The 56,689-nt window shown below is 37.0% G+C and overlaps 1 protein-coding gene across 8 annotated transcripts; it reads left to right on the top strand.

The window, feature by feature from the left end:
* The first annotated feature begins 5,192 nt into the window (after positions 1-5,192).
* Positions 5,193-56,262, top strand: TAPT1 (transmembrane anterior posterior transformation 1). Of its 8 annotated transcripts, none has more exons than XM_074587641.1 (16): positions 5,242-5,501; positions 10,580-10,710; positions 14,972-15,090; positions 19,202-19,268; positions 19,944-19,967; positions 27,649-27,676; positions 31,749-31,884; positions 32,765-32,862; positions 33,018-33,087; positions 41,836-41,916; positions 42,815-42,924; positions 44,487-44,546; positions 45,925-45,993; positions 47,526-47,602; positions 51,069-51,229; positions 54,100-56,262. In XM_074587641.1, the coding sequence occupies exons 3-16, from the start codon at positions 15,081-15,083 to the stop codon at positions 54,327-54,329; spliced, it is 1,221 nt and encodes a 406-aa protein (XP_074443742.1). In that variant the 5' UTR covers positions 5,242-5,501; positions 10,580-10,710; positions 14,972-15,080; the 3' UTR covers positions 54,330-56,262. The 8 variants fall into 8 exon arrangements, with proteins under 8 accessions (XP_074443737.1, XP_074443735.1, XP_074443736.1 ...); XM_074587639.1 differs by having other exon boundaries at positions 27,649-27,811; XM_074587638.1 differs by having other exon boundaries at positions 5,366-5,501; positions 19,940-19,967.
* The last annotated feature ends 427 nt before the right edge of the window (positions 56,263-56,689 follow it).

The raw sequence follows: 56,689 nt of genomic DNA, 5'->3' as shown, positions 1-56,689 counted from the left end.
TTCCTCCCACCTATTCCCCTCACACCTCGTGTCTAGCTTAGCTCTGCTGAGGAAGTACATGAGGATGGAGTCAAAGGCAGCTACACTCTTATTTCATAACACTCAAAACCATCTTGTCGTGTATAGAGCCACGTTTAAATGTTACGTAGTATAGCTACAGCTACATAACAAGAAAAAAAGAGGAAAGAAGTGATTACAAAACCTTTCTTCCAGCACTTCAGGATGAAGATTGTGAAAAATTAACTTGAAATCGAAGAGATTTAGGAACCCTGCTACTTTACTTTCACGTGCGTGAACCTTATGGGAAAATGCCCCATATATCACTGAGTTCAGTTATGTTGATGTTGAAAACACCATTTGCTGCTTTTCTTAAATAATAGCTGTCAGAGGTTCAGGTATCTGCACTCCAATAGAAGCAGCAGTTTAAGTATTAGTTGTGGCATTTTGCTCAAGATATAAATGCTGAAGAAATCTTGACACTGAGAAATGGAGATCAGACCATGGCCAGGAAACGACTGTCACTGACGGTCACAGAAAAAGTATTGCCTTGATAAAAACATTCAAGACATCTGACAGGGAAAGAGCTATAAAAATATTTTACTAGGGAACTCCTAGAAGTCTTAACAAAAATCAAATAATATTAGGAAATTCATTTTTAAGATAATGTGAGCATGTTTTTAAAAACCTGTAATACTGAACTAACTGACTTTACCTCTGCTCTTCAGTGCCACATAAAAGTATGTCAAATGAATTATTTTTTCCAAAAATCTCACAGATGGCAGGTGTGGAAAATCATGCTGTCACTGGAAAGCACCATTGATTTTAACTGTGCAACAGCTCCTGTGCTATATCATACAGTATCCAAAGCAAACAAATAATGGAAATGTACCAGTGAGAAGTCAAACCCGACTTTCAGGTACTGTAGTATTGCATAACATGATTTGTACTTGCATTATTCAAGGACATGCCGATGTTGAGTAATGCCCTTAGCTTACCTAAGAGTTAACTTAATCTTTAGTGAGTCTACAACTGAGGAAAAAAATAGGGTAAACTCTAGCATTGCAAATTTTATATTGAGATAAAAAAAAGAATTTATAAGTGAAACATGTAGGGTGCTGGTGTCTATATAACAATTTCCTATACTGATTATTTTTCATTTGTGAAGATTATCCCATGCAAAAATTCATGTGCTGCTTAGATGTTGAACATAAAATGGAGGAAAGAATCTTTACATGATTTTTCTCCTGTGGGCGTAAACAGATATTTTTAACTTCAGCTACCAAACAGAACTGACTGAGACAGAATTAGATTATACTTCCAACCAATACTTTTGTACCTTGCAAATATATAACAGCTGTGATTCTGAAAGATTTAGAACTAAGTTTGTTAATATCAGTTGTTGCTAAGAGATGCATTGCCTTTAGTAGAAGAATGAATATGCACCCACATACTAAGTGGATCGATGAAATAAAAGTCGCAAACCCAATACAAAATAACTTGTTTATATTACAAAAGGGCCTGAAAATATTTTATTGTGGAAAGAAAATCAGCATCATTGGTGAGTTTTGTTTACTTGCCTCCTCACAGAAGGTATACTCAGTCAGTGATGACATTTTTAAAAATGAAGAATTATTGAAAATCCTATTGAAGATTATAACTCAATATAATTCTTGCAGGAGACTCAAGAAATTAAGCCATTAAACCACACACTTTTAGTACATAGTCTTTTTTGAATGATATTGCAAAGTCTAAAGAAGTTTGAGCCTCTGACAAAAAGCTTAAAAGGGAAGATAGATACCAGATATTTTCATACGGTTATGAGTATTGCAGTTACTCATAACTGTTTCATACAGCTATGAGTATTGAATTGCTATTATCATTATTTTATCACCTGCCTCTTCTTTATTGCTAGTTAATGTATGCTCCAGTTTCACTCACCTCTGCTCAGTACAGTACACTGAGTTTCCATACTTCTCTCTAGACTTTTTTCATATTTCCTAAACTATGTCCATAATTTACTTCCCATATAAGATATCATTTTATTTATAGATTTTTCTGTCATGTTTGTATTGCTCTCTAAAAAGATCTTATTTGACCTCTTTTTAGCATACTTCACTGATAAAACCCCTACATTAAGTGTTGGTGGGGGTAAATGACATAGATGGCAAGGTCTGAAAAGATAACAAAGTTCTGCCACCAAAAAGCACTACAAAAAATGATTATCCATTTTCTGGGTCTTCTTAATAACGTTTTGTTGGGTCTTGTGGGAAAAAAAAAAACCAACACACCGTTACAAAAAAGGAGTTTTAGACCATATAAAAATGTTCTTTAGAAAAAGACCATCCTCACTAGGAGACAGAGTAATTGCAGCAATGAGTACTCAGGGACTAAAGCACAACTGAGCTGGACACACTATACAAGTCTCAATACTTGACAGTGCCAGAAGAAATTTTCCTGATATCAAATTAGCAAAAGTCCCTCTGTGATGATTATGTACAAGATACACCATAGGTAGATAATAATAACTCTAGTATATGTATGGAAAATTTAAGGTAAAAAATGAAGTAGCTTGCCCAAAGCCCCAAAGATCAGCAGTGCTGACATTTCTAACAAAATTCAAGTTAACTCTTAATTCACAGTCTGTATTCACTCCACGACTATCCTAATGGTTTTTGCTGTTGTATGAATGAAACGGCTTTTTCTCCTGGGTGACAGTCATTATTTTTAAACAATCCTCCCATTCCCCCGCAACCTGCTAATTATCTCTTGGGGAAAAAAGTGAAACTCCAGCTGTGGGAACATAGACAGGGCTGTGTCTTGTTCTAAGAAAATCGCTTCAGGAAAAAGACTGGTGAACGGTTATGAAACTGCAAAGTGGATTCTGACCCACTGCAGAGTCACTCCATAGCATGTCTCATAGCAGATAAGCCATGGAAAGCAACAAAATACAGCGTCTCATGCCCAGACAGCAGATGGTCACAGATAACTCCCAACAGCAGATGTCGTAATGAACCACTACTTCCTATATCAACACTGCTAATATTTTTCACTAAGCAACTTTTCCTCTCTGACTTGGCTAGTTCAAGGACTCAAATATCTAAAGACTGGATTTTGCTGCAGTTGGGTCGTCCTCGTGGAAGTGGCCACCATGCCAAAATATCACATGTAATAGTTGAAATACACACATCTTTGCATGTGGAAAAGAACGCATTAAAATTCTGGCCAATGATGGGTTAGAAACTGGATGTAAAGTACAAAAAAACACACAGAAAGACTCCGTGGCTAGAAATTTGAAAGTAGCTGCTCAATATGCTTTTGAAGCCTCACAAATATGAGTGAATTCTTAGCTGAACTGTATTGCAGTCATACTATTATCATGCCTTCAGCTGAACTACTTCAAATGGAAAACTGGAAGAACTTGTAAATTAAGCAGGGTTATCTTGGGTCAACTTCTGAACAGAAAATGTATGTGCTGTCACAACCGGTGACGGCAATTCGTTAGATAGCTTCTCAGTGGGCCTGAAGGAAGAAGAACATAGACGGTTGTTAGATGATGCTTGATGCTGCAAACGCCTTCATTTGGGTAAGACTGACAACAAGGTTGTGAGAACTTGTTGCCCTTAAATATCATGCAATGCATCTTATAGACAGACATAGCTTTTATACACAATTGGAAGCAGAGAAGCAGAATATCTCTCAGGGTGTCATGCAACAGCACTCCTGCTGAGGGAAGTTTTCAGCTCTTTTTGGACCTCTTTGTTCTGCATCCTATTTTTGCAACTGCTTTTTACATCTGCAGAGAAAAGACGGGAGAAGAAACCCCAAACTGATAATGTGTAGTAGCTATCAGTGTTACCTCCTTGTACGATGCTCTTATTATACCTTATAAGTGCCTGTAAAAAGCACTCCCTCCACTGCCTAAAAAATACCAAGACTTGGATTAATCCTATCAGATTTTAGACATTTAGAACCACTAATGGCAACAGAAATGGGCACCTCTAGTCTATCCAAAGCCTGAAGTGCTCTGCAAGACAACTGTACAATTAACTTAGAGTTATAGAGGAAGACTACGGCCTTCCAAAGAAAGAAAAAAGCAGTCTTTGTTTTCCCAGGACAAGTGGCTAAATATTAATCTGACCGAATTTGGCCTCTGGATACATGATAAGAACATGAGAACTGAATGTGAAGGAGATATTGTACTTGAAATTCAGGCCAGGTATTTTGTCCTCGTGCCCATGTGAATTCCCCCCTGCAAACCAGTGCTTCGCTGTTCCCTTGAGCTCCCTGCTTCTTATATTCCTGTTTACTCTTGTATAAATTATACACCCTTTGAGACAGGAACGATTATTTTTCATTAGTATGACCTCTGAAAAGCCTTATCACTGCCAGTACCATGCTGTCAGTAACTAACAGCAGTTCCAGCTACAGCACCTCACGAACCGCAAGATTTTAGACCCTGTCTCTCGGGCTGGGGGGCTTGTTGACCTTTGAGGACTCCTCGAGCACAGGCGCCTGCCCTCCCGTGCCCAGCAGTCATTGTGAGGGTCGTGCCAGCCAGGTGGCTACAATAGCACTCGTCCTTCATCCTCCCCGCAGGTGGCTCGGAGGCTGGGACTCCTTCCAGAGGCCTCTTGCAAGAAGAGCTACACAAACCGGGGGAGCACCAGCCTGTGACCTCCAGGGCCGGCTCCAGTCCAAAGCACGTTAGGCAGTTCATTGGAATCCTGTTGGCTTTAGAGTTAATAATTCACCTCTCCTTTTCCATTTTTGAACAAGCTCTTTATTTGCATGGTGCAGGGTAGGTTAATCATGTCATTTGCAGCTGCTTTGAACTACTGTCCCCCAGCCCCTGTGACAGGTGAAACCGTGACCATGCCACATTCCTTGCGACATGGGTGGTTAGTTTCCCCTAACGTGAGTATCTTTATGTGCGCCCTCCAGTATCTGTAGCATCTGTAAGCTATCCATCTATCTATCTATAATATCTGTAAGCTTCGGGGACAGGCAGAGGAAGGCGCTGAGAGGGGGCGAGACGTGAGCGCGAGGCTCCCAGCACCGAAACAGTTAATGGCGGCGGCGCCGAGGCAAGATGGCGCCGCACCGCCTTCGCCCCCGCCCCCCCCCCCGCGCCTCCTCCCCCTCCCTCGCGCTGGGCACTCGCGCGGCGGCTGCCCCGCGCCGCTGTCGCGCGGTGATGCGTCACCGCCCGGGGCACGGGGCGGCGCGCGGCTCGGGGGCGGCGGGCGCGGAGCGGGCGGCGAACATGGCCGGCGTTGCCGACGCCGCTGCCGCCGCCGCGCCGGGCAGCGGCGGGGAGGGACGGCGCGGCGGCGCCCTGGAGCAGCAGGAGAGCGGCCGCGGGGAGCCGAAAACTCTCTGGGGGAGCAGCGAGTCGCGGCCGCCTCCCGCCAGCCCGGGGCAGCCGTCCCCGCAGCAGCGAACGGAGACGCTGGGCTTCTACGAGAGCGACCGGGGCAGGAAGAAGAAGCGCGGCCTCTCGGGTGAGGGGCGGCGGCGGCGGGGCGAGAGGCCTCCTCCCGCAGGCCGGGTCGGGTGGAGGGCAGCGAGGGCCGCCGGGCTGGGTTGGCTTTCCCCATGGGAGTTCGGGGTGGCCGGCCGTGGCGGCGTTGCCTGGGGCGGGCGGTGCCTCCGGGGCGCGCCGCCAGCGCTGGCTCCACACAGCGGCGCCCGGCCCGGCCCGCCTGAGGGGCCTGGGTGGGTGCTCGAGGCGGGGCTGAGGGCGTCGCGGCCGCCCGCCAGTGCAAACTTTCAGCGAACGACTTCAAAAAGTGCGCCGGGACCTCACGGTCCCGGGGAGCGGCGGCGTTCGGCCGCTCTGGTGGCGGGGACGGGCGGGCGGGGAGCTTCCCGCCGGCTGCGCTGCCTCCTCTCTCCCTGCCCTGAAGTGCGGTCAGCGAGCGCGGCCGTGACAGTGAAATAAAGCCCCTCAGCGTGGCCGGCTGCCTCCCTGCTGTCCACAGGAGCGTGTTCGGGAAGGGGAACGGGGCGGTGAAGTCCCCGTGGGTGCCCTGTCACGCCGCGTGTTCACTGGTGATCGTCAGGGGGAATTTAAACAACACGGGCATCATCCGTCGAAGTGTCGTACGCTGAAGCTGACACCCGGACTGCGGGGCTCGATGCCTGCCGGAGTGCCCCGCAGCGAGCCCGGTGCACAGCAGTGTCTGAGAGGAGCAGAGGAGAGGGGTCTGGGCCGGCGCCCGGCTTCATCCCCTTAACGGTTCTTGTTCACAGAGTCACAGAATGGTAGGAGTTGGAAGGAACCTCTAGAGATTATCTAGTCCAACCCTCCTGCCAAAGTAGGTTCACCTACAGCAGCCTGGACAGGAACGCATCCAGGCGGGTTTTGAATATCTCCGGAGAAGGAGACTCCACAACCTCTCTGGGCAGCCTGTTCCGGTGCTCTGTCACCCTCAAAGTAAAGGAGTTTTTCCTTATGTTCAAACAGAATTTCCTGTGTTTCAGTTTGTGCCTGTTGCCCCTTGTCCTGTCACCGCGCAGCACTGAAAAGAGTCTGGCCCCATTCTCTTGACACCCACCCTTTAGATATTTATAAGCATTGATGAGATCCCCCTCTCAGTCTTCTCTACTCTGGGCTAAACAGGCTAAATATTTTATGTACACATAGCTATGAGACCAGTAGTCTTTGCCTCTACTACTGAAAATAATGGTGCTGTTAGAGTCTTGGAAGTTGTATGCAGATTGTTAGAAGTCTTTTGAACTAAATGTAGTATACTAACTGAGGATTTCATAAGGAAAAATGTTACGGCCTTTGATATCAATCTGCATTTACACTTGAACTGGTTATTTCAGGTATCTAGAGAATAATTTTTGAAAATACCCCTGGCTTTTTCATAAACATTTTTACTCTGTGTCGCAGGGTTGATTTAGTGTTGGTAATGTTATAAATAACTTTATTAGCACCTTATTCTTAATTGAGTGGCTTGCTGAAAATCTGGAAAGTGCTTAAAGTGCTGTTGGAATTTCCAGACTTTCTACTTCAATGTTGGCTTGAATGTGATACTGCAGTTCTTATCAAATACAAAAAATTAAAAATAGGAATTAGGATTTAACTTAAATAGTCTGCCAACAACTCAGTGCTTTCCTTCGAAGCTTGACAGGTGCTGTGTCCATTTCTGACATGTGTTATGTCATAGGACATGCAGCATCATTGACTGCAGTTTTGTGATATTGATGAAACCGATGCATTTTCCATAGTTGTAAGGAACTGGCTTTATTGTAGTATTATGAATTACTTCATGATGAAAAAAAGAAAGGTCAAGATGCCTACTGATGTGTCTGAAAGACAGCTCAGCAAATAACTTTATAAAAAGTAAGGAAATTGTTATTTTGGGGGGGATTTTCTAATTATCTTCCAACAATTAATTTTAAATTAAAACAGTTAAAAATAATTGGAGCTCGCTGACTCTTCAGGACAAGAAAACTTTAGAAGGAAAGGCTTCTTGATAGAGCAACTAAAAATTCTAACTCATCTAAGGGTAGCAATATGTTATATAGTACGTAAAAGTAGTTTTTTTTCAAGATGGTAAAGCAGGTCCAGTACCGTACAGAGGAGTTGTTTGGAGGAGAAGAAAATATTAAAAAAAAAAAAAAAGAAAAAGTGCTGTCTTAGATTTGATTGACGTATTTGAGTGTTTATGGAAGAAGTGTGTATTTAGGATTGATGGGAGTGAAGTGAGTGCCTGGAATTGTTGCATTTGGGATTAAAGTTCCAGTTATGTAACAATAGAAAGTAACTGAGGCACAGTGCATTTTGCATTTGCACAAATTTTCCTCTCCATTTCTGGTTAATGGTTATTCTTTGTGTAGCTATGCATTGACGTATAACTTAGGTAAATCATTATCCTTTTGCCTTGAAGGAATTAGTGGCTTTTTATGTTTAGAAGATGCTTCTGCTTTTCTGTCCTGAGGTGGGGAGATAAATGAGAATATGAGTATGCTGTCTGAACAGTTTAAACTTAGGCCACAGTCTAAAACTTCCTGACTGCAAAAGAGGGAAATTTGAACTAGGAAAGGAATTTGAAGTAGGAATTAGAGCGTTTATTTTTAAAAGAAAATTATGCTTTGATAGCAGAATTAAGCCATTTTTCAGATGATTTATTACTCTGTCCTGCCTTGGTGTCTCATCCTGTTCTTTTGCTTACCGTGTTTTTCCTACAGGGTCAGCCGCTGGTCTGTTCACAGCTGGCACAGAACTAGGGCTGATGCTGGTTGGCAGTAAGCGCTCAGGAAGGAGGTGGCTGAGCGACTGTGTGCTTCAGTGCATCCCCTGTCAGTGGAGAGATTTGCAGTCACAGTCTGGAGCTTGTGTATTGGTCAGCTTTAGTCATGAGAAGTGATTATCTCTGAATAGCTAGGGCATGAAAGTCTAGCCAGGTGAAAGAAACTTAAAATTATTTGCTTTTCAATAATAAGCCTGTGAACCAGTTTGTGTGAGGTAAGGAGTGGGAACAAATAGCTCATTACTTAGAATCATAGACTATCTTAAGTTCGAAGGCACCCATAAGTTGCTCATATGCCTATGTTTCCTTTGCAGGAAACTTGAGTTGAGATGTATTATCTTCAGGTTGGAGAATGTCGGTTATCTGAGGTGGAAGAAAATACAGCTGGGCAGTTAACAAAGTAGTTAATTTGTGTGTTTATACCTAAGGTTATCTCTTTTTACTTTTAACTTATTAAACAAGAAAGAATTGGGAAAAACAAAGTTACAAGTGATAGTGTTACAAAGAAAGACTCCAGAAAACAAGGATGCAAGAGGTCTGAACAACAATTTAGTGGTATGAATTTCTGCCTTATTTCACTGGAATGAACTTTGATTGAAACTTTACATGTCAATATTAGTTTTTTTACTACTCATTAAACCACTACTGGTGTTTTTATTTGTTTTAAAATAAATACCTTTAAGGCTTACAGTGTCTTTGGCCTACTTACTAGAAGTGGGTCAGTAATATATAAATCATCAAAATCACTATCCAAACAAGCTCATAGTAGTTTAAAGCAAATCATAATTTAAATGATTTATTAACAATACATAATTAACCAGGAGTCAGTGAATTATATGGCTGTGAATCAGTATCAGCAACATGATAAATCACAATACTAGACATACATAGAATGTTAATATACCCCCACAAACTTCAAAATGCCTGTTGGTAATCTCCACAAGTTCTGATCACGCTCAGTCCACATGCCCCCCCCACCTCCCTGCCAGGGCAGTGTAGGTTATAAGCACGCACTGCCTCTTCTGCTTCTTTTATACTTCTATTTGAGCTGATTCCTTCTTTGCTTTAAAACTCTCTGTAATTTTCTGGCTACTCTTCCAGCTAATAATTGTCATCATCTTCAGCATGATGAATATTGAGAAGCCAGTATCTCAGACAGTTTTGGGTGAACTCTTCACACATGGCATCTCTACTTGCATTGCTCTCTTTGCAGTTGTTATCTAGCCTGTTCTACTAAACCTGTGTTGTGCAGCATCTTCCTCCCCCACATATGTGGAGCATTGTACCTTGCAAGGTCCACCCCCCTCAAGTAGTGACTAAGACTTTGTCTAAAATCTGAATTTACTATTTGTGACCATGTTCTGGTTTCATGATAAATGCAGTGTAGCTTTTCACCTATCTGTCTAGATAAGTGATTGCCATCTTTTGGGTGTTGTGTGAACACTGAGAGTTTCTATTTTTAAATGCCAATAATAACCATAAATGTTGAACTTTATTGTAGTGTTCTGTCACTTCTGAAGTGTTACCAGGAGGTGTTAATGTCAGACCTCATCAGTGAGTGTCAAAGCTTAAGCTCAGTCTTCTTGTCCTGATAGCCTGAATTTGCATAATTATAATTTCATATTTTATTTCCTTTTGCAAGACTACTCTGCACAAAGTCTTTTTTTAGAAGCTGTATGAGTTGATTTAACATAGGTCAGTCAGGCTTTGGCTTATTTACCTACAGCCATTAAAATGCAGAAGACCTGTACATGCTTGATGGCTTTTCAGTCGTGAAAGACTTTAGTCTGATCATTAAATGATCAGCGTGCTTGTACTGTTTTTGCACTGAATCATTTGGGATCATGTATCCATGAATGTTTTGATATTACAGAAAGTTGTTCTTTAAAATAAAGAATAAGTTGCTAGTGTTGCTGAGAGAGGAAATAGCTTTTTAAAAGTCTAAAATAGAGCTTAGTAAATTTAGGAGGACTATCAGTACGTTAGAAATTAAATCCACTCAGAATATTGCATTCAGTGTAGCTGCTTTGAGTAATGTTTTGGAGAAGTGGGGTGTCTGGTGAAAATGATTGGCTGGGAAAAGTAGCTCGTTTTGTTTGTCGGGAGGCAATAGGGAAATGGGAGAGCATAGGACTTACTTCTCATCTAGCTCCTTCCATAACAAGTTATTTGACATTGTGGTTACTATCAGCAGAAACCTTCTGGGTTAGATGTGATGTGAATGAAGCATGTAGCAAGTAATAAAAACATAGGAGTCCTTTCACTCTTTGGAGGTCATGCCTGAAGTGTCTTCTGCTTATGTGTGTTTCTGAATGTAGATCTTTCATTGCTGAGATTCATCAGTGCTGAGCTAACAAGAGGTTACTTCCTTGAACACAATGAAGCAAAATACACAGAGCGGAGAGAGAGAGTATACACATGCATGCGGATACCAAAAGAACTGGAAAAGGTGAAGTATACTTTAACATTTGTTTTAATTTAGAGATGAAATCTGTGGCATTAAATTATTTAAAGAAATATTTCTCAAACACTTTTGCTACTAGAAAAGCTTTAAATATCTGTAATGATTGATTTTCAGTCAGCAACTTAAATGTTTGCGTTTCATGTTTTTTTGCCTATGTTTGCTTGTTGCTGCTGGCAACTCATGGCCCCTTGTTGATGTTATTAGCAGAGATGGACATGACTAACTTTCAAGTCCAGATGATGACAAATTAATTCAAATATAAAGATGTCACTGATCCTTAATAGAATAGTCGAGCAAAAGAAAACCTTTTACTGCAAAATGTAATTTTACATTAAAAAAATAAGTTTTAAAGATCTTTCCAGTCTAAAATGTTTTGAGGGTGAGAAGATTTCAGTCCTTTAAAAATACAGTGATGGATGAGTTTCTGATTAAGGTTTTTGACTTAATTTTCATAGCCTTCTCTTTTGTTTCTTGCCACTGTTTACCACATCTTCCCTCTCTATCCCAGTGCTATGGCCCTTAACTGAGGCATTCATGGCACCTCCTTTATGTCAGTTTATATGTAATTCTCGCCCTGCAGTGAGCCAGTTCCAGTGTTGTAATCTAGAAGAGAGTTTTCTTTTGGTTTAACCATTTTGAAACACTGTAGGAGAGGGTGTCAGATTTGGTAAACGGCAGGAATATGCTCAAGGATGAGGAGTAAGGCAACATTGGTAATAAGGTTAGGCTAGGCTGCAGCGTAACAATAACATTAGAAAGTAACTTTGTTAAAATTCTCAAAACATCTAGGGATGAAGTTACATGCAAGGGCCAATTTATGTTGAGGGAAGAGTCTTTTTTTCACTGTTTGTCCCACTTCAGTCTCACGCCTTACACACACTGCCTGTTTTGCATGAGCTGTGGTGCTTGTAGGACTGTTCTGAGAGTTAAATCAGCTCATAATTCGACAGTGAATGCTTCGCTTCTCTTGCTCTGTTTGTTTTTTGCTGGGATAGTGAGCTGAATTGCTCAGCCAATATTCTTGAGAATCCAGAGCCTACACCAGGGCGGAAGGGGAGCTTGGAGTAGGGGTAGAAAGGTGAAAGAACAGTGGAGGAGGGAGGGAGAGTAGGATTCCCTTCATCAGCAGCAGTCAGGTTCCCCCTTCAATGTCATTAAATTCATCCTTAGACCATGGTGAGACCTGGTTTTACAAAACTAAATTCCCAGTCAGTTACTGCAGAAAATCATGGTACGGATGAGATTGTGATGGACCTCTGGAGATGATATAGTCCAAGCCCTTGCCTAAAGCTGTGTCACCTACATAAACAGGTTGCTCAGGACCAGATCCAGTTGGGCTTTGAACATCTCCAGGGGTGGTGTCTTGCTGTTTACCCATTCTAGTTTATGGTAGAATATTCCAGTTATGGTAGAGTCTCAGCTGAACAATGTAGCAGTTCTACATCATCTCCATTGTAATTATGTGAACTATTACATGCCATCTCCAAGCCACAGAAATTATTCTGAAGAATCACCATAGATTTCCAATAAAACTTTCAGTATCTAAGAACAAGTGAAGGCCAACATCTTTTATAAAAAAGGATGATACTGTAACTGGTGAAATTGATGTTTTTTGCATGGTAAATCAAACTTCAGTCTGTACTTTGAATATGAAAGTGAATATGAAATATGAAAGAATATGAAACTGTGAGTAATAAGCAGATAGATTTAAAAAGTGATAGTTACTTTCTTACAGAGAGATTATGAAATAAATTTGTGGCTTAGTCCAGTTTAATATACATATTAGCTATATAAAATCTTATCATACTTATTGAAAAAATTGAAAAAATACGATGATGATCATGTAGAAAGGAAACTAAGTAGTGTACAGATCATCACCTATTGCAGGAATCACTTGACTGTGATTCAAAAGTCTGCTTAATTGAAATAAAGCATGTGAGAGACTAGGAAAGGAAGAAAAGAATTTTCTTAATGGCTTGTATTCTTTATTACCTAATAGTATAATTACAGACTAGGAATGAAAATCATCATGAGGTAGAGTGAGAATAAACTGGAATAAACTGATCAAAACCTAATCTCAGGAGATATTCTTTAACATGAATTTATTACAGGTAAATAATTTGAGAGTGGAGTGTGATGTTGAAAGGGTAGGGTTTTTGTTGTTCTGAATACCCCTTTTTATTTAGAGAAGCTAGATAACTTGTAATATAAATGCTACTCCCACTCAAGCTTTTTGTGCCGTTTCAGTGGAAGCTCTCCATTGTGATAGGTCTTTTATACTGATGAAAAGGTGCTCTCTACTTGTGCCATCTTAAGGGAACGCTTGTCAGTTGATCTCAAAATTAAATTTCGTGCTCTTTTGCTAAAATGGTGATGGAGAAGCTCTATAAGCTTTTCTGTTAGCTCCTCAGTATCTGGAATGTAGCAGCAAAAATAGTGTTTACAGAAATGAGTAGGAGGTTCAGTGCTGATCATATTTCAACAGGTGCATGTGCAAGTGCAATGTAAAAAATTAGGAATATTAGGACATTAAACAATAATTGCAAATATTAGCACAAGCTTACAGAACGTGAAGAACCGTGATTACACTCAGGTAGAGAAGAAGTCTATCTGAATCAAGAAGAAAGTGCAGAGTTGTTTTCTAGATTATAAAGATGCCCTCAAAGAATACAGGGGCAAGATGACACACTATCCCTCTGTTTTGCTTGAGTTAAGAATTTAAAGAAAACAAAAACAAAACAAACAAGGAAAATGCATGTTCAGTGCCTGGATATTCTGCACCTCGTTTAAAAAATATCAAAGAAATAGGTAGCTTAATGGCATGTTAAAATGCAATGCATAAATTCATTCATTATTTGTAACGGCTGCTTCTGATAATTTTAAATGATAACTTCCTGCTGAAATTTTAGAAAACGGTATTAGAGGTGAATGGGTGAATATCAGGGAGGAGACCTTAATGCCATGATGGTATTGAAGTACGGACTGCAGAACTGATAGAAATAGTGTTATAAGGGAAAGCAACAGCTCAGAGATGATAGCAGTGCTCTTATGTGGCTTGTGGATAGATACACCGGAGTGTACTCGGTGGGACTGCTTTGACAGTTACAAGGATGCATGAGGAGTAAGGTTGAGAGAAAGGTACATATCAGTGATATTAGCTTGTTGGATGTTGAACTGGCTGTTGTGCAAGCTGGCAAAGAAGGTATTTTGTAAGGCAAAGAGCTTGTGGGAGATTAATAATTTGCTTGTGCTTTGGTTCACTTTTTCACCTCCCAAACCAGTATCTTCCTTTCCCATCAGCAATACATACAACTTTCACATGTAAATGCATATCTGTCATCGATGTCTAGGCCTGCTTAGATCTTGCTAGTCTTAATTGTGTAGCCAGTTAAGCTTGCCTTTTTATGTGATTTTTTTCCTTCCAGGAAAAAAACACTTGCTTCTGGTCTGACAGAAGCATAAAAGCATATGCCTAGAGTCCCATTCAGGAAAATCTTAGATAGATTCAAAGAGCAGATAGAGAAGAAATGTCATGTGGGGAGAGTCTGGTATATAAGAGCTTTCTAATTGCAGAGTTTAGGTCTAGTTTAATTATCTTAAAGTTGCTTGACTTGTGGCTATAATGAAATGACTTTAGCAGTTTCTGTAAATTAGGGATAAAGCATTTAAACTGAGGGCAACTGAAAGTTTACTGTTTCATATTTTGTATTATTTTTTGTATGAAGAAGGTGGATATTCTCTGAAGAACTACCACAGCTGTAATTAGCTGTGCAATATAAAACTAACAAGGTAAAAAAAAATTTTTTTTTGAAAAAAAAAAAAAAGCATATTAAAAAGGGTGTAGCAGTAAATGGCTGTACACATTGCACGCAGCTTTACATTGGTTTTTTTTTCCAAGGTTATAAATGTTTTTTGTAACCTTAGAGGAAAGTCACCATTGGAAAATGAGCCATAGTTATATCCCAGTGTAATTCATCTATTCAGTAAACTGAGTTCGGTGAGCCATGGAAGTCTGCAAAAGTCTTTGCTGCTTGGACCTTGTGGTGCAGAATTTTTGCTGAATAGTCTTTCAAGTGCACAGCATGTTATTTTTCTTACAGTTCAGCAGATTGAACAAGAGAGAGTGTTGTGCTTGTTTGGTTAGTCTTATGTAAATGTATTTTTCATAAAATAATATAATTCTTGGTGAACATTTTGTAACTCTTATAAACTACTAACGTACTTCTGTTTTATTTTTGTAATTTAGTTGATGTTTTTCGGAATTTTTTTGTGCCTGGATGCTTTTCTGTATGTATTCACCCTGCTTCCTCTGAGAGTTTTTCTGGCAATGTTCCGGTTCATCACGTTGCCTTGCTATGGCTTACGGTAAGTTGATTTAAGAGAAGGGCGTTGAAACCCTTGAATAATGTTTCTCTATTTATTCTTGCACTTAATTTTATGGCCTTTCAGTGCTGTTTGAACCTCTAGTGATTTCTTCCACTGTAAAATAGGCGTTCTGGTCTAAACTAGCCAAAGCAAAGGTGTGGATGGGACCTTTAAGCTTTGCCACCAGTCACTAACTGTCATTGTTGTTTCCTTTGGGTGCAAAAGTTTGGTAACAGCATCACTTAGGCATATCAGGTTAGTAAAGGACAGAGATATAACCCTACCCTATAGTTTTGCTCTTTTAACTAACATGTATTTGAATAGTGTTTTAAGATTTCTTAGACTTGAGTTAATGACTTTTCTCACGTCTTTTGGTAGACTCTTTGATATTGAAAGAAAAGTTTGATTTTATTTTTTTTTTAACAACGAAGGTTTTCCTTATTTCCACAGTAAACTTTGCCCAAAGGATCCTTATATAAAATGTGTTCTTTTCTTTCTCTCAAAGAATCTTAGAGAGTAATTGGATGAGGCTAACTAATCAGAATAATATTAAGAAATTTTAGACCTTAACCCCTTGCTTTTTTGTTCAGATCAGTACTAAGAAGAAGTTGCTATACACAGGATTTTTAGTTTGCCTTTCTGGCATAGACATCAAAAATCGGATAGAATTAATTTCCTTTGTAGAAGTTGCTACTTCATGGTAAAGTTGATTATGTAAGCCTTAAGCGTAGCCTAAAAGAAAATGAGTATTCGTACTGATGTTGTAATTTTTGCTTGAATAAATAAGGACTTCAGGGGTTTCTTTCTGGATTTCCCCAAACTTTAAGTTGATCTATGGTAGCTGATTGGTTTGGGTTTGGTTTTGTTTCGAGTTACTTGCATTTGCATTATTAATAGTCTTTTATATTTTATATATGAAGTGCTTTTATATGCATGGTTTAGAATGTATGTTCTGATTAGAGCAAATGCTAGTCTAGTTGCATAAGAAATAATATTTTAAAGTATATCCTTAAGTTAATGTTTGTACTTTGATGATGCTTAATATAGGCACTAGGTGGCAGTCTAATATTTTATTGCGGTTAATTTTGAGCTGACTCTCAGACTTTCATTATATGAAGAGAGTTTTCCTAGCTGTGTCAAAAATATGACAGCTATTCACTTTTAACCTGATGACAAGTTAAATTTTGTGCAGATTTGTAAATATCTGTACAGATGCTATTGCTAAAATACTAAAATTGAGGGAAATGTAATGGATTTTAACCTATCATTTGGATCTCACTACTTTTTTCTGTTTAAACAGTGTTCTTCCTTGTTTGTAAACCCAGCTTTGCCTTTTACAAACAATTTTTCTGCTCTTCTGAAATTACAATTAAAAATTTGAAAGACCAGTTACTGATTTTGGGTGTTGTTCAATATACTGAAGAAAATGACATTGAAAATACCATGTACACTCACGCATGCGTGTTTATGTGTGTACATATGTACACACTCTTCAATGTTAAAACTTAGTTTGCTTACTTGACAATATTTGTAGTGTGTGAGGCAGGATAGAATCCAGTTTAATCTATTCAACTTGACTATGTTAACTTTTAAGTGTTATCAGGTAAGATGCAGTGAAACAGATTATCTTGAGTGAAGAAGGCTTTGTTTTTGTACCGACTCCTGAAGCGATTTCCCTTTTCACAGTTTCCTCAAGAAACTCTTTTATTTGTTCACTACTTGAGGCTTTGTCTAATTCATTAATGTTTTAAAGGTGGTGGCTTTTTATTGAAAGGTTCACAATTCATGTTTATAGTATGTAATGGAATTTTTTCAGATGTAATGATTCTTATTTCCAAATATTCAGAGCCTGCACTTTGCTTTTGGGGGGTTTTCTTGTTGTTCTTCTAGTTACGCTGATTTGATTTGTTATGGCAAAGAAGATTCAGGATTTTATTTTATAATATGAAACATATTTTTATGTGTTTGTGACAAAATAGAGCTCAATAGGTAAAACACATCTGTAATCGCAAAAGGTACTTACAAAGCAGGTGGCTGTTTATCTTTTAGCTTGTATTTCCTCACAAATGTCAAGTAAGTGTTGAGAGGCGTGACTAGTTATTCTTTGAACCTGCCACATCATATTCCATTCTGTGTAGTAAATAAAAGTGCTCCTCCCTTCATCTTGACTTTTTTCTCAACATCTCAGTGAAGTGATTGAGCAGTGAGTGTTCTGTCTCCCTTCCAGCTTATGCTTCAGTTCATTTATTTCCTCATAACTTTCTGCTCTTTTCAGTATAGAAAAAGGTTATATTGCCCATTATTTCTTTAAAACAATAAAAACACATTCCATGTAGGATGGGCTAATTCCGGTCTGTGGTGTTGTGTGCAGTGCTTAAATGTAGGGGGAGTGCTTTATAGCCACTTCCACGTTTTAATATTCCCTCTTACAGAGGTCTGAAAGGGAACAAAGAGTGAAGTATCTTAAATTTGTTTCCCTTTTCTGCCTAGGCAGTGTAAGTGCTTCAGTTTGACTGCTAAATAAGCATTCCTCATCACTTGGTCTTTCTTTTTGAGTAAATTTAGTTCTGTGTATTTGTCAGAGCTATATTGGTGTTAACATAGTTATTTTAGAGAGACTCTAAAACTTTGAAAACTTCAGTCAGAAGAATCCAACATTCTGTCATTAAGTAAACTAAACTGCGGTCAAACTGGCAGTGGCTGAATCATCAGATTGTGGTAGTTTTGGCAGGTGCAACTTCATTACTGCTATGCTCAGTGAATACTAGGATGCTCTTAAAAAAATTAACAAACACTTTTACAAAATTAAATTACATCTTCTGAAATTACAAAAAAAAAAAAATCAGGTCTGCTGTGTTTTCTTCCAAGTCATGGAAAGAAGTTTCTTAAATTATTCTCTTTGAATCATTTTATTAAAATATTCTTTGACAACATAAAAGCACATACTTTGCTGGAACAACAAATCTAAGGTAGAGAGAGAAGTGGACCTGGTGGAGTTCTCTTCAGAATTATAGTCTGTGATGATAGGTTCCTGAAACTAACTCTATCTGTGGTTGAAAGGCACGGTTTTCTTTTACAATTCAGAGACTTTTTTTTTTTTTAATACCCCAGACAGAGAGATTCTGTGCAGATTAATATCTCTGCTTGATTTGAAACCCTTATATAGAGCTAACTTCTTCTTTTTCTTGAAAATATGTTGCACGCTAATAAAAGCTCTTATGGGGAGGTGGAAAAGCTCTTCTGTGTTATTCGAAAAACACCATTGTATGAAAGCTAAAATTGTATCTTAGTGAAACTCTGATGGGACTCCCAATTTAATTACACTTAAAGGCATTTTACATCTTGTCCACAAAGCAAGTAAGACTTATTATGGAAAGTGAGACCTTTTTTTCTTTTTTTTTCCCCTCCAAATTCTAGTTTTCTCAAGAAAATACAGAAGTAGATTATGAATTTTCTTATATATGAAGATTGATTGAAAAGATCTTGTATGCTTTTTCCATGTGGAAATAGATATAGATTAGAAATATGTGTTCTGTGTTTTTCTTTTACTCTGCTATCTTCTCCCTGAAATCAGTGAATTTAGGTCCTGTCAGCAATAACATCATTAGCTTCAGTTGTATTATACGTACCTCTTAAAATTCTCATTGCCCTCCTGTGAAATCATAGATTTATGTTTTTCAGTAGGAAATAAATAGAACAACATTACTTCATTAAAGAAACTGTAGAAAGAATGCATCTCAGGAGAAAAAACCTAAACAAACCAAAACTGGCTTTCTTATTATGGACATTATTTCTTTGTTCATATTATCAAGTTGTTAAATAAGTTTGAACCTCTGTTGCACACTTATTCCCAAGACTAATTTTTTTTTTTTTTTTTGCTAAGGGCTATAGCTGTTAAATACATAAACTTCCTGTTGTCTGGTTAAGTTCATTGAGAAAGTAGTGCACCTGTCCACCAAAATGTCTAGCTTTCTACCAACCAAAAAAGAGGCAGGTGTATTCCATATTTTCTGTAGTAAACTCTCAGATCAAGTACTCCTTTCTCCTTTCCATAATAGTGCATAGTGTAGCAACATTACAACCTTCTCTTTCTTTCTTTCTTGTAAATCAGACCGAAGGGAAGAGCACTTTCACTTCCTTTATAGGATGGAATGTGGTGTCACAGGGATTCCTCCTTGGTGAGTAAATCCTGATTTTCTTTTTCATTCTATGCTGTCAGCCAAATTCACACATCTACATGTAATCAGTAAAAAGACTGATTACAAATGAATAGTATAGCTAAATTAACCAACATACTTCAAAGGAGAAAACAATAATTAGTTTTAATAATGAACACATGAAATTGATTCGGTGCTGTTTATGGTAGGTATGTTTCCATGTGTAGCTTTGTATCGCTGTGGAAATAGGTTGTGATCTTAATAGATTTAAAACTTTTTTTTTTTTTTTAATATACTGTGGCTGTGGACCAGTTCAGCCCAATTTAAAATAGGGTATCTTGGAAAAACTGTAGCCCCTGCTGTACTTAGTTTATAGTGCCTTAAGCTTTTCTACGTTTATTCTAAGTAACACTTCAGTCAGGTTCATAGCTGTATTTTTGTGTGTACCTCAAGCAGGTTTTTTGTAACACTTAATGTAAATTTTGAGGAGTTCAGAAAGTTCGTTGCCAGGTATCTTAGTATTAGACTTGAAGTTGATTCTCTGCATAATAAAATACAGCACTTTAGCATATGTTCATTTACGGACTTCAATTATACTTGATTCTGTTGTTAAAAAAAATAAAAGCTTAATGAAAGCTAATTCTAGTTATCACTTATTTGAAACCTTATTTTTTTTTTTCATTTATTTTGAGACAGCTCTCATCGGGGCCTAACAGCAAGGTTGGTTTTCTTTCATTCTTAGCATGGTCTCGTGCTGTGTTGTGTGCATGTAGAGGCTTTTTATTGTTTGAGAAATGAAATGCCATTTAATCTTGGCAAACTCAGCTTTCCTTACCTTAGAATTCTTCGTTTGGGGCATATTTTTATCAGCAATTAGTCTCTATATCTAACAATTCTACAACAGTGAAGTCCTGCATACTGTAAACTGTATCTCTTTTTAAAGCCTTGAACTCGGTATTAGATTTGATCAAAATAGCTTTTCTTCCTGAAGCCAAACGTAATACCAAACTTGAGCATAATTGTAGAAAAATATTTCCAATAGATCACTTCATGCGTTTTGAAAATTCTTAGTGTGTAGCTATATCAGTAATTATGCCCTTTAGACAAACTTGCTTGGGTTTTGATTTCCCTGATATCTATACTTAGTATGCTAACAAGAAAATATCTCCTTATTTGTTAATCTGATCATTCTTGTTAATGCTTCATATAAGATTAGAAATTTATGATACCACAGTTCATTAGTGAAGCATACATGGAAGGATTAAGACTTTGATCAAGACGAAATATCTACATGTAAAACAAAATCCTACAGTTCAGTTTCCATACAAGTATCTGTAATGTGAAGATGGAGAAAGAAAAGATACCTAAACAAAACTCTAACTAGACCACCATTTCAATAACTTAATTAGTTTATTACTTAATATAAACCTCAGTGGTTGTCTAATTATTTCAAAATGTTAATATTGAATAAATAATACTGTTAGAAAAGATTTACCTCAAAATACTTGCTCAAACTTGTAATCTCAGTGCTAAAACACTTCTTCAGTACATCATTAATCGAACAATTTACCCATATATATGAAAAGCTTTTTTTTAATAGTGTCAAGTACAGTAACATTTATACAAATAATACTGTTACCTTAAGAGTTTATATATCTTTATGTTTGCAGGTGGTTAGTTCATTCATATTTTATTAAGATTAAAATATCCATCGAAAGCATTTTTGCAATGATAGTGTATTCATCTTTAAATGACTGTATCTGTGACATCAGTATTGGAAATTTTGTCTGTGCTGACTATGAAGGAGTAATTGTTTAGAGTAATCTGAATTATTTGGATGCGACTGTACTAAAGGAACCAATTAAAAATGCAGTAAAATTAAACTTTAAAACTGTAAAATTAAACAAGAAAAATGTACCGAATTCCTGGTAGTTTAAAAAAAAAAAGTCAACCCCCAAACAACTCTACAAGGTGACTGGAAAACCTTATGTAATCAAACTAGTGAAGAATTGAGGAGCACCAGAAAGCCTGAGACAAAAGTAAAGAAGTTGTATGATAGCATATGACAGTCTGTGCAGAGTTAAGTTTAAAATAATATATGCAGAGTGCTTATGCATCGGATGCTAATTAAGTACTCAGAGCTAAGTATACTTATCTACAGATTATTTTGTATACAATATAGTGAAAACGTTGTTCATTTTGCAGTGCCAGTTCTGAAAAGCATACCATAGATGACTGCAGTGAGATATTTTTTTTTTAGATTTTTTTTTATACTGTTTGTCCTGAGGTGTATTTTATGTTCCAAATGATTTAGCCACTTTAAACTCAATAAGTAAAGGTTATTAAAAGACTTAACAGCCGATCTTGGGGGTTTTTTTTGAAAATCAATCAGTTAAGCAAACTTGTGCATTAACTGCTTGTGATTTGTAACATATTAAAGCCAAATATCAGTAAACTATGATTTATTTTTAATAATGCTCTGCTTAGTGCCAAGTAACTTAATTGTACAGCTGTTGGAACAAAAAAACTGGTTGGTGTGGTAGACGCTGATACACTGAAACTCTTGAGCTGTTTTGCTTCTTTAATATCTTAAAGGAAAAATACTGTGAAATCCAACATACTGTTCAGTTGAAAGAGTCGCAAACATTATCTATCAGTAGTATGACCATTTGTATGGTCATATCCTTTATGAATTATTTAACCTAGTGGCTTTCAACCAGTAGATGGAGACAGATGTCTTATTACTATGTGAAGTGTAGATCATGGCCTTTAGAGTATGGTGTCAAATAGGCGTGCCTTGAAAATGACAGTCAGGCAACTAGTTCCTTAAACTTTCACTTGTCTAAGGAGATTGCTTATGATGAACACTGTTTTTTACACCAAGTTTTTCTTAACTGGGTAGCTGTTTTATTTATATCTTAAAATAAGTTTGACTCTTAATTTTGTAACACAGCAAATTTTCTTAGAAATGTCACAAGTAATCGTGAAAATAATTTGGATTTTCTTTTTTTGTTCCTAAAATGTATAGAACAAACTTGTGGGTAGCCAGAATATTTGATAGTATTCTAATGTGATAGTAATTTATTTTAATTCTGTAGAATAGCAAAGTAACTCTTCCTAACTGTTTGTAAGGAAAATTGTTTGTGTTTAGCTTTCTAAAGGGAAAACATATACAGATCCAGTGGTTTTCTAAACAGAGGAGAGTCTTGAATTCGCGCTTTCTAAATGTGTCTCAAGGTGGACAAACCATAAACTGGAAACTTTGAAGAAGGAGCATTAAACCTTCATCTTGCAAATAGTGTTGAAAAAAGTAATTAACAGACTGGTTGTCTGGATTCCTGGTTCTTGGTTGATGTCCGTCAGTGCACTGTATAAAATTTTGCTGTACTTTCACTTTCAGCTGCCTCCAGACACTGCGTGATAAGCATTGAACTTGGCACGCCTCTCCTTTTGTTAATTGACTGGGCTGAAACAGAAGCATGCCATGGTGGAATAGGGTGGTTTAGTAGGAAGGCTCGCACATCACTTTCTTATATTAAAATTAATAATAAGCTTGTATATCCCTGTAAGCATGCATTTATATAATTATATTATTTGGTGCCATAAGAGTTTGTTTCAGTGGAGATTTTCTGTCAATTAGTAGATGTAAAGGTAAATGTACCCAAAGGCTGAAGAGTTTGGACATCTTGTTAGGTATGTGCTGTAGCATATTGAAGTCCCTGCACGTGTTTTTCTGTGTTGTCTTAATTTGCTAGTTAGCGTTGCAGTGTGAGAGAGTCTATCTGTAGAGGAATGCTTGGATTTTCACCTTGAATTCATGCAGATTGAAGGATCATCTCATGTTTAAATGGCTCAGTGTATTCAGAGGTAAAGCAATACAAAATTTTATGTAGCGGATAATAGAAAGAATGGATAAGCCTTACTCTTTGAAAGCCTTACTCATGAAACCTATTAAGGTTTCATGTTTGAAGAAGTTTAGTTTAAAAATTTTATTCTTTAGTAGTCTATACAGCTAAACATGGGAGCTTGAGGCTTAGCATAATGAAACCACTTGTAAAATTCTGTCAAAAGCGTCTTGGAGAACATGACTTACAGCAAAAATCTTTAAGTAATAACAGAATAATGGCAGAAAGTAATTAGGTGAAAAGACAGAAATCGTGTATCTTAATGCACATTTGAAGGGCAGCCCAAATGCCCTGAATCCACGTATTTACAACTTTCACATCTCATAAGCCAGTAATTTAAATTATCTTCAGCTGTGTAATCGGCCAAACTGTGAAACAATTCATGTAACTGGAATCCAGTAGGAAATCAGAGGAACTGCATCTTGGCCAAAGGCTCTCATGGTACTGTCTTTTAAGAGCAGAGTTCACTAAAGCTGGGAAAGCGTTAATATTTAATTCACTTCTGCAGCATCACTGTATGCGTGGGATAGCTTTGAAGGAAAAGACCAACTGATTTCTGTAGAAAGATTCTACTGCTTGTAGAATCTACCGGTTTGTAACTGGAATGACTAAATACAAAGTAAGATTGCTGTGTTCTTTCTTTATTGTTCTTCTTTTCTCACTCATGAGAAAAAACACCCATAACTAATTTTTAATGTGAGATCTTTTCCCTCTGTCATACTCCGTGCACAACTGTAAAAATACAAAGTCTTTTGAAATGAACTAAGCTGTTTCAACTTCTCGTATCTCTGCTCAATGGTTTCTAGAGTTGTGTGGTAGTTCAGTATTGTCTAGTTTTTACCTCTTGGCTCCCTACTTTCAAATCAGATATTGAAAGTATTATTAGTACTATGCTATATATTTCTTGTTTGTTTCTTGACCTTTGTATAGTTATCATAGCTTGGCTGATACTGGCTTTTTTGTTTGGCGTTTGGGTTTTTTCTGTAGTACTCAGGGTGTAGACGAATATAGCATTATGAATTTGTATGTGATATTAATCACAAAGTCTGACTACCTAGTGCTCAAGATTGTTCTGAAAGTACTTTCCAGTGTTCGCACTGAGTAGTTACTGGAGACAATAAGTAAAAACATATATTGAGAAAAATGAATACAGAAAACATAATGTGTGTAATGGGTGGGGTAAGACTTTTTATGACAGGCATAAAATAGCATCAGCCTCTGTGTGTTTATTAAACAGTATTAAACAGTTTAATGCGAAGGATAGGAATGATTTCTGACAAACAGAGACTAAACCAATGTGAGCCTGACCATATACTGTAACTGCAGTGTTCAGTTCTCACTGAACACTAACTACACCATTTCATAACTGCAGGCTTTGTAGTTTGTTCTGTATATTTGCCAAAAGGTGACAAATGATTAGACTTAATCCATTTACTTGATTTCCTTGTCTTTGTAGGAAATAATTAACCCTATCCCATATTATATTCAGAGCCACACCTCAAAATCCTTTTGTAAATGTTATTAGCCAGAGTGGAAAAGGATTCTGTTGCAATAAAAGTGCTTTTGTGGATTTATGCAGTAGTCATGGTTAATCTCTTTCAATCAGATACGTGTTAGTTGTAGACCATAGATCACTTGCCTAGTCAATATGGAGGGGTCTTTCTTAGTGTACAATGAAAGAATGCTGGAATATATTTTAAATGCCAGGATCTTCTTGCTCTTTTCACTTTCTAGTAAGCAGTTTTCTGTAGTCAGCCTTTGCAGTAATCTTTGTACTGACTGGGCGTTAGAGATCCTGAGAGCCCTTTGTCATCAAACTGAGTAAAATGAAACTGTGAGGATATTTTTGCGGTAAGATGTGTTTTGAGGAGGTTGTCACAGGATTACTGTTGGTTCTGCATTTCACATGGATGAGAAGCACAAGAAGTTATTGCACAACGTTGAATAGCACATTAATAGAGTGTATTTTTAATTAAAATTTCAGGGAAAAATGGAATGTTTACTGCAGTTTTTCAAGATATAGGGACTACTGAGAAACTAACTCCAAGTCACTCTGAGAAATAAAATTCTCTAAAAACATTATCTGAACGTATTCTATTCTACAAAAGCATAATTGCTATAAGGCACAGCCATCAAGTGTAGTCGATCTGACCCTTTCGGGCAGCCTGTAAATTGAATTGTAGTGATACTCAGTTTGTTCTGTACACAGCACATTCTCAAAATACATCACCTTTCCAGTGTATAGGATGTTGTGTGCCAGTTTGGATGCACCTTTATATGGCACTGTTCTCCTGAGTTAGTTCTTAGAGTTGAGACCACCTTTAGAAGAGCAGTTGTGCTCTTGATTGTGCGTAGTCTGTTCTTAGGGTTTTTATTGCCCTGTGGTGGTTGCTATCTACTTTTAAATTGTCTTCTCCCGAGTGTGTTTTACTGAAATGAGTGTAGTCACACATGAAAATCAACACAAGCAGAAGAGTGATAGGGTTGACAGTACAGAATAACTGTGACTTGTGACTGTGCTGGTGGTTGAGCATCTTTGATGTTATTTGTAAGCCAGAAACCTTTAACATGATAATTTTCAGTCTGTATTGATTTGTGGACATCAAAGCATTTTCCTGTGAGAATCTTTCTCAAGGACTGCTTCAGAAACTTCATAAGCAGGTTCTGCTTACTAGTGCATTTCAACAAGAGACTATCCCATTGTACAAATTGGTACCTTGCCATACTTTTAAAACATAGACTTTTGAAGTGGGTGTCTCTCTTGCTAGTCAGGTTTTCTCTACCAGGTACTCACTACTTCTCTAATGATGAGGCAGGTATTGGCTGGAAGAATGAAGATGCAGGCAAATACTGGATGTGCTGGAAAATGGACACATGCAGTTTTCTTCGAGTTTGTAAATTGGTGTTTTCAGTTAAAGCTGAATTGGGGGCGGGGCGGTGGGGCAGGAAATACACTGAGGCTTTTTGTCAAGGATTTAGTCTGAAATAAAATGTGATGTGGTTACTATTACTGGATGACTTCTGAGAGCAAGAAAGTGACTCTTAGGGTGAAAAAGCTGTTCTAAGCAGTTCTGGTGTGTGGGACCAGGTTGAATTCTGTTATGCAGAATATAACTGATTTTAATACAGATTGTGCCGTGTAAAGTATATAATAAAAGGAGCAGTTGCACTCTGTTCAAAGTGTAATACTGTAAATCTGAGAGTTCTGGAAATGTTCTCGCTCGTACCTCTAGAATGAGCATGATCTATTTGTGAGTGTTATCATGCATGAATGCTGTCTTTGGGGATTTTTTCTTTTGAATGGAAGACAACAAAGAAACCCTAAGTATAACACTCTAGCTCTGATGTTGTTTTTAAATAGAATGAGTCAGGTGGCTGGGATTTTTAACTTGTCTGCAGGGGCTGTAGAACATCTTGACTACCTGAGGTCATAATTAACTGTTTAGAGGTTTTTTAAAAAGACTATGACTATGGATTTTTACCAACTTACTCTGAATTTTTTTCTAAATGTGTTATCTGTTTATGGGAGCATTGTCTAATCTCTAGATAACCTAGTGATTTAAGAATATAGAAAATGAAAATTCCTAACTTTCATTCTGCTGATTGGTTCCGACTTTTGTGAAAGGTTAACTTCTGTGAAAGCCTTTCAGTGTATATTAAAAATGCATACATGTAATAGAAATTATTTCTCTATTTTTTATATTTAATTCTCAAATAACCTTTGGATTTAATTTGAAGGCTTTTAAAATGCTTTGCATTCTATTAATACTGAACTAAGTAAATGGACATGTAAACACTGCCTTGCAATTTCATTATGCTTATGGCTGCTATTGTGAGAATTGAGGTAAAGCTATTTTCTTCCTGTAGTTTTAGTTTATTGGATGAAATCGTGTAATGATTCATTTAGTCTTCTGGGTTACTTGTGGGACTATAGAAAACTTCTGCATTGGTTCAAGATTAACCTCAAGTTCTGATGTCAAAATGTTTGCATTTACTGCTGCAGAGCTTAGAGCTAAAAGAAGATATGGAGTTGCGTTTAGAACGCGTTCCTCAGCATCTGGTTCATTATACTGAAATTGAAGATGACTGCTTCATTTCTTTTTCTTTTGGTTATAACAAAGGCAATTTCAGTAACTGAGGAAATCAAAATGATGAGTAGAATTGGCTGGAAGAGGGAAGGTAAATTAAAAACCAAAGGGCATGTGGAAGTTTCTTAACAAGTTGAGAGCTCTTACCCAGCAAATACAGTATTTTGACTAAATGGATGTGGCAGATAAGAGAATGTGATCCTGTTCAGGAGTGTGATCTTACAAATGTGTAACACAGTCATGATGGTCCTTTTGTGTTGGAGTGAGGGACAAGAGAAGGGGCAGTAATAAACTACATTAAAAATATATCCTCCATTAAGAGCTTCTGTAAATTCCTATTGACTTGGTAACATTCGTATTTTGTGGGTATATGACATTTAGTGGAACTTTTTGCCCTTTGTATTTCAGTGATAGACGTTTGCTACAACCCGCTCAGGTATGTGACATTCTCAAAGGAGTTATATTGGTCATCTGCTACTTCATGATGCACTATGTTGACTACTCTATGATGTATCATCTGATAAGGGGACAGTCTGTCATAAAGCTCTACATCATCTATAATATGCTTGAGGTAAGAATGGTAGCATCAGAATATCAAGCATGCTTTTTTCAGACTATCTAAAAATATTGTTGTATTGCAGTATTTGTGCTTAAAACATGGCACATCTCGTATTCTCACAAATGTGCACACACCCATGATAAGCCTAGATGCAGTGAAACAGACAAGTTCGTGAAAAGTGTGTTTTTGTAGGTACTGTTTCATATTGCCTAGTTTCTGGAGCTTATTAATCAATTTAGTTGAATGAAAATTAAGAACTGGAAATGGAAGAAGAAATGTCTTAAACTGAAATGGAAGAAGAAATGTCTTAAACTGAAATGCAAGAAGTGAAATTAATGAGGTTTTGAACTTACTGAGAAAAATAGAAACTATTGATTTGTAACAGTGATGAGATCCTGAGAGAGAAGGGAGGTGGTAGAAGACATGGAATTTAGTTTTTAATTCTTCATTGTGGAAATATGACTTTCATTGTGTGCAAGGACAAATGTTGCTGTTTAACCTGTCTCAGTCCTTGCTAGCAGACAAAAAAGCCTGAGTACATAAACAGTAAGTTGAATACATATAGTGAAACAAGAAAAGGAAATTCTGGTTTGGGAGGTAAAATAAAGAGAAATTCTGGGGGAAAAAAATTGTTCTGTTTTGTTAATAATGTAAAGCATGAGATTTTTAATTGCACTTCTATGATCAATGATTCACAAAGTAAATAATGTTTTCATAGCTACAATCTTATCTCCATCCTGCAAATATAGGACGTGCTAGGAATACAGCCTCTTAAAAGGACTGAATCAGAGCTTTGTACACAAGAGTTACTCTACTAGGATTCTGGTATCTCTGAATAGCGTATTAATCCTTGTTTGAACATCTGTTGTACCTTTGTTTGAAGACTGCTGAAACAGGGCTGCGCTTTGTACAAAATCTGAATATTTTGTCTAAAGACATTTGTTCTTTCCTCATAAAATATGAAAATACTGCATAAGGAACACAGTTCACGATCCTAAGTGAAATAAATATCATACAAGCCACCTCAGTTGTTTATTCATAGGGCTTTGTTTCCTTTGATTTTAGATTTGCTGAAAAACATGCACAAATATTAAATTGAGTTACTACGTGGATTTTAGTTGTGTTGGGAAATACTCATCCATATATAGTTCCATAATCTGTGATAGATTATCACTTACTAAATAAATCCATGTGCTCAAAATAGTAATTTCTCTTTATTTCAAGACTACTTCAAGTCACTTCTCTTAAAGCTGAGAAAGTACAGCACTATGTGCTTACCATGTAATTTGAAGAGAGACTGCAGTGTTTGCTGTGAATTGGAAGCCATGTACCATTCCGTTTTGAATCAAGAGTTGAGTTTAGTTTCTTTGCTAGGTTTGGCAGAAACAAAAGCGTGTGTCTCAACTAAGAAGTGCTGTCTCATATCTTTTTTTTTTTTAGGAAAGGGTGATGTCTTACTGATGCACCATTACCATTCGTAGTTACTAGAAAAACTACATTAGACTTTGAAGTTGGAAACTGTATTTAATTTCCGTGATGTCTCATGAAACCCAAGCAGAAAGCGTGTTTTTTTTAAGGGGCTTTTTTACTCTGGTAGGTTACAGCCACAGCGTTGGCAGAAAATGTCATGGGATCCCACTGAAATAGTGGTTGACAGTCAACTGGTGTTAGTCAGCCATCAGCTACTGGTTGATAGACAGCTTTCAACATTTTGAATATTGGCTTGTTTAGGCTACTTCGGTGGATTTTGTTTTAAGTCTTTGCTACTAATGCAACCAATGCTTTTTAAAAAACTATTAAATATGCTTTTTTTTTTAAAGTAATAAACTTTACATTTTCACAAGTTTTCTAAATAGGAAGATCTTTTTAATTTAGTTAAATCAGTGAGCTACAGAGATGTTTACAATGTCCTAATGTTTTCGGCTGTTGGCAAGTCCAGGGAATACAGTCCTGGACAGATAGAAGGAACGCAGAGTCTTCAAATTATGTGCTGAATGCTCCAGATGGACCGCCTAAGTGGAGCATTCAGCACATTTGGCTTAAAATGACACTTTTCTTTTTTAGATTCAGACCCACCGGCTCCTGCTCCTTGTGAAGCCCCAGTGTGCGTTATGCTGGTGACAGCACTCACCATGGAATTCTGCTGGAGCCTGGAGCCGGCATGTAGGGTTTAGGTAAGTCATATTTGGAAAAGCAAGTAACAATATTGTGTGGTGGGTTTTAATATTTTCTATCCTGTCAGCTAAGAAACAAGGACTGCTTAAATAAAAAGGAAAGCAAAGCCGCCATTTTGTCTATTAAAACCCTCACAATATTGTGAACAAAAACTTACCAAACTCTAAGCATTGTGTAGTTGGTGTTACTACACCAGGTGTAATTACTCAATGGGTCATCACAATGAGCAGGAACCAAATAATGCAGACCACCTTAATTTACAAAATTTAAAAGCCGAAAACAATACCACTGTAAATATCTCTCAAACCAATGGGTGTTTGAACTTCAGATTTATGATAATTCATCACCTCATGGTTTTGTTCATTTTATTTCATAGGTGATGCTTAAAGAGTAGCACACAGTACAGTTTACTTCAGACATCCCGTAAAAATTTGTTTTAATTCAGCCTTCATGTTTTGTGAAACTTCAGTAAATGTTGGCTTGAATAATATAAAGCGTATGACTTTTCACCCTTCAGTATCTTTACCTTTACAACTCTCAATTAACAGAGTCAGGAAATGATCCCAAATCTAGGTTTACTTATGTTGTCCAAAGAACTTATTTTCTAGTTAATAGGTATGGTTCAATATTTGCAGGTACATCATGCACCTAGTTCTATATTGCTACATGTTGTTTTAACATGTCCAAAATTGTTATCTTACCAAAAGACAGAAAGAGGAATTATCAGTTGTCTTTACTCTGTAGATAGAATCAGTTTTTCATGTATAACTATTTCTGTTTGGTTGAGTTAGTAAGCGATGAGAGAGATCTCTTTTTTTTTTTTTTTTTTTTTAGCCAGACATGTGCCTTCTGATACTGAATTTAATTTTTGAAGTGCTAATTTTGTTGTCCTGTTCAGCTTAGCTTTAAAATTACTGAACTGTAGTGTAAAGGCAAAAACCAGGCTTTCCTTATAATGATCTTCAGTTTTACGTGCTTGATAATGATGAAGCGTTGAGAACTGGTGGAGCTCCGTGTGACCTTTCTTGCTGTGGTATTGAATTACAAGCTCAGATCGCTGTCCATGTTTTTCCTATCTTTAGAGTTACTGCTAGTTTTGCTCCTATTTGTGCGTGTAGTCTATGGGTTACATTTCAGATGTTTGTAGTTTTTTCAAATTAATTTTCCCTTTTTGGCAGACTTTCTAGTCCCTCTTGATCACTTGCTGTTGTGTTATAGTACTTTTAATTTTGAATTCTGCTTTATGCAGAGATTTGTATTGAGTATATACTTTATTCCAAGATGTAAGGAAAGAGTACAGCCAAATCTAATGTCAGTCCTTTTTGTACCTGTAAGCTGATGTTGTTCCCTATCCCATGTTTGAAATGCACTTTTTATTATTCTTTTCCCCTATTAAACCCAGAGGGATTTGAAAAAAAAAAACCACATTTAGGACAGTTTGACGTGACATACATATTGCTTTATCAAAGGCTGAAGTCTGAATTGTACTTGGATGACTTCCAAGGAAGCATCTAACATCATATAACACTACAGGGTTATATATTGTAAATACTGTTGAAACGGGGATAGTAAATTTGAGAGGGAAAGTAAGATGCTGAGTATACAAAAGGAACAATATTACTGTGAAATCCAGAGTGGAAATGACATGCACAAAAGATGGGAAGTGATAAATATGTGAAACTTTTATTAAGGTTGAGCTGTACTTACAGTGACATATTCAGGTGTTGGAGAGTAAAATATTGCTTTAAGGCAGTAAAAAGTTGTTCTTGTTTAGGTGGCTGATCGTCTGTTTTCTTCATTTGGACAAGATATTTTGGATGCTCTTTATTGGACAGCTACAGAACCTAAGGAAAGAAAAAGAGCTCACATAGGTGTGATTCCTCACTTCTTCATGGCAGTGCTGTATGTCTGTATCCTTTTTCTTCAATAAATTGCATTTTTGTCTAAATTAAATTACACAGTAACTGCTCTGCATTATTTTACTTTAATATATTTGAAGAATTGGTAGTATTCCTAAATCAGTGTTCCTTTACTTTCCAAGTAAGATTGCTAGCACTATGAGTTTTTTAAAATGAATGAAAAAAACCTTTTAACCTGCTTTAAAAAAACTTTCATAATGGCATACCACTGCAGTAGTACACAGCTTTTTAATTTGTAATGTGTAGTAAAATGAAAAACAGTAATTAGATAGTTCATGGAAACTTTAATTTCTGATTTGTATTTGAGTATTTTCAGTCACAGGGTCTTCAGGACAGTGGGGTTTTGTTATTAGAGGAATGTTACAGACACCTAGCTTGAAAACATTTTCTTGAAATGAGGGATAAACTCAGACATATTCAGGATATGAATGAGTTTAGTGTGAAGTAACCTTACGGTGAACTGATGAAAATGATCCGTAGAGAGATACGTAGTCCGGTTGATGTGGTGATGAATTTATAATTCTTGTACTTTCCTCTGTTTTCTCTGAATCTTTAGGCTAATTCAGAACCTGTCTTTATCTCATCTCATATTTCCTTCATATTTCCTTCAGGTTGTATTGCTCTTTCTCCTGACTAATGTCAGTGGGCTTTTAGAACAAGAAAAATTAACATAATTATTACATGCTACAGTGCACTGTGGGTACATTACATAGATTTAAGTACTGTCTTGCTGTAAGTCTAGTTGACAGGGAGATAGAAACTTTTTTGTTAAGCTTTGGAAACAAAACAGGAAATTTGAGTTGGGGTGCTGTTCAGCACTGTTGTGCAGAAAAATTATTTCCGAATATACTTCCTTAACCCTGCTATCTAGTCCTGCATGCTATTCTTATAATGGTTCAAGCAACAACCCTTAATGTGGCCTTCAACTCTCACAATAAGTCACTGCTTACCATCATGATGTCCAATAATGTAAGTATGTAGCTTTATTATATAGCTACCCTAAACTTTTTCAGCATCCTTCATCTTTGTGTATCATATCTCTATTTGCGTGTTATTTTATTGTCTAATTAGTTGATATCAGTTTTTATTGATAAAAACTAACTGGCTGTTTTTAAAAATTGCAGTTCGTTGAAATAAAAGGAAGTGTTTTCAAGAAGTTTGAGAAGAACAACCTTTTTCAAATGTCAAATAGCGGTAGGTATGGCTGTGCTAATCAGGAGAAAAGACAAAGTGAGAGGCTGATTTTTTAATATATTAATTTATTTAATATTAATGTTAAAACAGCTTTACCTTGGTGAATTTGAGCATTTTAACTTGAATTCCTCATATCCCCTATTACTTTGTGGCTCAGTAGGATGCAATGTTTTTCCTTCAATGGCTAGTTTTTATTTGAAGTGTTAAAACAACCTATTTACTGGGTGCTAAAGTTATTAAATACAAATTTCAGATTTAAATTATGATACTCAAAATATCCATGCTTCGAAATCTGTGAAGTCTTCTATGTTTTCAAAAAGTTGACTTTTTAGTGTGCTGTCTTGACAGTGATCTCTTGAGTGCTTGTTGTTTGGCAGTTGTGAGGATGAGTGTTTCATGAGGAAAAGCTGTTTATAAGTATCCTTTGATGGTGTTTCTTTCTAATACTTATATCAGACATCTGAAATATTTCTTGAATTTTTGGTTTCAAAACTAATAGGAGATACTGCACTTTAAGGTTGTATTAGAGCTTCTTTCCTTGTAACACTTTCTGCTCTTTGAACACATTTGCTTCTGTTATTTTGTGCATATGACATTTTTGGTCACAACTACTTACACAGATAAGCAAACAGCATAGCATATATTTTTTCATTCCCACTCCTTGTTTTTTAAACCAGAGAACTCAAATGTTCAGTAGGGTAAAAAAAATAAATGTAGCTGCTTATTTAAAAACTGATGATTTGTATTTTTTTTTATCAAGAGTTAAACTTCCAGCAAGCTTGCTTCACATTTTGCATTATTGGCTATTGATGTGATTTTTGTTTAATTCATCTGTAAACTGCAATGATATTACAGCCAAATGTTAAATGGAATTGTTTTATGATGCGTTGGGTGAAAGATTGTTTACATAAAATCTTAAATACATCACATAACAGAAGAGTTAGCACTAAATTTTAATCTGCCTTATAGAAGTTCTTAAAAACGCTAAAAATAATTTTCCTGGTCAGCTTGATAAGGTGTTTATTCTGTGCTAAATAGTATATATTTTTGATTCCAAAATTTAAATACTTGCATTTTTAAAATTAAATGTATGTAATTTTACAGTGAGAACATCTAAAAATGATGTTTATTAAAATATTGACAGAAAACATAGATGAGTTTTTATAAATTTTCTCTCTTTAATCACAGTACTCGCAGGAAATAGTTATAAGCATGCATCCAGTTCTCCTACTGAAAGGCCAGGCCTCTTTCTTGATTTAAATGTTGAAATAAATGAGGGACTGCTATTAGAAATGGCTGGTAATTTCCTCCATAAAAAGCACCTGCAGTAGTATGCCAGAAGAAAGGTATATCAATATTTTATTGCTAGACATTATTATTGAAGACCTGTAATAGCAATATCAGGTCTCCCTTTATCACTTGGTGGAAGAAGTGATGCCATTCGTTATACCATATGGGGATGGAAACAGGTGAGTATATATATAGAAGAGTGCACAAAACAAGCTAATTTATTCCCTTCAAACAGGTTTTCCGGTAACCACTTCTAGGTATGGTTATAAATAGCAGTGGTTTTTTTCTCATAGGTAAATAACTTAGGTTTTTAGGAGACATTTTCACCTCTTTTGAACTTGAACAGATTTACTGCATCTCAACTTCAGTAAGGATGGATCAGTATTGCTTCAGTTCATGTATTCTGATAGCTTTGTTATCCTTTAAATGTTTTATTTTCTGCAGCTGAAACGGTATTGCATCTTGTGTTCCCAACATAGCGTACATGCTGTGCCAGTGCTATATCCTACTGCTGGAACTGAGCCTTCCAGTTAGCCTTGTGCGTCCTATGCTTGAACTGCATGCGTGGCTTGAACTAGACCGCTAAAATAAAGCACTAAATATAGGTTCCCCCATATATTTCCCACCTTCCTCTCAGGTTCTTGCAGCTATTTTCTCAGATCTGCAGTCTCTCCTGTAGGGCAACAATGGCAACAGTAGCTGATTAAGCTTAGACAGACTGAATGGATGCCCCCTTGCCCCACCTGTTCTGGGGTTCTGCTCAAAGTTATTACTGTTGTCTCAAATGTATGGTTTAAATTTGGTGAAAAGGTACTGATTAGTACACAGAAGCTAAATAAACTAAATCTTGGGGTGAAAAAAAATAAGGTCAGTCTCAGAGAGGCATCTGAGGAACTTGTCAGGAATAGGTGAAACTCCCTTCTTGTTTAGCATGTTAATCAAAAGAAAAATGTGAACTAGCAGAAAAATTAGATATCCGTGACCTCAAGACTAGACATTGTGGTCAAGACAGCTTCCTACAAATAGAATTCAAAAGCAAGTAATCTTGTGAATAGAAGCTTGAAAACAGAAATGAATGTTTCAGTTATACTTTCTACGACATGTCCTATATGGTACAGTGAAATACCTTGCACAGCTCAGCATGGTACTGAAGACCCTATGTAGTAAGACACCAGGATATGAAGTGCCACCAGGCTACCAGTTTAGATCTGGAAATCGTGAAATCATTTTCACTTTGCATTGTGCTCAGCACTGGCTTGTGGGTAGCAAGTTGATGTGGACTGTACTATTTTTCCCAGTATTTCCAATTCTGGACTTAGTGTCAGTGGAATCAGTGGTCCTTCTCACCTTTATATGGCCATTAAAAATTCTGCTGTAACAGCTAATTCATTAAAGCTTCAGGACTAAAAGAACTATGAATCATCTACATAAAACCTAACTGAACAGACCATGAGATATACATTGGTTACACAGTTATCTAATAAAACCAAACGTGTTATCTTTTGGGTGCAGGAGGTCAACAAAGATCTTGGGGTTTGTATAGCTGCTTGAGATTGCAGCTGCAGAATCTGTGATTTCAACCATATCTGCTTCTGCAGCTTTGACTTGTCAGCTGCAGCAAAACTACTTTCACATTGTCACCCTGACTTTTACTAGGAAATTTACGTACACTCAGGCAATCTAAACACTGTGGCCATTGGAAAAGACTTTTACACATAAGACATAAAACCTTATTTTGTTGTAGCAGGAAGAAATATTTCCCTAAATTTAAATAGTATATTCTGGTTTTGAAGTAGATATCTGTAAGCTAATTTTGTAGGGTTCAGGATTAGTGAACAGAGACTAAAATTATAAAGAGAAGCTCTTTCATCATTATTGAAAGCCCAGCATGCTGCTTTCCTTTATGCTTTTAAGTGTCTTTTTTTAATTTCAAGCTGTGCTCTAAACTAAATTTTTCACAAAACACAATTGCACTTCATATGAAGTACATTAGGTGCAGTGCGTTATGTTATTTGCTTTGCTTGTCTGTTTGGCCATATTATTCCTTGTTTTTTTTTTTAAACCTCCCATCTCAAAAATTTAACATATTTATTCTGAAGCCTTAGGAACTTCAGTGTTTTCCTTTGTAATGTTTTAATTTTCTTTTTTATTAATTCTGTTCTTCCTGCTTTGTTTCCGATTTATCAGTCTCTTTGGCTTTGATCAAAATATTGAACAGCCTTCATTTTTGCGTTTGGTCTCTGGAATTCAAACTGCTTTCTCATGTGGCTTTAGTGTTGGTTTGTTTTTTCAATACCATTATTGTAATCTAGTTATTCATTTTAAGGATGAGGGATTTGGGGGCAGGAGCACATTTAAGATAGATCAGTGCCTCCTTGATGATTCCTTGTTCAGGCTTTGATCCTTGTGCTCTGGTCACATGTTAAGAGGTAGTTGTCACTAGAGCTATTTAGGATTTGCTGAGATGTAAATCAAAAGATCTTGTTTCATTTCTTACATACTATATTTTAGTAGCTTTTGATCTACACATAGAAACAGCGGCATTAAAGTGATCAAAATTTTTTTTCCTTCCCAATTAAGGATTCCTGCATGATGCGTAAGGGAATCTGGAAGGAAATAACTAGGTGTTCTAAAGACTGTTTTCTACCCATAAGAGGAGAAGTGCCATGCCGCTTTTAAATCTCTGTTCCTGGGACCTAACTGCCCTTCTTGTTGGTTACCACTGCAAAGTACCTAAGTTCTTCAGAGTTCAGCTCCTTCCTGAAAGAGCTCAGTAATCAGTTGTTTGGGATGTTGGCTAAGTAATTACACTAGTCCATACTAGATGCAAGTGCTGTCCTAGGAACACGCTTTATTTCCAATCACATCAATTTCTGTGGTCTTGTTCATGTTTTTTAAAAGTGATGATAATCTCTGACACATTGACAGTTTAACTTCGGGTCACTCTTACTGTCAATCCTTTAAACTGAATGTCTCCGTTTTCCAGAACAATTTATAGAAGGGCAGAATGTGTTATTAATATGTGCATAGAATTCCATTCCAATTAGAATGGCACGGTTGATGTAAGTGGGGTGACAGTATTTCAAATCTGATTTGGCTATGTGCAGTCCTTTTTTGGGGGCTTTACTTCACAGAACCAATGGGGAAAAAAAGTGCACCTTGCTTTTCTTCCTCTTGCATTTATGGCAGTATGCGCATTACTGGCTTTGTTTACCACCTCTACTAATACGACAACCCTAATAGGCATGCATGACTTACCTTTGTGGAAAAAGGTATATTGTGGTTAAATTTTGACACATCACCACTAAATTCTGATGAACTGCGTCTTGGAAGGTCTGATTCTTCCTTTCCCTTTTCAATATACTGAAATACATATTTTAAAGGAAACTGAAAAGATTTAGTCACATGTAGTCACTTGCGCCACCAGTGGATGCATGGCAGCACAAGCAAATTCAGTGGCGTAATTGTAATTTTTCAAAACAGTCTGAAGAGTGTGTATGTGGGGAGTACATAGTATGATATGGGGCCAGGCCTCAGGGCAAACTCTATTAAGAGTAGAGTTTAAGCACTGTATTAGAATGCAATCTATGCATGGTGTGTGCTCACAGGAGACCAGTCAAGGGATCAAGTGCACCCTCAGCAAGCTTGCCAACCACACCAAGCTGAGTGGTGCAGTTGACAGGTCAGAGGGATGGGATGTCATCCAGAGAGACCTGGATAAGCTAGAGAGGTGGGCCCAAGCAAACCTTATGAAGTTTAACAAGGCTAAGTGCAAGGTCCTACACTTGGGTCGGGACAATCCTCATTGTCAATACAGGCTGGGGGATGACATGATAGAGAGTAGCCCTGCGGAAAAGGACTTCGGGGTACTGGTGGATGAGAAGCTGGACATGAGCCAAGAGTGTGCGCTTGCAGCCCAGAAGGCCAATCGCACTCTGGGCTGCATCAAAGGAAGTGTGGCCAGCAGGTCAAGGGAGGTGATTCCGCCCCTCTGCTCTGCTCTCGTGAGACCCTACCTGGAGTACTGTATCCAGCTCTGGAATCCTTATCACAAGAAGGACATGGACCTATTGGAGTGGGTCCAGAGGAGGGCCATGAAGATGATGAAAGGGCTGGAGGACCTCTTCTGTGATGACAGGCTGAGAGAGTCAGGGTTCTTCAGCCTGGAGAAGAGAAGGCTCCGGGGACACCTTATAGCAGCCTTCCAGTACCTGAAGGGAGCCTAAAAGAAAGCTGGGGAGGGGCTGTTTGCAAGGGCATGTAGCGGTAGGACGAGGGGCAATGGTTTTAAACCAGAGCAGGGTCGGTTTAGATTAGACATTAGGAAGAAGTTCTTTATGACGAGGGTGGTGAGACACTGGCACAGGTTGCCCAGAGAGGTGGTGGAGAGCCCATCCCTGGAGACATTCAAGGCCAGGCTTGATGAGGCTCTGAGCAATCTGGTCTAGTTGAAGATGTCCCTGCTTACTGCAGGAGGGTTGGACTAGATGACCTTTAAGGGTCCCTTCCTACACAACACATTCTATGATTCTATGATAAGTATATCTGAATTAGTGGTAGATGTCAGTTCTTCAACACTTAGGAGTATAAACAGTGAGAAAGTAAACTTCTTAATCATGTGCTTGTGGAGGTAGCTGAAGGCTGTTTAAAATGTCCCCAGCCTATTGTTTTGGCTGTCATTTAACCCTGTCCTATAATGGAAAGAGTTATTAAAGCTATACTGCACTCTAACAGAAAAACAGTTTATGATATGCTTATCACCAACACTTTGTGGGATATGTTTGAAACTGAGTTGAAGCAGCTGATGTCATTGTTATTAAGGATTGTCGTGGTGAATAAGGAAGAATGGAAATCTCTTTTTCTTCCCACTTTACTTTTCATCATGCTAAAGCAGAATAAAGACATTTCCTTTTGACAGTACTTGCAATCTCTATACCTGAACACTAACACTGGTGACTTGTCACTGTTTCCCCAGATTGACACATACAGTAGTTTATTTTCCCTTTGTTCTTCTTTAAGAGCATGGTGTCTGTAAGTGTGAATCTAGGGATGTAGCCTCATTTGTTCTTTAGTTCACCACATCATCTAAGAAGTGGCAAGACATGGCATAGGAAATCCCCCTCACCTGTTTAAAAAAAAAAAAACATATACAGCATCAAATAAATTCATTGTAAATGCTGAACATTATCAGTGCATGATTTGTATTCCGAAGTTTTAATTGGGATTTAGGAGTGATTACCATTGATTGTTTTGGATATCCTGAAGCCTTTTTTTGCCCTTGTCCTTGAGGGTGAGAAATGAGGTGAATTTCTGAACCGTTCGGGTTTACTGTTGAAGCCCTTTCTCCCTGCGTGCATCTCTGCCAATTGGCTGATGCGAGGGGTGAGGATGAAGAAGAGCAGCTGCACTCATTCCTCACTCTGAGCAGCCTTGAACAGCAGTGGCAGCAGAGATGACAGATGAGAAAGGAGGCCAGTAAGAACAGGAAAATAAGCAGAGGGGAAAAATAGGTGTCAGCCTGTCATCCGATCTCAGAAATTAGTGGGGGGGAAAATGGTTGTTATTACAGCATAAGAGGAAATTTAGGGCCAAAGATGTCCCTTCTCAATTTAATCCTGTCAACGGGTGAGATAACGTATACTGAGCAGGTAATAAACGTCTGAAGGATTGGCTTGAGACGTACTTTAGTTTAGTTTAGGCCTGAATTAAGGTCCTTGCATCCAACTTGAAAGTTTCTATCTGTACAGATGTCCCTTGGATATGAAGCCCTGAAGATGGGATATTGGTGTTGTCTTATGCTGGTCAATGATGTGTCATGGCAGTGTGGAAGTATGCAGTGTGAGATTTTTCGGCAAAAGTCTGAAAACTCAGTGATTACTTTCAAGTTGCTAATAGGTGTGATAGAGAATATAGATTAAGGAATACTAGACTGCGCATTGATCCATTGGTGACAGTGCCAAGTGATATCTCATAACTAGAAAATACTGTGTTCTGGTGATATGGGCAGTATTTGGTAAATAAAGAAGCATAGAAGAACATCCTGATTTCTTGGAGCATTACCAGCAGGAAACCAAGAAATTAGGGATAGGACTTCACCTATGTCCTGTTTTTTTTCTGGTATTTAAATTTATTTTACTGAAGGATTTCCTTGTTTCTTCCCCCATGCATATGCCATTTGTTCTGTTTTGGAAACTTGTGCTTCCTCTGATCCTTCCCCAGCACATACTGAGATGAGTTTATGTACCCCAAAACGTGCATTTTTACTTGTATGCATGCAATCTCATACGTCTTGAATTCTGTGTGATTTCGTTCTCTTCTCATGGAGGAGTTGTTCTTTTCTTTTTGCTCCCTTCCCTCAGGCTTGCCAGTATTTCGAAACCTCTTTTTTAAAATGGGGGATGTTGATATACTAGCATACCATAACTACAGCAATGAACATTGTTGTTGGTTTGTAGTCAGAGACAATGGAAGCTGCTGACACAAAGTTAAATCTGGTTTTGGCCAGCTTGATCCTTAACTGTTCTTCTGAACATTTTCCTTTCTCCTTTTTTTTTTTTTTAATTTTGACTAAAATCAGTAGGTAGAACCCCACAGAATATTCAAGGTGTTTAAGGAAATGAACGCTTTGGATTTGGAGATGACTTAAACAGAAAGAACGTTATGTTTTAGGTTTTACCCCATTTTTCAATAATGTAATTTCAGGGAGGTTTTTTAGTTGTTAAAAGTCATGCTTCCTGAAGCAAGATGTATGCGTTGTTTCTTGAGATAGAGTACCAAATTAGACAAAAAGACCATGCCTTATCTGGGAGGGCAAGTCATAAGACTCCATCTCAAGTCAGATTCATTTTGTGTTATAGTTCTTATGGTTTTGATAACTGAGATGATGTATCCTGCTGTTCCCTTTTAAGGTGGCAATGTGTAAGACTGGTCGTAACCTTGTAAATAAGGTGTAATAGTTGTATTGAAAGACTTTCACTCCCCGCTCTTCCCCCCAGTATATAGCAGTTAGGATATCTGTGATCTATAGAAAATGACATTTGCCCTGCTAGTAACTTGAAATGACAGACAGGTGTATTGTCTCCATTTTTGCACCAGGAGGTGCTGGTTCTTTTTGAATCCCGCAAGAAATGCACAAACTTTATCAAGATGTCTGTTTTATTAGCGTATTAGAAAAGGTGATAGCAAGTCACAACTTAACGTCCCTTCTGATGCTGGGAACCCTGAATTGGTGCAGCATCAGGCAGAGCTCCAGTCGGGCCACAGCATACTGCAGAGCTCCTGTCCATGGTGAGGTTCCCAATGTCCCCTCCCCACAAATCCGATCAAATGATTTGTGGAAAAGGTTGTCTAATCCAAGACTTAATAAATAATAGAACCACAGAATGAGTAGATATCTATGTATGCAAATTAATGTTTCTTTGGAGTTGACAGCTTACTTTTTTTTTTTTTCTTAACTAGATATAAAAGAGAGGTTCACCAATTACGTACTGCTGCTAATTGTATGTCTAAGAAATATGGAACAGTTCTCATGGAATCCAGGTGAGTAAACTAGTAGAAAAATGAAACACGAAATGACAAATTCTGTGCTATCAACAGCTGTAGCCCTTGCTTCTTTCTGCAATCTGAAAGATGAGGGCACCCAGGACATTTAATTGAGGAATCTTAATTTGTCAAATACTTTAGATTCTCATTTTTCTGTTTCTGGTTTTCTTGTAATTGTGACTCTGTCCTTTCTGCTAGAAGTATATGCTGTTATGCTACCAATATGCGTAGTTATGTTTTAAGCAGTGTCTTGAATGATTTCTTTGCAGCACTTCCCTTTCCTTGGAGTACATTGAGGATGAAGAATCCCCTAGAGAATTTTATTTTCTGTCGCTAGTGAGATTGAAATTTGATAGAAGATTGATTATGTAAAAACTTCCATTCATAATTTAATATTGATTATATTTAGGATTTTAATACCATATTGAATAAATATTGAGTAAAATTTGAATTTTATTTTATTTTATTGAAATATTGTTTTAATCATTTTGAGCCCTGATCTGTGTGGTGTATTTTGCTTGAATGTTACGAGTCTTAACTAAATTTTACCTTAAGCACCTAAAACTGCAGGTAGGTGCTCTGGCTATTTCTCATAATCCTGAATATGTACTGTCTAGTATGTGCAACGATTGTCTTTGTAGTAGAGATGAAGCTTTACGAAATAGAGGCTTTAGAACCTGATTGTAATTGTGGTGTGATTGTGTAGTACTGATAAGTTTCTAGAACAGCAATGGAATAAGTGAGAACTTGCACACTACTTGCGGACTGGTGATGTAAGGTTACAGACTCTTCAGGCTCTTGAGGATTTTTGACTGTTGAGCAAAATTGTCGCAATTTTTGATTTGTATACGGGAGTCAAATTAAATGGCTTAACTTGTTTCTTCCTGACCTTCAGATCATCTTTGGGTGTTATTCCCGGATGTTTGCATGGTGGTTGCTTCAGAAATTGCAGTGGATATTGTGAAACATGCCTTTATAACAAAATTCAATGACATCACAGCAGATGTAGGTATCCTGTTTAAAATGTTGAGTCCTATTTTAAGTCGTTGTTTATTTTGCTAATATTTTTTTAAATATTAAATTTTATTCCAGTGCAGAAATGTAAACAGTGCTATTTCCATATATAGGATATCATTTGGGAAAGCTTGGTAATTTCCTGATACAATATACTTCTGAGGATCTTTATAACACCTCTGCTTCTAAGTTAGTAGTTCAGATGCATAAATTATTGAAAGTGCTGTATAACAATTCACATAATAACTACAATTCACATAACTGGCAGATCATTTTGTGAAGTGATCACTCGTTGAACTGACAGACAATTACTTGTTCTGCAGCCTAGACAGAACTTGTGCCTTTTCCTGCCAGAATGGATTGTAGGTTAAAATTCAGGCTTTAGGAAAAACAGGTATTGTGAGGGTATTGAATCTCTGTTCTTGCATGTGTGTTAAAGCCTGGAGTCTGAAATCAGGGGTATATTTTCCCAGTGTCCCTGGAGCACTAATATGAAGTGGGTTATCTGCTGGTTTCCCACTCCTGAAATTTCTTAGGCCACATATATTATGCAGTCCTTCTTTTAAAGTAGTAGATGAGGTTACTTTTTGCGGGGCGTGGCATGATGCATTGGCTATTTGTCTTGCATGTTGCGTGAATTCAAATGCACTTGGTAAATTTGCGAAGAGATGAGTCAGCATTTTTTCACTAATAAAACCACTTTTCAGGAAATGAGATCAGAACTTGGAAGTGCTATTATTTTCATCATCTCTAAAGTAACTACGTTGTGTGGTGTTGAAACAAGTTTAATAGATGTACTTATGCCTTATGCCAGAGGCATTTATGCATGCCCTACTTGTACATAGAGAGTGTAAAAAGGAGCAGTAATGAAGTCACGATAGCCAAAAATGTAGCACGCTTCAGTGTGCGGAAACAGCTGGAAGGTGGGGGGTAGTAGGATGATGATTTTGCAAGGTTTATTTAACAAACTTTGTATTTTTTGTATGAAGTTCTGAAGATTTACAGTTGCTAGGTTATGAAACTTTTTCAGAAGTTTTGAACATCTGCAGTGCACATTGCCCTGGCACTTGTCCTTAAAATAGGTGCTTTTCTGTCTTAATATGCAGGACTGTTTCAGAGGAAATAAAAGCTTTATTCATTCTCAGATACAATTTGCTTTTTTCATGGAAACACTTGCTTGGTATAGAAGTAGGCTTTTTCTTTTGCTTAGTTTGATCCCAGCGCTACCTTTCATGTAGCTTAAAAGAAATTATGAAATGCAGGAAAAAGTAAACACGCTTTCTCTTACTTTTTATTTCTGGTGATCCTCAAATTCAGTAAATGCTTTTAGGATGTTGTTTGTTGTATATATACACAAGTTACTTCATCACAGAAATATAGACTCATCTGTTGAAAGGTGCAATTAGACGTCAGAAAAACAGACTGTGAGTCCTTCAGCCTGTGCATAAGTGTTTATAATATTTTTTACAGAAATATTTTATTAATATCTCTGTTGCTTCTATAAAGTATGATAAAAAATTAATCACGCATCAAATGTGCTGGATTTTTTCCAGGTCTACAGTGAATACAGAGCCAGTCTTGCATTTGACCTTGTTAGCAGTCGACAGAAAAATGTAAGCCTGAAAATAAAGGCGTATTCTTGTCTTAACTAACATAATTGTTATGGGGGGGATATTGGAACAAATACGTAAAGAAATAAATACAGAACTGTTACACTCCTACAGCACTGAAATTCTACTCTGCTTTTTTTTAATAAGAAATAACAGGAATATTTCCTTGTGATTTATAGTCTTATTTTTATTCTGTTTTTCATGTCAGTTCAGGCTTTATTAATTATATTGTTGAGAAGCCTCTTCCAAATACACTTACAGTCAGGGGATGGTTATAACAACTTTGACATTTTTGAGATGTAAGGGAAGTAACTAAGCTTTTAACAAGATGAGATAATTTTAAATTACTGTTCTTTTCGCTTTATTTTAACTATATTGGATCAAAATACAGTGTTCATTAGGAATTTATATTATTTCTTCACAGACGGCATGCACAGATGTATAGGGATGTTTGTACTGTGCATGTTACTGTTGTGGCATGGGTATTTATGGAACACACAGACTGCTCGTGTTTTTCATTGGTACTGTTTTTTGGAAGACTATTTACAGTACACCTTTCCTGAATGAGTTGCTTACCTGTTAGTGAGTGCTCTGGATGAGTGCTCTAACTATTAAATGAACTTTATTATAACTTACGTAGTTTCCTTGGGCTTGTTTAATAGCTATTGCTAGGAATGAAAGTAGTTATACTTCATAAAGAAGTCAGACACCTTCAGTTACAATTAATTATTTAATAATTTGTTAATTAAATAGAATTGTTTATTAGTTCTGAAGACTCCATTACTTTTCCTAAGGGTCCTCTGTGTACAATGAGTGACCTAACTTTGGCATGACGTTCAATACTGCATGAAAGCTGTCATGCGGGGTAGTTGTGTTTTGAGAGTGCAAGTGTAAACATATTTTCAATATTATTTTAATACAGTTCTACTGAGGCTAATTATAGATGTTTGTAGAATGATTTAAAATTACTAGTGTAATGGATAATTGTTCTTTTATCCCTGTTATGGATTTTTCTGTACAATATTTGAGGAACAAAGTCAAATTAATACAAAAAGGTCTCTGAGCTAGTAATAATGTACTGATGAAATACCATAGCGTGTTTGGATTCAGTGTCCTAATTGCTCTCTATTTAGAGATTTGTATTATACTCCAGTTACTCTTGATTTAGAGCACGGAAGCTAATCTTGCTGATCATGGTAGTATTACATTTTTTTCTGAGAGTACAGCTATCTGCATTTGAATTTCAAAATGTGAATAGGTACACTTTATACCAGTACAGTGTTTGTTAGCAGAGACTGATTCTTATCTAGAGGGTGTGCCAAACAAAAATAAGCTCATTCCTTTGCATAAATAGCTCATTATTCTTCCTCTTTTTTTCTAGGCATATACAGACTATAGTGATTCGGTTTCAAGAAGAATGGGTTTCATTCCTCTTCCACTGGCTGTTTTAGTAAGTTGTATTTTTCCTATCAGTTTTCTCTCAATAAGATCTCACTTTGAGAATATACACCTGTGAGATAGCTAGCTCATTTTGATGTTTTGAGGATGAAATGATCACCTTCAGTAAATGAAATGTTACTGCAAGGTTGAGTTAGCATTCGGTATAACCTATATCATATACTAATTATGACTTCATGAGTGTGTTACTGTTTATCAGCCTTTCATAGAAAATCGAATATAGATTAATTTTATAGAATTTATAAGCACTTGAACTGTAACAGTGGAATGAAACTACATCTGTGCTTATTAGGCATTTATTCCTTTTGGCAATTATCCTATTCATTCATTCGGAATAGTCAAAGCAGCTGGTTGCCAGAAGGTTAGCAGTAGTGTACTAGTTTTTTTAGGTTTTTTTTTTATAGGAGTCCTTGTGGTTGTCCCTGTGATGGTATGCTTAATGACTCAGTTTTCTTTTATATGGGGCACTGAGCTTCTGAGCTGTTGCAGAATACATGATTCTGAAATAGTTGACCCTGTTACATGGACATGCTGCTATAAAGTGAATCACTTCATTATTGTAATTGTGTCCACATGTTGTCGGTTCTGAATTAACTGTTGCAGAATGTTTTCTGTAAATAGCTGCTCTAATTTTCAATAAATACGCATGTAGACAAGCAGTAGTTATCCCAGTAATTATTCCCAGTAATACTGGGAATGTGTCCTTGATTTGTCAGCAAAGATGCTAAATCATAATTTTCCTGGAAGAATATCAGTATGAATTAACTTTTAAATGTAATGTTCTCCTATAGAGATGGGGAAAAACACTATTGACAGGCTTTGCCTAGTTTTTATTAAGGATTTAAAAAACCAAACAAACAAATAAAAAAACCCACAAAAAACCAAAACAACTGTTGTAATCATGATTTCTTTTGTAACTAAGTAAAATACATCCAGTGAGAATTCGATTGAAATGCATTTTTCAAGTTAATTGTGTTCTGATATGTTATCCTGGATACTAATAGGTGTAAAACAAACTGAAGTTCTTTGCTGACTTGGAACCCTAGCTGTGAAATACTGAAGTAAAACTGAGATTTCAGGATGATCTGTTACTGAAACTTGGGTTTCATACGCCTAGTCCGCAGAGCAATTTTATATTAAAAATGTTAGCATAGTGCAAAACACTGATTCTGTTTTACTGCATCAGCATCTCTTGACATTTTCCTCAAAAATTGTTAACTCATCTTCCAGACCTTGGCTTTTGGGGAGGGTTTTTTCACTTGTTACTCTACTTGGAAGTTAGTGGTGAAGGAAACACTATCAGACTATAGTTCTGACAGAGTTGCAACTAGGTGCTATTATACTTACTCAACTCAAAATCTTGAACAGCTAGCGCTACCAAGGGGAACATTAGAATAAATTTCTATTAAACCAAATGTTTCTACTTTCGTCTTGAATTTACCAAATAAGAAACATCTGTTAAAATATTCTATTAATAATTGTGTGCTGTATGTTTTAACTGTTGAACTTTTATCCTTAAAACAGCTCATCAGAGTTGTAACGAGCTCAATAAAAGTACAAGGAATCTTAGCTTATGTTTGTGTTGTGCTGTTCTACTGTGGGTAAGTAAACGTACACAATTGAAAAGTATTTACCATTATTTGATCAGATATGTGAAAAAAGCTTCCGTTGATACTTTTAGGTATGAACATAAACTGTGTTTACATTTAGTAGAATAAAAATGTAAAACACTTATGCTCATAAACTGAAATTGAAAGTGCAGATTGGTCCCTAAGTACTGTAACTGCATTGGGGAATTATAGTCCTCAATAAGTAACTTCACTAATGAAAATAAAATAATGGAAAAATGATTGAAATAATTTATGACAGATAAGCACCATACATGTGCATAAAAGGGGAAACTGAATTCTAAGGAATGAAACTTTCTGTGAAAAGAACGAAAGATTCAGTATGCCAACAAAAATAAGCAGTGTAAGTGCTCTGGGCAGATCGTGAATTCTCCTCTCTGGTAGTTAAATGCAAGGTGTCTGTGTTAGGAAACTGCTATATGAAAAAAAAAGTAAATGCAGCCCCCCTTGCCTTTCTGGGAAGGGGACTGGGGGTGTCAGTAAATAATCTTAGTTAAGGAATATCGTGTCTTATGGCAATTTGTCTTCCAAAACCCATAGTTTACAAGTATTCCTTCACGGCCGGGTCAGTTTATACTTGTGTTATCCTTAATTTCTCACCAGTTGATATATACTTCTGAGATCCGTTTAGTTGTATTTTAAATCCCATCTAGTTTGCCTGTCATGAGACACTTGCTGTAGACTGTATGGGCATGACTTGTTTCTAGGAAAGCTGCATACTGAACTGTGTCGGTGTTTGTTGTCTCTCAGTACTAATTGATATTGGAGTCCTCCTAAAATTGATCATAAAGAATTAAGTGATTCAAATCACAGCAGCACAGAGAAACCACCTACAGTATTGTGAGAGTATCTCTTCTAATGCCCCACCAAGTTGTATTTGTAGCTGAAGGCAGAAAGACTTGGGAAGTAAAAGACAGGGGCAGTGGTTCAGCAGGTACACTGGAAGAGAGGAGGCTGTTGTTTTACAGTACCTTATGAAAAGAATGGGATTACCACACATTTTTAATAAACGGATCGGCTCTTCTCTCTAATCTGACCTGGATCTGCAAAAAAAAGTAGAACTTGGTCTAACGTGTCTAGTGCACATTAGTGTAGAGACACATCTCTTTAGTGTCAAATAACTAGGACTTTGAGGTATTGCATATAGGTGAAATATTAAAATATTGGCCATATTCCTCTGCACCATACTTTGATTTCTTCCCCAGCGTACCACATGCTGTGCCCATGTTCTCCCTAAAGCCAGCTCTGTATAATTGAAAGCACTAGTCCCTGATCATCACATTCCAGCTGTGGTATACCAAGTTCAGTACCTTGATTCTGCTCAGTGGATTTTCTTTTCTCCCAATATATGCAATATTTCCCTACTACTGCTATTCCACTGCTGCAGCCCAGTCCTGGATTTTTCTCTGTCTCTGTGGCTTGGAGGAACGAGGGCAGGAAGAAGTAATGTAATTAACATGAAGGATTAAATGCTGCTTTTTGATGGCATAGGTCACAAGAGTAAATGTATTTTGGTTGATTTTGTCCTTATTGAAAAGTGAGAACAAGATTTTTACTTCTGCCATGATCTCAGATCTGGAGCTAACTTACCTCTTGCATCTTTCAAGTAATTTGTGTTCTGAACATAAATTTCAGCTTTTCATCATGTTAGTATAGCATAGATATGTGAGAAACAGTGGGATAAATCTGAAACAGTTAACTGGGCAAAGGATTGAGACTATAATGTGGAGGACATTATTTTGTACTGATAGTTAACAACTGTGATACTGTAAGTTATACTATTAAATAGTCCTGCCCAGCATATAAAACCTGAGTTTTCTTTTTCTAGGAGTTTGAACAACTGCAAACTTACATTGTTGTTAGAAATTTGAGCCTGGGGTGGACTGGCAGAAAAGAATAAAGGAGAATCGCTAGAAACTCTTGCATAATTTTCCATGAGAAACTGGAACTGATACAGTAAAGTGTTGATTTATGGCCTTTTCAACTTCTGATCTCATTAAATCAGAGTCAGGTCATGCTGTAAACACCTACTCTCCCAGAACAAAAGCATGTTACATAAAAAGTGTAGGAGAAAAAACCCTCTAAAATTTATTAAAAATGGAGGAGAGCTTCTCAACTCTCGGAAACAAAATCTATCCTGATAACCTAATGAAACTGTAGAGAATAATGGCTTTCAACTTGTATAAAATGATAACTTCTTTGTGGTTGCTTGGATACTAAAATGTCAGTTTTTTCTGAGTACTGAAAGCAGTCTGCTCTGCTCATTCTTCCATTTCTCTAAATTTCATCTACAAGTAAATGTATAAAATTCCCTTAAAAGTGTGGAGTACTTTATTTTTCTGCTTGACGAGTTCTGATTACATTAATGCAGTGAGAGAGAGTGAAGCTGCTGCTGAAGTGTGCTTGGGTCACTTTACGATTAAGCAGTTAGACCCATTCATGGATTTTAATTTGTGAATGTTCAATTTGTCTTCTTTTAGTCGGTTAGTGATGTACATAATAAAAAAATTTTCAGAGAATAGAGAACGATTTTAGAGTCTGCATTTGGTTCACTTTTGTAACATAGGTTGATTTGCGTGGAGAATATTTATATTCATCCTACAGAGGATAGATCACTGTTTCCTTGTTATTCTGTAGTGAGCCTTCACCTGCTTCACCTCTGCTTTCACCTCTAGAGTAGACATTGGTCTGCATGTTGTGTAATACTAGTAATGGAACTTGGATTTTACAAAGCTCATTTGAGTTGTAGATCTAAAAGCACTTGATGGTAGATGGGACCTTCCTGTTCTTCAGATGAGAGCACAGGTATAAAAGGGACTTCACTGATCTGCTGAAGTTTGTTCTGCAAATTAGTGATAATGGAAAAGGGATCTGCCATCAACTGGACTGTGCTATGATGGTAGTGCAGTGCTGCCTCATTGGATTTGTTGAGTTTCGTGGACTGTCTTTTTATGATGAGTCTGTAATTAGTGAAAGCTAGATATATTTGCTTTCTTGTGGGTCAGGGTCCACTAGTGATCCTTCGCTGGGTACACTTAAGGCTACAGTTTTAACAGTAGTGTATTTAACTTGGACTTGCACTGTTGAGGGCCCTTTTTAGTTCTGTGTTTAAATATTTGATGTATTAGATGGCTGCTTAACTGTCCTTGTAGTCCTTTTGTTAAACTATGATAAAACTTGATGTTTTTCTCTAGATGCCTTCTGAAAAAAAAAATTTAAAAAATAGAAAACTTAAGCATTGAATCTGAAACAAATTGTTCAGAAAAGGAAATTACCTTTTGATCCTGCTATTGAAGGGATTTAATTTGGTAGCTAATCCTTATAAGACAGGAGTAACCAAATGCAATTATTTTAATATGAATAATTGCAGTATGAATAGTATGCAATTATTTTAATACACTAATGCAAATATGTAAACAAATCGTTTTATTTTTTCCAGGTTAATATCTCTAAAAGTCCTTAACAGTATTGTATTGCTGGGGAAATCGTGTCAATATGTAAAGGAGGCAAAAATGGAGGAGAAATTATTCAATCCTGTCCTGACTGCCACCCCAGGGAAGCCAGCTGGCAAACAGCAAAGCATGTTTAAATCTACCCAAGGTAAGCCTAACTGCCTTGTTCTGTTTTCAACTGTAATGCAAATTGCTTTCAGGCTAAATTTAATATTAAACCAGATGTAGGACATTGTTAGCTGCACAGTAGCCCTCTAGGTGGACCTTAATTGTACCATATCACAGCTGTGAGCACAAGTCTGTAAATGTAATAGAACTTATTGCTTTTAGTTCATGTATCTTTTAGTTATAAATACTCATCTCTGATAAGATCCCACCTTGATATTTGGAGGTGATAGTAACATCAGAACAGTAGCACACTTTTTTTGTTTGAAAATCATAATCATAGAATGGTTTGGGTTGGAAGGGACCTTTAAAGATCATCTAGTCCAACCTCCTCTGCCATGTCACTATACAAATAAGTAAATATTTACATATAATCTCTGGCAGTGCTGAAGTTTAATAAGGTAGCAGTGCATTTCTTATGGAAATTAATGTAAAGCATGGCACACAATAGATATAATTACTTATAATTGTCATGAATGCATGAATGAAAAGCTTTATGAAATCCAAAAAGGAATTTCAGCTGGTCTCTACTCGCTTCATTTCAAGTCTGTGCAGCATGATTTTCTTGTATGGGTCCTCAGCATTAGCGGTTAATATATAATTGGAATGGGGCATTATTATATCGCTGTGACAAGTTATAGAAGGAAACAGAAACCTTCATTGTTCTAGTCAACTGAATTGGATTGTGTATCTTCCTCTGTGAAGAGCTCAATGAAAGCCCTAGAGAACTTAACAGTGAGGCTTTTATTGTGTTCGCTCTGTTGCTTGCCAAAGACTTGAACAGCTTGAAATGTAAGGTGCTTATTAGTCGTCATAGTGTCTCGCCAGCAATAGTAGAGTTAAGAAGCTGTCAGTGTTTCAGTCATAAATCTGTCTCACCTGTGTCAAATCAAATCGTGCAGAAACTTGGTGCAGACATTTATTTTTAGATAGCTTAAATTCATAGAGTTGCTTTAGTTTCATCATGAAAGAATTTAATACAAATTGGTCTGAATGCCTCTTGCCTTCCATTAGACAACTATCACAATGATAAAGTTTTAATAAAAGATACTAGTACTACACTTGGATATGAGACTTAATAAGCTGTACTTATTTAGACTGATCCTTAAACTAACAGTAAATAAATCCTGAAGACTATTTTTAGCTGAAGCCGCAGCAATTTTAACGGGTCAGTCAGCAGAGGTGCTTATTTCCTCAAACTGAAAGATTTTGTTTAAAAAGTAGCAATCAAAAAGCTTTTGCTGATATTATTTAGAATATTCTTCACTTCCATTGGTGATGAAAAAGCTTGATTTTTAACAGTTTTCAGGGGGTTTTATACCTTTTAACAGCTCTTCATTTACTAGAAACCTCAGTTATGTGAAAGAATGTTTTTACTTTCCCCAGCTTCTGTGTGTCTGCATTATTACTGCTGGGCTCTGCAATATTGATTAATCGTTGTGTCCCACTTATCAGGGAATTTTTTTCAATACAGTCTCTCAACACATCTCTTACTAGTATGATGGTAAGGGAATTAATCTGGTCTACTTTCTATCAGTTTATAATGTAATTCAATTTATTTGCTAAGAGTTTCCACCTTGTCCACAGAAACAGTTTAAAATTTTGAAGGATAAAATTTTGTTCTGCTCTTGAAGGATGGAACTTCTAACTATTTGTATAGAATCATAGAATTGTTAGGGTTGGAAGGGACCTTAAAGGTCATCTAGTTCCAACCCCCTGCCCTGGGCAGGGACACCTCCCACTAGACCAGGCTGCTCAGAGCCCCGTCCAGCCTGGCCTTAAAAACTTCCAGGGATGGGGCTTCCACCACCTCTCTGGGCAAACTGTTTGTAGACTAACCAGCTTTCTCTGGAAGCTGCTGGCTTAGAAAATACCTTTGTAATGAAGTTCTGCTTGTCTCCTTTCTCGATGCAAGTTCAGTACCTTTGACTTGCATAAGACTGTAGAGAGCAACCCATCTACTTTCAAGTAGTAGATGGTATACTGTGAAGAGATGCTGTACAGAAAGAAGGTTTTGTAGTAATTTGGATAGTGCTGCGATTCTTAAAAATAATGTTCCCTTGGGCTGGTCTGCCGTACTCTCCACATTAGTCAGATTGTTTCAGATTCCTTTAAAAACAATAACTCAGTCTTTACAAGGAGATAGTAAATAAGAAAAGTTTATTTCCTTGTCATTTGCTTGTGCATTTTAATTCTTTAAATGTTTTAACAAAATGTGGAAAAAAAATACATGGATACTACTTACAAATACCTTAGGTTAATGGAGCCAGTGTTCAATTCCACTGAAGTAAGAGGCAGGAGTAAAAACAGACATCTCTAATAGAACTGCTTTAGGAGCCAGTGCTATTAAAGTGTGTAGCAGTGCATGAGTCATTTATTAGCTATCCCTAGAGAAGCCAGGTTTATTGTACATATGTAGAGGTTTAGGCACATCTAGTTCCTGCTACAGAGATTCTTTTTCTCTTTTTCTTCAGTTCAGTAGAAAATATTTGTGTGATTCACACAATGACTGTCAAAAAATTTTTTGTCTAAGCCAACAAAAATGAGTATGTAAGCCAGAAGAATGTAGTGTGTGTCCTAACATCTGCTGCTTATAGTCTTGCTCGTTATCTGAACTTCTGTAGAATTCATTTTCTATCTTTTTACCAAATTAGAAAAGGAAATCACTTATGGTAAAATTAAGAAGAGGTGTTATGTCTTGGTGTATTGGCTTCCACAAAGCATTCTTCTGTTGCTTCTGCTGGTTTGATGCAGCACACTTTTTCAGGGCAGCTTTGCATGAATACGGGTGTTATAGGTGCATCAGTATGTCTGTGTTAAATTAATGATTATCTTTGTCTTCTGTTCCAACAGGAATTTCCACAGATGAAAATGGATCTACATCAGTTACCAATCAACCCGTGCATCAGAAGGAGAACACACCGTCTTTACTTGTGACAAGCAATTCTGATCAATTTCTGACAACTCCTGATGGAGAAGAAAAAGATATAAGCCAAGACAGTTCAGAATTAAAACACAGGTCTTCAAAGAAAGACTTGTTGGAGATAGACAGGTTTACTATTTGTGGAAACAGAATTGACTAAGATTTTTTTTTTTTTTTAAAATCAATGTGCTAAGGATACTGAGCTGTTGGGACAGCAGATGCTACCGGAATGGACAGTTGCCAAAAAAGGCACATAAATATTTATTTAAAAACTTAAATTATTAATGGCAAAAAATATTAATTTCTTTCTACAAGTAACTTGGCTTGGTATCTGGTCAGGTCAAGTAAGTGATCTTTAACTTGCCTCTTGGAAAATGTGATGGATCGTGAGTCTCTAGCCTGGTGGCAGAGCTGCAGTATCACTTTTCTGGAAAATAGACTGGAAAAAAAAGCATAATCCTGTTCCGCGTTATGAAACCATGCTTCCGAACGTACTACTTTTCATGAAGGTTCCTCCAGTGTAAGGATATTCCTTGAAGTGTGTGACAACTTGACCGGAAGCTTGCCTTTCCAGTTACCTTGTTTTATTAAACATCCGCAAGCAGAATTCCAAACATGTGCTTATATCAACAAACGCATAAAGCATTGGTACATAAAACAGTAAGTCAAGATAGTTATTCTTGTCAACAAAAATCTTTTCAAAATGTATCTTGAAAATCTTGTAATCAGAATAAAATTTTGCCTTTAAATGAAAGACTTACTGCATACTATTTTATCTAAATACTAAACACCAAGGAAAGATCACAGTAATGAAGGTTCTGCTTAACTGGGCAAATATGAAACATATTCATTTCTTGTGTTAAGTTGTGTGTCCTGCAAGGCAAATTATTTATAAAAGTATTTTTAAAAGCTGAGGATTTTTTTGCTGCTGTAGGGAAAAATAATAAAGAGGCACTTCTATATGTTGAGGAAAGGCAGTGTTAATTGCAGCAAGCAAGTGTTGTGTTGGGACTGTATGTCTGGCATTAACGCAGCAGAAAAGAATATTACACTGCATTTTGGGTTTAACTCTGATAAGAACGACATCTGTGTATTAACTTGCCGGAGAATGTGTTTATAAAAGCTCATACTGTCAATCAAATCAGAATTATCCATTTTAATTGATTGGATTAAGCCAAATTTAAGTCGATGGACTAAATCTATAGAGAACATTTAAGCATTACAATGCAACTTAATTTCTGGTGTGAGATGCAGTTTTGTGGGAGAATTGATGAAAGATGGTTTGGAATCCTCAGACCATGAACGGAATAAATTTGAGCTCCAAAGTTAGGCTGGACACTTATATCAAAAGAGACTCTTTAGTTAATGATGAATTCTTCATGTATTGTTGTTAAAACACAGCATTAACTTCAGATGCCTTTTAGATATTTAATAAAGCACCCGTTTCACTTTCCAAGGGAAGGTATCATAAAAGTACTTCAATGCTGAAAAAATGAAGACAAAATTTGCTCTTTGCTAATTTCGTAATTAGTCAGAGTGGGAAAGCCAAAGTTCATTTGCTTTATGAACATGCAAAAGTTTCATGTATATGCTAATGCCTGAAACTGGCAGGACTACAGCACTATAGCAAATGGAGGCAGTTGGACAGAGTTATCATGTCTCTGAGCAGACTTGCTAATGAGGTGGCTTTGCCATACGGGTTCGTGTGGTCTGCTCTGGTGGGAACTTCTTGCTGCAGTCTTTCAGCCTCTCCTCTCCCATCAAGAGTAGCTGGAGTCACGGCCAAAAATCTGTGGTTACTGTTCAGGGATGATACTATAAAGAATAGGACTTGTGCTGGGCAAAAATCTGAAATTCTTTAATTTTTGATGTATTTTATACTAATTGGAGATGTTCACACATTGAAATTCAGATTATCTGTCAATGTGGTGTATCTTATTTTTGAATTATTTAGGAGTTGCTAAAGAAAGCTTGGAATTGCTTTCATTTATTTTTTTTTTCTGTTGAATGACATTCTGTATCAATTTTATAAGTGCATCTTGTGTGAAACTCAATAAAATTCAATTTTGTAATATTTGTTTAAAAAAGGAAAAGTACAGCGTCGACATTTCTTTCTTAGTATTCAGAGTTGGTGATCTTGCAATGTATTTACTGTATCAAATTCCAATTTCCATGAAGTCACATTCTTACAAATGTGGGACACGAACGTGCATAAGAACTGTGTTATCGATGGCTTTACTTCTGATTTATTTCTGTAGCAGTTGGTTATTGCCACTTGTAGGAAGAAGGTTTTGATGCCAACCTACTATTTATTTGTTTTTTAAAGGCAAACCCCTTGTAAATGAAAAAAATATTATGTCTTAAGGGAGTTGTAATTTAGGTAGTCAGTTACTACAATTGGATTGGTTACGTTTGGCTTTGTCGTGTGGGTGTAACTGCAGGATAAGCGTAGGCAGATCCTTTCCTGAGCCACCTGAGAGTGACAGTGAAAGGGTGGTGGTAACGGCTGACTGCACTGAA

The sequence above is a fragment of the Larus michahellis genome, chromosome 5 (assembly GCF_964199755.1).
Source record: "Larus michahellis chromosome 5, bLarMic1.1, whole genome shotgun sequence".
Taxonomy (NCBI): Eukaryota; Metazoa; Chordata; class Aves; order Charadriiformes; family Laridae; genus Larus; species Larus michahellis.
Note: the sequence above shows the minus strand (reverse complement) of the source record. Positions and strands in the feature narration are given on the sequence as shown.

What these genes read in the sequence shown, in the direction of transcription:
- TAPT1 (XM_074587634.1), top strand. Translation starts at nt 5,195, where the DNA reads ATGCGTCACCGCCCGGGGCACGGGGCGGCGCGCGGCTCGGGGGCGGCG. An exon ending in ACAGTTCTCATGGAATCCAG is followed by an intron (nt 41,917 to 42,814) that starts GTGAGTAAACTA and finishes CCTGACCTTCAG; the next exon opens with ATCATCTTTGGGTGTTATTC. An exon ending in CATGTTTAAATCTACCCAAG is followed by an intron (nt 51,230 to 54,099) that starts GTAAGCCTAACT and finishes CTGTTCCAACAG; the next exon opens with GAATTTCCACAGATGAAAAT.